The sequence below is a fragment of the Lactuca virosa genome, chromosome 9 (assembly GCF_052849685.1).
Source record: "Lactuca virosa cultivar CGN04683 chromosome 9, Lactuca_virosa_CGN04683_v6, whole genome shotgun sequence".
Classification (NCBI taxonomy): Eukaryota; Viridiplantae; Streptophyta; class Magnoliopsida; order Asterales; family Asteraceae; genus Lactuca; species Lactuca virosa.
In genome coordinates, this window is record NC_136434.1 from 45,074,920 (window position 1) to 45,147,008 (window position 72,089).

General features: G+C 38.1%; 2 protein-coding genes and 1 pseudogene across 3 annotated transcripts; all 3 read left to right on the forward strand.

The window, feature by feature from the left end:
* Positions 1–20: 20 nt before the first annotated feature.
* LOC145137114 (uncharacterized) lies at positions 21–3,857 on the forward strand (annotated as a pseudogene). Its single transcript, XR_013720876.1, has 13 exons — positions 21–168; positions 567–877; positions 987–1,235; positions 1,328–1,569; positions 1,644–1,843; positions 1,952–2,023; positions 2,124–2,237; positions 2,296–2,413; positions 2,504–2,623; positions 2,709–2,756; positions 2,876–2,960; positions 3,050–3,106; positions 3,608–3,857. The product of XR_013720876.1 is annotated as an uncharacterized LOC145137114 (transcript).
* Positions 3,858–30,637: 26,780 nt separating this feature from the next.
* On the forward strand, positions 30,638–31,875 carry LOC145140998 (uncharacterized). Its single transcript, XM_079074364.1, has 2 exons — positions 30,638–31,541; positions 31,634–31,875. The coding sequence occupies exons 1-2, from the start codon at positions 30,755–30,757 to the stop codon at positions 31,648–31,650; spliced, it is 804 nt and encodes a 267-aa protein (XP_078930490.1). The 5' UTR covers positions 30,638–30,754; the 3' UTR covers positions 31,651–31,875.
* Positions 31,876–69,802: 37,927 nt separating this feature from the next.
* LOC145135707 (histone deacetylase HDT1-like) lies at positions 69,803–71,265 on the forward strand. The gene is made up of 3 exons (XM_079069953.1): positions 69,803–69,904; positions 70,448–70,740; positions 71,012–71,265. Exons 1-3 carry the CDS (start codon positions 69,892–69,894, stop codon positions 71,018–71,020), a joined length of 315 nt encoding a protein of 104 aa, XP_078926079.1. The 5' UTR covers positions 69,803–69,891; the 3' UTR covers positions 71,021–71,265.
* Positions 71,266–72,089: the final 824 nt, after the last annotated feature.

Consider the following 72,089-nt stretch of genomic DNA (forward strand, 5'->3'; position numbering starts at 1 on the left):
AATTTACATATATCAAACTTTCTCGATCTAACGATACAATTCTGCAATTTTTTTAATCTCCGATACAGGAATTCCTTGGCGTTTTTTAACTGACGAGCGATTCTGCATCGATTCAATCCGTTTTTTCGTTTTTTTTTTGCTTGTTCATCTTAGTTTTATTTAATTACGGTAAGTTAATTTTTTGTTTGAGGCACAAATTTTTATAAAGCACTTTGATTCGCGAGACTTTGTTGCATATCGAGCTTTATCTTTGTGAAAATTCGATCTACGACACGAAAAACTTTGAAATCTTTATATTTATGTATTGGTGTAAAGCTTTTGGATCTCGAAAAGGCGTGTTATAATCGGATGAGTTCAAATTCTGTAATGTTTATTATTTTGGTGATGTACCCGGGACCATTATCGATTCATGAGTTCAATCGTCAATAAATTATGCTGAAGCTTTGATCTGGAACAATCGTGCTTATACAATATTCTTTTGATGTCTGTTGCTCTTCCAATGGTTTATATTCTATTCATGTAAGTGGTGTTTATTTTGATTGATTTTGAATACAATGTGATTGCAGATATCTGTTGATCAGGGGGGAATTCTTAACATTTATGTGTCTCTGAGACATTGATTCGTGGTTGGTGATGGTTCCCTTAGAGTTAGAGTGAGGGAAATTGATGGATTCAGCAAGGAGTTGGCTACATAAATTTCAACCAAGAGACCGATGAGGTCAAATACCAGAAGGAGGGATTCGATGGGTGGTGGTGAAGATGACATTTCTGGTGAAGAGGCATCAAATATCACAAAGCAAAAGGTTGCTGCAGCCAAGAAGTATATTGAGAACCATTACAAGGAGCAAATGAAGAATTTGCAGGAGAGGAAAGAAAGGTACATCAAAGTCTTGATGAAATTACATAATTTAGTGTTTTAGTTTTTGACCATTGCATGATATTAGAACATCAATCCAGTAAGTAACACTTGGATTTTGTTTAAATAGGCGAATTTCACTCGAGAAAAAACTGGCTGATGCTGATGTTTCAGAGGAAGATCAAGACAACTTACTTAAATTTCTAGAGAAGAAGGAAACCGAATACATGCGCCTTAAAAGGGTGCTGATGATTTTGAGCTACTCACCATGATTGGAAAGGGTGCTTTTGGTGAGGTCAGAGTCTGCAGAGAGAAGACAACAGGCAGTGTATTTGCCATGAAAAAGCTCAAGAAATCAGAAATGCTTCGTAGAGGCCAAGTCAACACTTTATTAATTCTATACAATGTTTATGACTTTATGTTTTTGTTACTACACAAGCAAGTACTTAAGTTTATAAATCCCATTTTTAGGTTGAACATGTGAGAGCTGAAAGGAATCTACTTGCAGAGGTAGACAGCAACTGTATAGTCAAACTATATTGCTCTTTTCAAGATGATGAATATTTATATCTAATCATGGAATATCTTCCTGGTGGAGACATGATGACTTTACTTATGAGAAAGGACACCTTAACCGAAGATGAAGCCAGATTTTATGTTGCAGAAACAGTTTTAGCTATTGAATCCATCCACAAACATAATTATGTACATAGGTATATCTCCTTTGAAATCTTCTTTTTTAGTATATACTCAAATTCTTTTTTTTTTTTTTTTTTTTTTGCAACAGAGACATCAAACCGGATAATTTGCTACTTGATAGATACGGGCATTTGAGATTATCAGATTTTGGATTGTGTAAACCTCTAGATTGTAGTACACGGATTTTTCAAATGTGGATAATGGTGTTGGAACTTCAACGGGTGATGATCGTTCTGGAGCGCACAACAAGAACAACTTCAACATTGGCAGAAAAACAGGAGAACACTTGTAATGGATCCATCTTGTTCTTCTTATATAATAACTGGACAAAAAAATGGATCTTTTTTGATACTGACATACAAATAAACTACAACTCTATTTTGTGATATTTTTCAGGCTTATTCTACTGTTGGAACACCTGATTATATAGCTCCCGAAGTTCTACTGAGCACTTGAATGTGATTGGATGTAATTTTATAGGTTCATGAATTACTTTAAGCCTAATTCCAATTTCAACTTTGTATGTTTAAAATGATTATTTGATTGATTGATTGTTGTTGTTCTTCAGGTGGTCTCTTGGGGCGATTATGTTTGAAATGCTTGTAGGGTATGGGTATCCACCTTTCTACTCTGATGATCCAATGTCAACTTGCAGGAAGGTATATCATTTGAAATTAATTAAGTATTTAGGATAAGTATATTATGTTATTTATGGGTGCTAATTTTGTTAGAATTTGTAGAGTAAACTGGAAAATACATTTGAAGTTTCCGGAAGAAGCAAGGCTTTCATTAGAGGCAAAAGATCTGATTAGCAAACTGCTTTGTAATGTGAACCAGAGGCTTGGTTCAAAAGGTGTTGTATGCCTATGGTGTGTTCTTTTCTAGATTCTTGGAAAATTATTCCAAGTAGTCAATTTTTAAATAAATTGACTTATTTTGTTATGTTAGGCTCATCCTTGGTTTAGAGGTATTGATTGGGATAGAATTTATCAAATGGAAGCTGCATTCATTCCAGAAGTTAATGATGAGTTAGATACCCAAAATTTGAAGAGGTATTTTCTTCTATCTGTAAATTTAATATCATCATATATTCATTTGACATGAGCTTTCTCTTATCTCCTTTATTTGTTTTCTTGTTGTGTTCATGTTTCAGTCTGAACACCAAAACAATAGTTCATCAAGATCTGGACCATGGAGAAGGGTAAGCTTTCTAGGGCTGTTTTTTTAATGATGAGGGTATTTACGTCTTTTGCAAAGTTGTTGGTTTGTCTTTATGTTTCTTGTTTTCCTCTCACTATTCTTTTATTTATTTATCTGCAGATGCTTTCATCCAAAGATATCAACTTTGTTGGTTACACATACAAGAATTATGAGATTGTTAATGACTATCAAGTCCCTGGAATGGGTATCTCTCTCTCTTTCCTGTGAAGTATTGTCTGGATAAAATATCTGAGAATTCATGTTATTAAAATCGACTCATATTTATTATTGCAGCTGAACTTAAAAAGAAAAGCAACAAACCAAAGAGACCAACTATCAAGTCACTATTCGGTATGCTTTCTTTATTTTTTATTTTCTTTAATGCAAGAAATAGCAACGTACTTTCATTTCTTCTTATTAGATTTTCCAAAGTACAATGTCCTAATGAGAAAAAAAATGAAACTACAATGCTGTAAGTTTTGCCTGATTTTGTTAAGCTGGTATCCTTCTTTTTACAAAGGAAGGGCCAGAAACAGACACAGAGACAACATCTGATGCTGGCAACAAATCGTTTTCAAATCGGTTGCCACCAAAAGTAGAAGTTTCTGAAAAGCAAAAATAGAAGACAACTAATAATCTTATTGTGGGTTTTTTTTTATTCACTTTAAGTTGCTGTCATAATATTTACTAAATTACTTTCACTCTTTTTATACAAAAAGATAACATTTATCAGTTAAATATGGTCTCAAGAAGTATTTGAAGTATTAGAGTATTTTAAATCCAGTTATTGTTCAGTATTATTCGTGACTTTTTTTTGATAAGCCCCTACATTTCTGTTATCTTTTTGGCCAGGGGTAGAATGGTCTTTTCTGGTATTATGGCTGTTATTGGCTGATTATGTTGGCTGTTATTCCCTTTTGTCTTGTCTCTAGTGGTAGTATATATAGTCCTTTTGTTTTAGAGAGTCGGTAGCTAAGAATTATTAAGAATTGAAGATTGATCTTCTTGGAGAGTCCATTCCTCTCGAATGAATGGGAAAACACTGATATCTTTATCTGTTTCATAGATTGATTATCAATGGAGTCTATTTCTTGTTCAAAAATGTATAAGCTATCATTTTTCTTCAGAAATACTGAAAAACATCATAACTTTTCGAGTAATCTCCAAGTTTAAGATTTGCAATTGATGCTCTTAAATTATGTCAAACTCATCTTAATTATTTGGGAAAATTTAGTTGGAAGTTGTTGGAAAATAAAGACAGTAAAACGAGCAATTCGAATCACAAAGTATATTTTTAATAACTTACTCTATTGTGCTATAATTTTAAAATTATAGAACTGTAACTATTTAAAGAAAAAACGACAATAAAGTATTGATGGATCAAATGCAACTCGACCCATTTTAACATGCACAAACTTCAGCTGTTTTGACCAAAGCCCATTCCAGGTTGAATAGATTGACCGATAACTTTTGAAAAATAAATACATAAAAGATAGGATTTTAAAAATCTTGCGTCTATGGGAGGTTTATCTAATCCGTTAAACAAGGGAATTTGAAAAGAATTTTGAATTTAATATTCTTTTATGTTTTTGTATGGGACAAGAAATTATATAACAATATTTATCTAAATAAATTAAATATCCTCTTACATTTTATTCCTACTATCTTCCTACCCATATTAAATGGTGATAAGTGGACTAAAATATTATCAATTTAATTAAATGTGTCATTAAATGTGACACATGTCAACATTTGATACGATAGGAGGGATAAATAGGAATAAATTCTAAGAGGATATTTTATTTCTCTTATCTAAATCCATTTAAATATCATGAATTTCATCAATCTAAATAGATCCTTAACATGATTGATTTTTATATTATGTAAAAATTCAAAGAAAAAAAAAAGTTTGAACGAGGAAAAGTTTAATAAATGAAAATTTTATTTTAATAAAATATTAAAAATATTATGTTTTTATTAAAAATAATAATAAGTTACAAAAAAATCACTAAAAGAGAATTTTGATCATATTACATAACTACTTTTCAATTCTTTTGACATATCTAAAACCAAACAGAAAATAAATTTCATTATGTGTCAATAAAACTTATAACGGATTCCAATTCATTCAAATTATAGTTACTTAGGTTGCGTTTAGTTACTAGAAAAACAGTTTTCATTTTTCATTTTTTGTTTTCCCTATTCAATTTTAGTTTTCGATTTTCAATTTTCATTGGAAAATTTAGAAAACGTGTTTAGTTAAAACTTATTTATTTGTAACACCGTAAATTTTCAAACAATTTTTTTTTATTTTTAGATCACATAATTCTCATAACACATTTTATAAAAATCTCATTTATTTAATTTACAAAACGCAACTCCATGTTTGATTAATAATCTAAGATCTTTGAAACATAACTCTTTCTCTGGTGTGTACAATCAAGCCGGTGCCTTCCCGCGATCCTGAGAAACCTGAAACACATAACACATAACACGGTAAGCACGAAGCTTAGTGAGTCCCCCAAAATACCACACACACAACTCATTAGCCACTCGAGGCTATATCACTGTAAGACCCTCCGGTCAATGTGTCTCGGTGGGACCCTCCGGTCCCATAACTCAGTAAGCACAGAATAATACACATCATAAATCACATAGACATAATGCAGGATATCACAGTACTCAATATAAACACATAAGACATCTCGGTCACACAAGGATACCACACATGGTAAGTATAGTGAGAAGACTCACCTCGCAAGCCGCAAGCAAATATCCTCGAACTCGAATCTCGAATTAGCCATTGCCTAACACATAGGGTAAATATCTCTAATCAGTGCTTGATTCTCGACTCTAAGTAACCAAATGTTATCCTTCTCTCTCTAACTCTTGAATTGGGTAAAAGACCATTTTACCCCTCCATGGTCTCCATTACTCATGTTGACCAAACCCTAAAGTCAACAAAAGTCAAACTCGAGTCAACAGTCCATGTTTGACCCGACTCGTCGAGTGCAATCTTGCGACTCGTCGAGTCCCTTCGTTTCCTCATAAGTCTCAAGAAAGTCCAACTCAACTCGTCGAGTTGACCCCCAACTCGCCGAGTTATCGCACAATCAAACCCATCGGAACAAACCCTCACCGACTCGTCGAGTCAGGTCATGGACTCGGCGAGTCTCTTCGGTCAGATTCCTCATTTAGACGATTTAAGGCAGATCCATCACTCCAAACACTAGATCTACCATCCTAAGGGTCGATTGTCACGTAAAGCTGCAAGCTTTACGTTTAAACATGGCATATAAGACTCATAATGCCAATACAAGCTCCCACAAGGGCACCAACACAATAAGTCTTTAAGTGATTGAATAAAACTTGAGCCTTTGGGCCATCTGGACCTCACAAGGTCTAGATCTGAAGTCTAGGCCTAGAAAGGGACTCCATGTACTCATATCTTAACAAAAAGGTGATAGAAAACCCTATTCATCAAAACATGAGATCTAATCAACACAAGGAGAAATGTGAGAACTTGTTACCTTCTCCAGAAGCTCTTGGACGAAATAACACTGATCTACTGGCCCCCTTCTTGTTCCTTGATGAATCCTTCCCTCCTCTTCAAAAGAAATGTACCAAAGGACCCCAAAATTAGCTCCTTACACTCTCTCTAGCTCAGATGGCGTTAGGGTTTACTCTCAGTGATGGTGAGCCGCAAATGAGGCTATAAGTTCCCTTATATAGGCCCCAACCCCGAAGAAATTAGGGCTTCTCTGTCCAGCACCTACTCGGCGAGTCAGCTCCCTGACTCGTCGAGTCCACTCATTAATTCCACGTGGCCAACCCGACCTTACTCGGCGAGTTGGACTCACAACTCGCCGAGTCACCCCATAAATCTCAAAGATAACACACATTAATGCATCTGAAAATCCGGATGTTATAATTCTCCCCCACTTGAATTAGATTTCGCCCTCGAAATCGTTCCTCAACCACACATAAATCGAACCCAATATCCCGAAAAGCACCACTGAAAGGATCCCATACCACACCGATATCGTTCTCTATGGATACCTGAATCCAAACAAGAACTCCCAAATTTGGAATAAAACCGACCCCTCTGCCGCTACGATACCCCTTCTGACTTTCTAGAATCTAGAAACTCTATTGGTCTGTCCCACTGCCAGACCGCTCTCTCAAGATATTACCATGTTATTCGCTCCTCGAATAACAGACTCCGATAACTCACTGCCCCTCTAATTCTCAATACCGACCCTCTGATAGAAACAAGTCAAAGTCCACAATCGGCTACCGATAACTCATACCAGACATACTAAACGATCCAAATCACCCTCTGAGGAACGAAAGTATTCACATCTCTCCAGGGACTCATCCACTGTACAGCTATCAGAATCCATATGAACAATGAGCTCTCAACACTCTGTCCTCAGTCATAACAATAATCATGCTTGCTCAGAAGTGTCCTCTGACATCCGAAATCATAAACCCCAGCTTCCCCTCCAATATCCCTTTCAACACTGAGTACCAGGTCAACTCCCGATCCCACAGTTGGACCTCCAATGGTTACCCATTGCATGCCCCAAAACGTCTCACTGACTTCCTTCTCACAACAACTATGTCCGCCCATTGTGACGCACAAGTCACGAAGTTTGTTTTACCCCAAACGGATACCACAATCCCAACTAAAATCGTCTCACCCTCGACCTCTGTCGTCTACTACTCATTAGTTACATGCGCCTCACGGTCCTCCCCATACAAAGAAACTGACCCACTCAGGTCTAAGACTCAGATGACACCCAATACTCCTCAAAATGAAAACCATCTCTGAATCCGGAATCGCAGTCACCTGCTCAATTCACCACCCAAGCCAATTCAAACTCAAGCGTCTGGTCCCACATAGAATTGGAACCACTCGTCCCAATAAGGCACTCAACTCATGACCCATGACCCGCAACCCACGCGTACATCACTTCTCCAATTCTTCGATTGCGATAACCACAACTCGACTCGGAATATAACGATTCCCGACAATTATGGAGACCCCAGTCTCGCCTCTGACCCGACCACCAGGTTCCCGAAACTTAAAGAATAAGGCTACCCAAGCCTAAAACCCTTCCGCGTCATGCTCTGCCTAGCGAATAATACGGCTCCCCGTAGTATCACGACATTCCTTCTCACTAACTCGTGAATACTACGGCTCCCCACAGTACCATGACACTCTCTCACTAAATAGCGAATACAACGGCTCCCCGCAGTATCACGACACTCTCCCTCTATCCGGTGAATACTACAGCTCCCGAAGTACCACAATACTCTCTCCCACTGACTCATGGATGCTACGGCTCCCGTAGTCTTACAACACTCTCTCGCTCACCGGCTCACCATGGGCTTACTCCATAATCCTAAGCGATTACTCCCACCCGGATCCTCTCGCTCTCTTATCATCCCATACTCCTCCTCGAGTCACCTCCCCACTGAGTTTACTATCGAATACTTTACGGCTCAACATTGATAGGTACACACACCCACCCAGGTGAAGCATCACCACTCCTGACGACAACCGTTATGTCCAACACTTCTTCTCGCTGCAATCTACACTCTTGGATTCTTCCGCTTGATGACAGTTAGCTGAAGGGCTCCCGCTGGAACCATAGTCACTTGATACTCCACTTGCCATCTCATGACTCAAGTCTCAAAATAATCCGAAATTCAGGGCATTATACTCGGATACCTCGGTACCCCATCACAGAACCTCACGATGTCTTGCCTTAGCCACTGCTCTCCTACTTACGGCGTCATACTCAGATATAGCCATGCATCCATTCAGAATCTCACAACTGATCCTCCTTTCATACAACTCGCAACCTCGGAGTATTCCAACTCTCAGTTGAAATACGGAGGAATCGTCAATGACTCTAACACGTTGACGACCATCCGAAACTTCTTCCTCTATTGCTCAAACCCATGCAAGAATACACATACCGACCCTGAAGTTGGTTGCCCAATCAACTTCTACCCTTTCCAAAGTGCCCATAACAACCCATACGTTAAGCCCGAAGTTCTCCACCGTCGAAGCTATCCTTTCGAGCCAACCACCTCGAATTTACCCTTTCAACCTTGAAGAATTTCTAACCACCACATTGATGGGTTTTAGGTAAAACAAATAAACTAGAAAACAATTCCTAAGTTCACATGCAACCTACTTTGGATCTATGTTTTAACTATTGAACATATAACTTTGAATTGCAAAACAAGAACCCTAGAGGAGAGAGGCTAATTTCGAAATTAACAAACTAGGGTTTAAGAGTTACATACCTTTCAATTGTTATAGCAAACAATTGATAATCCTCTTGATCTTGATCTTGATCTTCTTGGAAGCTTAGCACCACAAATGTAATGCCTCTAATGGAATCACACCCAAGAACTAGCAAGAAGGAAACTTGGAGGATAGAGGATGGAGAGAGTATGTAATTTCGGCCTTAGGGTTTCTTCCAAAGAATCAGTGACCTCAAATGTGAGCCAGGAGGCTCCTTAAATAGCTGAGGGATCTAGGGTTTAGGAAAAACCCTAGTTATCCTTTGCTTAGGGCCTAAGCAAAACCCAAGGGCCTTATCTGGACCCCTTGGACGAAATCTCTAGGATTTCCCCTATGAATTTCGTCCACCTCCTTCCAAGGGGGTTCTGGATCCTTCCACTCAACTATTAGTTAATTGCAAACTAGTCCCTGCACTTTATAATTAATTCTTTTAACCCCAAAATTAATTCTGATTAATTTCTGGCTAACTATTAATTAAACATAATGATTTCTAATTAATATATTAATCCATTAACATATTAATAAATCATTTACATATTAATTTATTAATCTTATAAATTAATAGCTCTCCTTTTATAATTTCCTTGTCCAGTTGCTAGGTTGAGGGCAACCCAAAAGGACTGTGCTGCTATCAATTCAAGTACATACCAATTATAGTTATGGGCTTAGACACCTAATCCAACAGTCTCCCACTTGGATAAGTCTGTAACTATAGTTGCTAGTATGCCTTCTAAATTTGACCAACAAATTGTAGCTTCCAAAAGCTGCTGCCGAACTCTGACCCAGTCAGTTACGTGTCCTAAGATAAGTGATCATATAATCCTTCGTTCTGCTAGATATCCCTAGACATAAGACATGGAATGTAATCAATATCTTTGTCCAGAATCTATGTTTCCCGATTTCTGATTTGTGATGATGTAGGACTTCTAATCGAACACATCAATTTAGTCCTGGTTGGGCCCAACACATAAGTCAACACCAAATCATCGAGGGTCCCACAGATATCGCTTTTCCGGTTAGGGCAAAAGGAACGAATAAACGTTGACTCATATGCTTGTACCTTTTACTCATCAAATTATACATGACAATACGTTTTATAACACCAAGTTACTGATGTGTTTTCGTATCACCAATGCATAACCGACTTGTAAATTACAACTCATATATCTTCGTTTCAAGATTATAAGATATTATCGTCTCAGTATTACTTGTGATGAATTCCATGAAGTGATACTCTGAGCGAGGGTTTATCCAATACTCAAATCTCAATTTCTGAGTACTCATGAACGTTGCAGCAATTCTATTGCCATGTCTATCCTTAGACAATCTACAATCCAGTTCATGACAGTCTTAATTCACTACTTACTTCCAAAAGTACGAGCGACTGTGGAGTTTGAATAATCTTATTATTCAGGAAGTAAAACATGCAAAATATGAAACACAATAATAAACAATTGACAGAAGGCAGTAACCAAACTTATAAACAATACTTTATTATTTAATCACCAAAAGTCAATTACATTTACTTTGTTACAAGTTTCAGAACAAAACTAATCTAACTACTAAAACTAATATCATCTTTCAGTCCTATGCTCCGAGCATGTTGAATATGCTTAGCCCTACTCAGACCCTTTGTGAGAGGATCTGCTGGGTTATCTTCAGATGACACCCTCTTTACTATAAGATGGCCTTCTTCTACTCTATGTCTGATGAAATGGTACTTTCTGTCGATATGTCTGGTCTTACCATGATCTCTCGGTTCCTTTGTCAAGGCAACCGCTCCTTCATTATCGCAGGACAGTTCCATAGGCTCCTGGATGGTTGGAACAACTCCGAGATCTCCGATGAAGTTCCTCAACCAAGCTGCTTCTTTCGACGCTTCACTCGTTGCTATGTACTCTGACTCACAAGTAGAATCAGCCACCGTATCTTGCTTGGAACTTTTCCAAGTAACTGCTCCTCCATTCAGTAAAAATACCCAACCTGATTGAGAACGGAAGTTATCTCTATCCGTCTGAAAGTTGGCATCACTATAACCATCTACTCTCAAAGTATCATTGCCACCAAGCACAAGGACCCAGTCCTTTGTCCTTCGCAAATACTTGAGTATATTCTTTACTGCTATCCAATGAGCTCTACCTGGGTTTCCCTGATAGCGACTGACCATGCTCAAAGCAAAAGCCACATCAGGGCGAGTACATGTCATATCGTACATGATCGATCCGACAGCAGAAGCATAAGGTACACGACTCATGTCATCTATTTCCTCATCTGTACTCGGGCATTGAGTCTTACTCAATTTGGTATTGCTCTGGATAGGTAGCTCTCCCTTCTTGGAATTTTCCATACTAAACCTCTTTAGTACCTTATCCAAGTATGTGCTCTGACTAAGTCCAATTAGTCTCTTCTTTCTATCTCTCAATATTCTAATCCCAAGAATATAGGCAGCTTCTCCAAGGTCTTTCATGGCAAAACACTTTCCAAGCCAAGACTTAACTTCTTTCAAGGTTGGAACGTCGTTACCAATGAGTAATATGTCATCGACATATAACACCAGAAAAGTTACTATACTCCCACTAGCCTTGATATACACACAAAACTCATCTTCACTTCTAGAGAAACCAAACTCTTTGACTTTCTCATGGAAGCAAAGATTCCAGCTGCGAGATGCTTGTTTCAATCCATAAATGGATTTCTCAAGCTTGCACACTCTATTGGGAAGCTTTGCATCAACAAAACCCTCTGGCTGATTCATGTAAACATCCTCAGCCAACTTCCCGTTAAGGAAAGCAGTCTTGACATCCATCTGCCAGATTTCATAGTCATGAAAGGCAGCTATGGCGAACAATATCCTAATAGATTTAATCTTGGCTACTGGCGAAAAGGTCTCATCATAGTCAACCCCTGGGGTTTGAGTGAAACCTTTTGCAACCAGTCGAGCCTTGAATGTATGCACATTCCCATCCATGTCTGTCTTCTTCTTGAAGATCCATTTGCACCCAACTGTCTTACGACCTGGTGCACTATCAACCAAATTCCAAACTTAGTTGTCATACATGGACTTAATCTCGCTGTCCATTGCCTCTTTCCACTTGGAAGCCTCTGGGCCCGCCATTGCTTCCTTATAAGTGACTGGTTCATCTAACTTTACCATTGTTCTGTCACTTATGAATGTGTCACCATCTGAAGTAATATGAAAACCATACAACTCAGGTGGCACACTCACCCTAGTGGACATTCGAAGAGGTAATGAATTATCAACTGGTTCAACAGGAACTGTTTCCTCTGGTTGAGTGCTAGTGTCATCTAAGGTTCCTTCATTGGCTAACTCTTGAATTTCTTCAAGTTCAATGGTGCTCCCACTGTCCTCTTTGAATATGAGCTCCCTTTCTAGAAAGACTCCTCTTCGTGCTACAAAGACCACGTTTTCACTAGGCCTGTAGAACAAATATCCAAAAGACTGCTTTGGGTAACCAATGAAAACACATTTCTCACTTCTAGCTGCTAGCTTGTCGTGAGTCTCTCGTCTTACGAAAGCTTCACAACCCCAGACTTTAATATGTGCCAACGAGGGAACTTTCCCCGTCCACATTTCATGAGGTGTTTTGGCAACCTTCTTTGTAGGGACAAGATTGAGGAGGTGGGCGGCTGTCTCTAAGGCATACCCCCAGAAGTGAATAGGAAGCGAAGCACGACTCATCATAGAACGAACCATGTCTAACAAGGTTCGATTACGCCTCTCGGCTACACCATTTAACTGTGGTGTCCTAGGAGGAGTCAATTGTGAGACTATCCCACATTCTTTCAGATAGTCGTTAAACTCGATACTAAGATACTCCCCGCCTCTATCGGATCTAAGTATCTTTATCTTCCCGCCTAATTGATTTTCGACCTCATGCTTAAACTCTTTGAACTTTTCAAAGGTTTCTGACTTATGTTTGATCAAGTAGATATAACCATATCTGCTATAATCGTCAGTGAAAGTCACATAGAATCGATTAGCATCCCTTGTGGTTGATCTGAAGGGCCCACACACATCTGTGTGTATGAGATCCAACAGACCTTCACCTCTTTCACAAGACCCTGTGAATGGTGATTTTGTCATCTTTCCCAAAAGACAAGATTCACACATATCATCTGATTTTAGGTCAAATGATTCCAACACTCCATCCTTTTGGAGTTGGGCTATGCGTTTCTTGTTAATGTGTCCAAGACGACAATGCCACAAGCATGCCTTGTCTACACTATTAGACAAGTCAATATTAAGTACACTATTTCCTAAGCTATCAATACAGGTCACTGTTTCATACACACCATCACAAGGTAAAGCTTCAAACATAAAAACACCACTCTTATAAACAAAAATTGAACCATTCAAATCATTAAAAGAATATTTAAAACCTTGTCTGAACAATGCATGAAATGAAATAATGTTTATCGTCATCTCAGACGAATAGCAACAATTTATCAAATCTAATCTAACATCATTACTAAGCAAAAGCTGATAAACTCCGATTTTGGTTACTGGTGAAGACTTTCTGTTTCCCATGATCAAGTTTATCCTTCCTCGCTCTATCTCCTCACTTTCTTTTAGCCCCTGCATATCAGAACAGATATGAAAACCACATCCTGTATCAAGGACCCATGAACGAGAAGATAATGAGTTATTAGCAGAAATAGTGTAAATACCTGCCGAAGATGGCTTCACTTTGCCATCCTTGATATCCTGCAGATATTGTGGGCAAGATATCTTCCAATGCCCCTTTTGATTGCAGTAAAAGTAAACGGCCTCTTTTGGATCAGAAACATGGGGAGTGGAACCATTGGGCTTAGCCTTTGGGCCATTACTAGATGACCCAGCTTGAGCCTTGCTCTTCCAGTTTTGCTTGGGAGGACCTTTCCTCTTTTTCCCTTTTCCCTGTACAATAGCCAAGACAGGGGCACTTGCAGGTGTGGAGGGTATACTTTTACCCTTCATCCCTGCTTCAGCTGTCTGCAACAAGTTGTGCAATTGGGCCAGAGTCTGCTCAGTGTTGTTCAAATGGTAAGTTAGAATAAACTGACCATAACATTCAGGAAGTGAGTTCAAAACCATGTCAATGGCCATTTCCTCATCAAAGTGAAAATTGAGCTTGACCAAACGCTCTATGTAGCGTTGCATTCTTTGCACATGGGACACAACTGACTCCCCTTCTTTCATTTTGCAAGCCATGAGTGACTTGACTACTTCAAACTTTTCTTGACGAGCTCGCTTATGGTACTTTTCCATAAGGTCCTTGTTCATCTCAAAAGGCCAGTAGTCCTCATAGTACCTTTGCAGTTCTGGGGACATAGTTGTTACCATGATGCATGCCACTTTGGTAGCATCATCGTAGTGTTTCTTGTAGGCAGCAAGCTCTTCAGGAGTAGCTTCAGACTCATCAAGTTCTTTGAGCTCCTTTTCAAGAACATATTCTTTGTTCTCAAAACGAAGAGCCATCTTGATGTTGCGCATCCAATCGTTATAGTTAGAGCCATCCATAACGACTTTGGAGCAGATATTGAGCAAAGAGAAGTTTTGGTTGGAGGAGGATGAAGCAGAAGTGTTTCCAGGAGTAGACATCTGAAAAGAAAGAAAGTTTTAGTTAGATTTCAAGATACCTCAATATAATAACCCAAAGATAAAATATCAAGGTTAGGATCCAACTATGAAGATTCACAACTTAGAAATGGGATGCCGAGATCCAAGTGTAAATTTCATAAAGGTAGGTGAATGACGATTCACCAATTCCACCATTAGACGAAACAAACGAAGTGAAATTCCTAATTCTTTTGAGATACATTGAAACTATTCAATGGCATGTTTTAATCTCAGATTATGCTCTTCTATTTGTGACTGGGATGCCGAGGATCACAAACAAGATGTGAATAACCACGCAAATGTGCTTGGTAACCTCATTGTCTTTATCATTAACTATTGATGTGCTGGTAAGCCACACACGCTCCATCAAAATGATAATTATGAGATATCCATTACTACTCTTTATTAGTGCCTTTTAGTGTGCTGGTTAACCACACACGCTCCACTAACGACCAATAAAGCACAATGTGCAATTTCATGGATTAGCATACTTTTCACATTTTTTCTAAAGTAACTAGAGTTGGGATTTTGTAAAATAATGTTCTAGTACTTTCTTTAATAGCATTATACTTTTAATGAGAAATAGTTGTCCTATCAAATCCGTTCTGCTAACGACCCTCCACTAATCAAGGAAGCGGTGGGTGAGAGTGGACACCCATTCAACTACCATTTTATAGGCAGTTTCCTTATACCCCCCTTATAGACTAGCTTCGTGAATGAGGCATACTAGCGATTTGACTGACCATATTCTTATACATATATAATATTAAACATTTAATCATAATACATATATAAGGTGTGTTTTAAAACTTTTTAAAACTTCAAGGTTTATATAAATTTCGAAATTTAAACTATTAAATTAAATTTAAATAAACCAATTAACTAGATTTAATATCTATCTATTAATTAACTTTTAATCAATTTATTAAATCTTGTAAGGATTATCTAATTAAATTAATCAATTAATTTAATCCTAATCCTTATCCCTCTAAATTTCGAAAATTAGGGTAAGGATAATTATCCAATTAATATAATCAAGTAACAATTATCCAAAACAAGAAACCCTAAAACTTCTAGGCATATTTCGAAATTTACAAGGGAGGAGGCTAGGGTTTTCAAAACCCTAACCCTAATTTTGATTAGGGTTCTTTGGAGGCTAGGGTTTTCGAAAACCCTTCAATCCAAAACCCTAATTGCGAAAATTTGGCCTTTAGGGTTTAATGGCTATAAACCCTAATTTGCAATTCAACTATTATAGCAATTCAATTTTAAACAAACCAGTCTCTGATACCACTGATGGGTTTTAGGTAAAACAAATAAACTAGAAAACAATTCCTAAGTTCACATGCAACCTACTTTGGATCTATGTTTTAACTATTGAACATATAACTTTGAATTGCAAAACAAGAACCCTAGAGGAGAGAGGCTAATTTCGAAATTAACAAACTAGGGTTTAAGAGTTACATACCTTTCAATTGTTATAGCAAACAATTGATAATCCTCTTGATCTTGATCTTGATCTTCTTGGAAGCTTAGCACCACAAATGTAATGCCTCTAATGGAATCACACCCAAGAACTAGCAAGAAGGAAACTTGGAGGAGAGAGGATGGAGAGAGTATGCAATTTCGGCCTTAGGGTTTCTTCCAAAGAATCAATGACCTCAAATGTGAGCCAGGAGGCTCCTTAAATAGCTGAAGGATCTAGGGTTTAGGGAAAACCCTAGTTATCCTTTGCTTAGGGCCTAAGCAAAACCCAAGGGCCTTATCTGGACCCCTTGGACGAAATCTCTAGGGTTTCCCCTATGAATTTCGTCCACCTCCTTCCAAGGGGGTTCTGGATCCTTCCACTCAACTATTAGTTAATTGCAAACTAGTCCCTGCACTTTATAATTAATTCTTTTAACCCCAAAATTAATACTGATTAATTTATGGCTAACTATTAATTAAACATAATGATTTCTAATTAATATATTAATCCATTAACATATTAATAAATCATTTACATATTAATTTATTAATCTTGTAAATTAATATCTCTCCTTTCATAATTTCCTTGTCCAGTTGCTAGGTTGAGGGCAACCCAAAAGGACTGTGCTGCTATCAATTCAAGTACATACCAATTATAGTTATGGGCTTAGACACCTAATCCAACACACATGGTCTCTGACCAACGACCACCTGCCGTGGAGACACTCGTCCTTTCTTGAACACGTACATCATGTATTACCTCGCTCTGCACTTCGCCTCGGCCATCACTAACCCTGGTCTCATGAATTCATACCGCAAGTCTCGATATCCAGCTCTCTAACCGCCGCTGAACAATTCTCTGATCCTTTCAATAAAATACCCGGACCTCCCCCACTCGGGGTTCGAACCATCACCGCAGGCATACCAACAATTTACTCCATATAATGTTTCACCTGGCATATCACACTTGGTTCTTGAAACTAACCTCGCAAACATTCAATGATCTTCCCGATGGAGACCAAGCAACTCCAAATATCCCGCATCTCAGACAAAACCTCAGAATCCTCGCAACGTGACTGCCTCTAGTCATCTTGAATGCCTCAGACCGACACACCGCCGGATACCCCGACTGTTCCGAAACAGTCCTGACTCTTAATCTGGAAATAATGCACTATCACGCACCTCGTTTCTGATTCCTCGACAAGACTCCCAACGTGTCATTCAAATCTCATACTGACACATTACCGGACATCTCAACTGTCTCCCAGTAGTCACGACTCTCAGTCTGAAAATTAATGAACTATCACACTCCTCATCTTCGACTCTCTAGCCAACGTCCCATCATGAGATTTATCATGATAGCAGAGATCTCACTCCCACACTCGATATCCATCATAGACGATGAGGGCCACCGCCCCGATATACTCCTCTTGATCGCCCGACACTGTTGCTAGCATATGCCCTACTACACTCGAATAGGGTATATCTTTTCCCTTGACATTCTTAGTCATCATTGATGACCCTCTTCTACTATAAAATTACCTCGCGGTAGACATACTGCCCAGATACTCCAGTGAAAGATCGCAACCAATTCTACCCCACAAGGTTTACCCCCAAGCTCAGAAACCGAAAGTCTCAATGCCTCTTCTGTTTCTCCCAGGAAATAGAAATAGTACAACTCTGGTCACAGAAAGTGACATCCCTACTATCGGCCGACTGCTCAAATCAGACCGCGATCCTCCAATAAGCATCATCTCTACTCATCCCTGAGTCTTGCGACTCCAACTGGCATCTCAACAAAAATCCCTCGGAAACTAACTCATTTTTCCCTCTCATGGTATGCTCTATTGAAACTCGCTCAACTCGCTCAACATGGCCCTCTGGCCCCACATTCTATCACATCTGATCTCAGACTAATCAATCACAACGGGATAACTGGTAAAACTAGAAGCACTAACCGCCACAAATCATGGTACTCGAACCATGTGATCACCTCTCGATCTGCTATGAATCATGGTACCCGAACCATGTTACCTCCTCTCAATCTGCTATGAATCATGGTACCCGAACCATGTTATCTCCTCTCAATCTGCTATGAATCATGGTACCCGAACCATGTTATCTCCTCTCAATCTGCTATAAATCATGGTACCCAAACCATGTTATCTCCTCTCAATCTGCTATAAATCATGGTACCCGAACCATGTTATCTCCTCTTAATCTGCTATGAATCATGGTACCCAAACCATGTTATCACCTCTCAATCTGCTATTTAGAACCTATGGAATGCTCCCTGTATCGAGTATGGGTCCTCTGCTTTCAGTAGTACGGGCCCATACTACCTGCCACATCTACCCATACTTTCTACACGGACCATCCCAGATTTTCTAAGTAGCTGCTCAACTTCTCGATCACCAATCCCGATATACCTGGTCGCTCCCCAGCGAATACTCTCCTCTATCAGTGTACTCATATGACTAAGGTCACTCTCTAGGCTCTTCCTAGGTACTCTCACTTTTCTGCCATCAGCTGCTGAAGAACCCTTAATGATGCCAGCCACCCACCTCCTGAATATCGTCATATTCACTTAGTAGCTGACTCCCATCATTAAGAGTTCCACAAAGCACGAAGCAAGCAGCATTCGGGCATCGAATAATCTCTACTAACACGTACAACAACTCTAGGTTACAACTCTATTAGTAGCCACCCACCTCATGTAGGTACCTCTCCTAGATTACTCCTCTACTCGAAGCTCTATCTCTAAAATATTCCTGCTGGATACTCTTACTCCGCACATACTCAAAACACATCACAAATAGCAAAATTCCTAGGCTAAGGCATCACAAATCAGGCAACTCTAGCCCTAAAATTTGAAATACCTAGCCTATCTTCTGGCATGCATTACTAATATCTCAATAATAACTCATAACACAAATAAGTAAGGGTATTTTGGGAAATCACCGTTCGGGCTCTGGCTAATTGTACACACTGCTCCTTCTCGTTTTTCTCTTAGAAATTCTTGCTCATTTTAGAAAAATCATTACTTTTGAATTTTTTTTTCAATTCCTCAGTTGAGTCCAGATATACCCGAAGGTGCATCCAAATCCCTCAAACCAAGACTCTGATACCAACTTGTAACACCGTAAATTTTCAAAATTTTATTTTTTATTTTTAGATCACATAATTATCATAACACATTTTATAAAAATCTCATTTATTTAATTTACAAAACGCAACTCCATGTTTGATTAATAATCCAGGATCTTTGAAACATAACTCTTTCTCTGGTGTGTACAATCAAGCCGGTGCCTTCCCGCGATCCTGAGAAACCTGAAACACATAACACATAACACGGTAAGCACGAAGCTTAGTGAGTCCCCCAAAATACCACACACACAACTCATTAGCCACTCGAGGCTATATCTGATGGGTTTTAGGTAAAACAGATAAACTAGAAAACAATTCCTAAGTTCACATGCAACCTACTTTGGATCTATGTTTTAACTATTGAACATATAACTTTGAATTGCAAAACAAGAACCCTAGAGGAGAGAGGCTAATTTCGAAATTATCAAACTAGGGTTTTAGAATTACATACCTTTCAATTGTTATAGCAAACAATTGATAATCCTCTTGACATTGATCTTCTTGGAAGCCTAGCACCACAAATGTAATGCCTCTAATGGAATCACACCCAAGAACTAGCAAGAAGGAAACTAGAAGGAGAGAGGGTAGATGGAGTATGCAATTTCGGCCCCTAGGGTTTCTTCAAAGAAGGAGTGACCGATTTTGAGAGCTGGGACGCTCCTTATATAGCTGAGGGATCTAGGGTTTAGGGAAAACCCTAATGCTCCTTTGCTTAGGGCCTAAGCAAACCCAAAGGCTTATCCAAAGTCCCCTTGGATGAAATCCTTAGGGTTTCCCCTATAGATTTCGTCCACCTCCTTCCAAGGAGGTTCTGGAGCCTTCCACTCAACTATTAGATAATTGCAAACTAGTCCCTGCACTTTATAATTAATACTTTTAACCCCAAAATTAATTCTGATTAATTTCTGGCTAACTATTAATTAAACATAATGATTTCTAATTAATATATTAATCTTTTAACATATTAATAAATCATTTATATTTATTAATCTTATAAATTAATATCTCTCCTTTCATAATTTCCTTGTCCAGTTGCTAGGTTGAGGGCAACCCAAAAGGACTGTGCTGTTATCAATTCAAGCACATACCAATTATAGTTATGGGCTTAGACACCTAATCCAACAGTCTCCCACTTGGATAAGTCTGTAAATATAATTGCTAGTATGCCTTCTAAACTTGACCAGCAAATTGTAGCTTCCAAAAGCTGCTGCCGAACTCTGACCCAGTCAGTTACGTGTCCTAAGATAAGTGATCATATAATCCTTCGTTCTGCTAGATATCCCTAGACATAAGACATGGAACGTAATCAATCTCTTTGTCCAGAATCTATGTTTCCCGATTTCTGATTTGTGATGATGTAGGACTTCTAATTGAACACATCAATTTAGTCCTGGCTGGGCCCATCACATAAGTCAACACCAAATCATCGAGGGGCCCACATATATCGCTTTTCCGGTTAGGGCAAAAGGAACGAATAAACGTTGACTCATATGCTTGTATCTTTTACTCATCAAATTATACATGACAATACGTTTTATAACACCAAGTTACTGATGCGTTTTCGTATCACTAATGTATAACCGACTTTGTAAATTACAACTCATATATCTTCGTTTCAAGATTATAAGATATTATCGTCTCAGTATTACTCGTGATGAATTCCATGAAGTGATACTCTGAGCGAGGGTTAATCCAATACTCAAATCTCAATTTCTGAGTACTCATGAACGTTGCAGCAATTCTATTGCCATGTCTATCCTTAGACAATCTACAATCCAGTTCACAACAGTCTTAATTCACTACTTACTTCCAAAAGTGCGAGCGACTGTGGAGTTTCGAATAACCCAGTTATCCTGGAAGTCAAAACATGCAAACTGAAACACAATAATAATCGAATCCAATATGGCCCCAAACTTTTGAGTATAAATAAAACTCCTTTTATTTAGTCACCATATTAATTACACATTATTCATTGTATAATGTTTCGAGTAATCAACTTATTACTTGAATTATAACAACAATTGTCCCATGCTCCAAGCATGCACACTTTGTTTCCTATGGTCCTTGCTTTGTGAAATAGATCAATTGAAAAACCTTTCCAATGATGCTCATTTCACAATTCCCAATCCTTATTATTAGTGTTAGAACACAAGGTTCTTGCTACTACTAGAATGTGCTAGTATCTAACATTTTATGCAACGATCCTTTCGCAAAGTCTTAGCACAAAAGTCACCAAGACTTGGCCAATGAAATTACAATGTACTCTTATCAAAAATGTCACAAGACAATTCCATAGATGCGAAGTCTCATATTCAAAGTACATTCCTTTGAACATCCTTCTTGCATAAAAGTTTCTAATCTAGACATAGACTCTCAACATCCAACTCACAATATGGAAACATTTCCATATTTGCCATATGACAACTCATTCTTAATAGAATCTTATCTATTCATAATAATGTTGATATGGTCCATCTAATATCATACTTCCAACTACTCACAAGCGACCAATCCTCAGCGAACTTTGGATCGTTCTTTGATAGTTGTTTAATTATTTTAGTCAAAACCGATTCTAGTCCTTTTTCCCTCTTAATGTGCTAGACATTTGGAAAATTTAAGAATGGTCAAATATTATAGCATTTGCAATCGATCCTATACCCGAAGCGTATGGGACACGATGCATAATGTTCTTACATAAAGATATGATATTTTATCAATCTTCTGCCATAATATTTTATATGTCACATTCTCACAATTCGAACTATGAAGAGGGATGCCGTAATCATAATCGAAATTTAAGAACACACTATGTATCGTTTGACTAAATTTATTAAAATTTCTCAATCTAATCTTTAGATTTTGAAACGAAGTATAATATTCTCTCCCTTAATTATAGCAAAAATAACTTTTCAACTCATGCAACTTTGCAAATTGAAACTTTTGTTTTTCTATAATTAATATTGCCAACTTGCAATACTTAAAATAATAATAATAATCATGCTCCCACTAACATGATGATTATATCTATCCTAGCATAACATTTATGTTCCCACTAGCTTTGACACGTATTCAGAAATTAGCTGGACTTCTAGAAACCAATTACTTATTGACTTTCTATTCCAAAGTTCAGATTTCTGAAACCGAGACGCTTTGATAATCCTTCATCTAAGCTTCTCGAACTCATACACCTTTCCTTAGATAACCCATATGTGTGTTTAAACATTTCTAGAACAAGTCTAAAATGTTCAGACCCATTTGCCATTTCCCACAATTCGAACTATGAAGAGGGATGTCGTAATCATAATCGAATTTGAGAAATACAAATTACATAATGCTATCTTCAAAATCTCTCTTAGTGAAATTGTTTCCTCACAATCATTTTCATGAAGGAGAGAAACCTTATAACACTCAGATTTTTGTGGTGTATGTGTTCCTATCCATGTGAATTTGTCATAACCATAATCATAAGACAACAATTGTGACAAATCCAAACTCTTATGGATCGAACTTGTCCATTCTTAATTTCTTGCCATCAAGGGTCCCACCATTGCTTCCAAGTTACTTAGCAGCTCACCCTTACCTTTCAATGTACTTTCCATTGATCAAGGTGCCTTGCCCCTATGCAACCCATTGAGATCTCATAGAACTCACATGCATAGTTGACCAAACTGGAATGGCACAGAAACAATAATATGTGAACACGATAGGTTAGAAACCTCAAGTCGTGTGCTAGTGATTAACTATCGGTTTATTCTTGATTTGTTCTTGAAACTTTTCAAGACAATTGATACTCCCACTGACCTCTTGACATATATGATTCTCTTGTCAGGAACCTTTCCTAAACAAAACAAATATTCAAGAGTTAGTGTAGTTCTTATTAAGACAAAACACTTCACATAATTGGTCCTAGTTGGTCTTTGTCTTGTCCAAGACAACACAACTTACCAATTTCAAATGTGCAAGAATATGAAAGCCTTTTTCCAAACTCCACATTTGATGAGTGTTATAAACCTACTTAAGACTTGTCACTCAATTCACAATCTTGGAATATAACTCTAAGACCTGATATTGGAACGAAGTATGATTGACTTCTTGATTTTAACCATTTCTACAATTCTCGATTCCTCTTCTTGGACATACAAATGCACTAAGACTCACTTGGAGGATCAATTAAGACATGGTTTTTAATCATTAAGACTTATCATAAAACACAATAAAAGGTACTCTCCCTTCTTCTTAGAATAGAGAAACTTTTATCATTCTGCTTACTTGATTCTTCTTATTCGTTCTGCTATTGATTGAAACTCATTCAATCAACTCAGATTTATACTTATTCTTATAAGTATAACCATATTTACTAAACTTTAGTAAATCATGACGAATATCTTTATCACTCTTGTGGTGGACTTGATCAATGCACAACCTAGTGTACTTGACCTCCTAGTCCTTCTCTTAACACTTTGTCAAAGAATTAGTCTAATTTCCAACTATGAAGTTTCTCATTCATCATGCAACCAAGTTGCATGACTCCAAGTTTCTGTCCAACTGAAACTTGGGCGATGAGAATCTTCCTTTATTTGGCAAATTCTCGACATTTCCACAAATAACATAATTAAGAATCAAATCCATTATTGATAACAATACACAAACATCAATTTTTCATAACGATTTCATTGCAAGGATATATAAAATTATTCAATCCAAAAAATTTTATTTTATTCATAAACGCAGCGGAAAACATGTCCTTACAATGCAAAATCAACTGAAAAACTATGTAATCAAATATTCCTAACACATCTATCATAACTTTCTAAGCTCAAAATCTGATCTTCGAATCCATGCGATCGTGATCCATTTCTTCGTGATCAGACTCATCTTGCTTTTCCATCAAGCTTCCTCTCTTTTCTCTGATCCTGCAAAACATTCAAATGTAATCTTATCACATTATGTATTAAGAATCAATGAATAGGAACTTAATGGAGTTAGATAGTGGATTTTACCCGAAGCAGAGCCATACGTCTTGACTCTCCCATCTCTTAGATCTCCCAGGTAAATAGGGCAGGTTCGTCTCCAATGCCCCTTCTCTTGGCAATAGAAACAAATGGACTCTTTTGGAATAGCACAAGGAACTATCTCAGAATTTACCTTTTCTGGATTTCCAATGTCACCATTTTCAATGTCCATTGAAGTTTGGGAGTTTGATTCACAAGACAAATTTGCTTGATCAGTACGCCAGATCATTGCTGATTCAGCTGCTATCAGCAAATAGGTCAAATCAATGAGGGTCACGTCGTGAACCATCGTATAGTACTCTCTTACGAACTCACTATACGAATCAGGAAGTGACTGAAGAACCCAATCAACAGCCAACATCTCTGAGATATCGACACCCAACATCCTTAACCTATCAATGTGTGACTTCATCTCTAAGACATGTGCACACACAGGTTTCCCATCTTCGTGCTTACGTGCCAATAGGGATTGAGTGAGCTTGAACTTTTCAAGCCTTTGAACTTGTGGGTCAGGGAGAACAATTGGAGGAGGTGGAGGAAGTGAAGCATGACTCTCATTTCCTTGATCATATCTTGGAATGCCATCTTCATTTGGAAAGCTTGTTCCAATGGATTTGGGAAGACCATTGTTAGATTCAGACATCTACAAAATGGGAGAAATTCAAGTCAAGTTGATTAAAATCCTTGATGTAACACCCAAACGAAACATCAAGGCTAGGATCCAACACAATATTCCACAAATTGGAAGAGGGATGCCGTAATCCAATTTGCAGAATATTTGAAGGTAGGTAAATGACGATTTACCAATTTCCACCATGAAAAACGAAAAAGAAGGTTAAGTTTTAAATGTATTGGAAACTCCTAGATCTTTTGAGATTCATTGAACTTTTCAATGACATGTTTAAATCTCAGATTATGCTCTTCTATATATGACTGGGATGCCGAGGATCACAAACAAGATGTGAATAACCATGCAAATGTGATTGGTAACCTCATTGTCTTTATCATTAACTATTGATGTGCTGGTAAACCACACACGCTCCATCAAAATGACAATTATGAGATACCCATTACTACTCTTTATTAGTGCCTTTTAGTGTGCTGGTTAACCACACACGCTCCACTAACGACCAATAAAGCATAATGTGCAATTTCATGGATTAGCATACTTTTCACATTTTTCCTATAGTAACTAGAGTTGGGATTTTGTAAAATAATGTTCTAGTACTTTCTTTAATAACATTATACTTTTAATGAGATGTAGTTGTCCTATCAAACCCGTTCTGCTAACGACCCTCCACTAATCAAGGAAGCGGTGGGTGAGAGTGGACACCCATTCAACTACCATTTTATAGGCAGTTTCCTTATACCCCCCTTATAGATTAGCTTCGTGAATGAGGCATACTAGCGATTTGACTGACCATATTCTTATACATATATAATATTAAACTTTTAATTATAATACATATATAAGGTGTGTTTTAAACTTTTTAAAACTTTGAGGTTTATAAATTTCGAAAATTAAGCCATTAATTTTAAATTTAAAATAAACCAAACAACTAGATTTAATATTTATCTATTAATCAACTTTTAATTAATTTATTAAATCTTGTAAGGATTATCTAATTAAATTAAAAAATTAATTTAATTCTAATCCATATCCCTTCTAGATTTCGAAAATTAGGGTAAAGGATAATTTCCTTATTCTTCTCAATTATCCATTTAGACAATAATTATCCAATCAAGTAATAATTATCCAAAATAAGATAAAACCCTAAAATAACTAGCAAATTTCGAAATTAAGGGGAGGAGATAATTAACTCTTAATCAATTTATCAAATCTTGTAAGGATTATCTAATCAAATTAAACAATTAATTTAATCCTAATCCTTATCCCTCAAAATTTCGAAAATATGGGGATAGGATAATTTCCTTATTTTTTTTCAATTATCCAATAAGGCAACTATTATCCAAACCAAGGAAACCCTAAAAAGGCTAGCATATTTCGAATTTTAAGGGGAGGAGGCTAGCGTTTCTAAAACCCTAACCCTAATTTCGATTAGGGTTCATGGAGGCTAGGGTTTTTGAAAACCCTTTGATCCAAAACCCTAAAAACGAAAATTTTGGCCTTTAGGGTTTAATGGCTATAAACCCTAATTTGCAATTCAACTATTATAGCAATTCAATTTAAAACAAACAATGTCTCTGATACCACTGATGGGTTTTAGGTAAAACAGATAAACTAGAAAACAATTCCTAAGTTCACATGCAACCTACTTTGGATCTATGTTTTAACTATTGAACATATAACTTTGAATTGCAAAACAAGAACCCTAGAGGAGAGAGGCTAATTTCGAAATTATCAAACTAGGGTTTTAGAATTACATACCTTTCAATTGTTATAGCAAACAATTGATAATCCTCTTGACATTGATCTTCTTGGAAGCCTAGCACCACAAATGTAATGCCTCTAATGGAATCACACCCAAGAACTAGCAAGAAGGAAACTAGAAGGAGAGAGGGTAGAGGGAGTATGCAATTTCGGCCCCTAGGGTTTCTTCAAAGAAGGAGTGACCGATTTTGAGAGCTGGGACGCTCCTTATATAGCTGAGGGATCTAGGGTTTAGGGAAAACCCTAATGCTCCTTTGCTTAGGGCCTAAGCAAACCCAAAGGCTTATCCAAAGCCCCCTTGGACGAAATCCTTAGGGTTTCCCCTATAGATTTCGTCCACCTCCTTCCAAGGAGGTTCTGGAGCCTTCCACTCAACTATTAGATAATTGCAAACTAGTCCCTGCACTTTATAATTAATACTTTTAACCCCAAAATTAATTCTGATTAATTTCTGGCTAACTATTAATTAAACATAATGATTTCTAATTAATATATTAATCTTTTAACATATTAATAAATCATTTATATTTATTAATCTTATAAATTAATATCTCTCCTTTCATAATTTCCTTGTCCAGTTGCTAGGTTGAGGGCAACCCAAAAGGACTGTGCTACTATTAATTCAAGCACATACCAATTATAGTTATGGGCTTAGACACCTAATCCAAAAATATCACTGTAAGACCCTCCGGTCAATGTGTCTCGGTGGGACCCTCCGATCCCATAACTCAGTAAGCACAAAATAATACACATCATAAATCACATAGACATAATGCAGGATATCACAGTACTCAATATAAACACATAAGACATCTCGGTCACACAAGGATACCACACATGGTAAGTATAGTGAGAAGACTCACCTCGCAAGCCGCAAGCAAATATCCTCGAACTCGAATCTCGAATTAGCCATTGCCTAACACATAGGGTAAATATCTCTAATTAGTACTCGATTATCGACTCTAAGTAACCAAATGTTATCCTTCTCTCTCTAACTCTTGAATTGGGTAAAAGACCATTTTACCCCTCCATGGTCTCCATTACTCATGTTGACCAAACCCTAAAGTCAACAGAAGTCAAACTCGAGTCAACAGTCCATGTTTGACCCGACTCGTCGAGTGCACTCTTGCGACTCGTCGAGTCCCCTCGTTTCCTCATAAGTCTCAAGAAAGTCCAGCTCAACTCGTCGAGTTGACCCCCAACTCGCCGAGTTATCGCACAATCAAACCCATCGGAACAAACCCTCACCGACTCGTCGAGTCAGGTCATGGACTCGGCGAGTCTCTTCGGTCAGATTCCTCATTTACACGATTTAAGGCAGATCCATCACTCCAAACACTAGATCTACCATCCTAAGGGTCGATTGTCACGTAAAGCTGCAAGCTTTACGTTTAAACAAGGCATATAAGACTCATAATGCCAATACATGCTCCCACAAGGGCACCAACACAATAAGTCTTTAAGTGATTGAATAAAGCTTGAGCCTTTGGGCCCTCTGGACCTCACAAGGTCCAGATTTGAAGTCTAGGCCTAGAAAGGGACTCCATGTACTCATATCTTAACAAAAAGGTGATAGAAAACCCTATTCATCAAAACATGAGATCTAATCAACACAAGGAGAAAGGTGAGAACTTGTTACCTTCTCCAGAAGCTCTTGGATGAAATAACACTGATCTACTGTCCCCCTTCTTGTTCCTTGATGAATCCTGTTGGATTAGTGTTTAAGCCCGTAACTATATTTGGTAAGTACTTGACCTGGTTGTGCATGGTCCTTTTGGGTTGCCTTCACAATAGCAACTTGACAGGGTAATTTATGGAGAGATAGAAGATATTATGATTTTATTAATATATTATGAGAATAATATATTAAAAGGAATAATCATATTATTTAATAGATATTAGTCATAAATTAATTAAGAATTAATTTGGTGACTAAAAGAGGTTAATTGAATAAAGGGGCTTAAACTGTCAAATGTGTGATAGTTGCTTTTTGGGCTGGGAAGCCTTTATGGTTAAGGGGTGGATGAAATTGTGGGTAGGAACCCATCTAGATTTCGTCCAAGGCCTTACACCAGAAGATTCCATGGGCTGCTTGATGAATAAGTTGTCCATTAGGGTTTTGACTGAAACCCTAACTGCTCACATTATAAATAGGACCCTTGGGATATGATTTTCGGCCACTTGTTCTCCTGGAAACCCTAGAGCCGAAAATCATAAGTCCTTACCCTCTCTCATATTTCCCTCTTGCCAATTGGTGTTTGTAAGCCATTAGAGGAGTGACACTTATGACTCTAAGCTCCAAGAACAAGAAGTTTCAAGCAAGCAACAAAAGGTAATCATCTAGATCTGACTTTCTTATGTCAAATTCGAATTATATACACTAGATCTAGGGCTTCAAAGTCTTGGATGAATGCATGTACAATTAGAGAAACCTAGATCCAAGCATTAGGGTTTGCACATGCGCATAGGAAAGTTCTTATGGCTCAAACCCATCAGTGGTATCAGAGCTTTGATTGGTTTCTATTGTATTGATGCCTTGTATATTCATCTTGCTGAAAAAAATGTTTTTTGGCCCTCTGCTTGACCTGACTCGGCTAGTCACTAGCTGCACTCGGCGAGTCGGCCCAACTCGGCGAGTCCAATTAGTGGCTCGGCGAGTCGGAGCGTCAAACAGAGGGATTTTTGGGATTTCTTGCTGTTTTGCTTAAGGATAATTACCTACATCGTTTTTGACTAATAAAATCCGAATTTTATTACTGTTTTATGATTATCCTTACCAAATCAAAAGATAATTACCAATTGTTTAAATAATAACATCCTTATTTGATAATGTTTGATTATTTGAATTAATTGTTGAATTATCTTGTAAATAAATTGATTAGGTCAAATTTAGATAATCATTAAATTAATTGTTTAATTTAAATTATTTGCTATTTGATCCTTTGTGTTTTGAAAAGTTCAAAACTTGTCCTCAAGTTTTGAAATTTAAATTTTGTGATTAAAATGTTTAATTTAAACTATTTAAATTTCAAACCCTAGAATTTACAAGTTTAAAATTCACCCTATACTATTATATCATTACAAGAATAATATATATATATATATATATATATATATATATATATGACTTAAAATGCTAGTCTTACCGTTAGTAGGCCTCATTCACAAAGCCGATCTATAAGAGAGGTATAAGGTTATGGCCTATAAAATGGCCATTTAATGGGTGTCCACTCTCACCCACCGCTTCCTTGATTGGTGGAGGGTTGTTAGCCGAACGGGTAGGATAGGGCAAACCTTTCCTCATTAAAAGTATAATGAATCTATATAAAGTAACTAATTTTTTTTCAAAATTCCCAATCTTAGTTACTTTAGGCAAAAGTGAATTTGATGCAATTCCCTGAAATTACACTTTGTACCCTTGCTAAGACGTTAATGGAGCGTGTGTGGTTAACCGGCACATTAATTGGGTTCTAAGCAAAGGTGGCAAAGGGTGACTCATTGTTTGTCATAGTTCGATGGAGCGTGTGTGGTTAACCGGCACATCGAATAGGTGATTGTAACAATGAGGGCACCATGTATATTTTCATGGTTATTCACACCCGCTTTGTGATCCTCGGCATCCCAGTCACAAACTAGAGGGGCATATCGAGATTTAAACATGTCATTGAAAGGTTCAATGAATCTCAAAGAATCTAGGAGTTTTTCAATACATTTAAAACTTAATCTCTTTTTCGTGTTTCATGGTGGAGAACTAGTGAATCGATATTCACTTACCTTCAAATTATTTGCTTGTTAGATTACGACATCCATTTTCTAATTTGTGAATAATGTTGTTGGTTCCTAGCCCTAATTTCTCATTTGGGTGTTTAACTGGGGAATTCGTTTCTAATCAAACTTTGTTCTTTTTCTTTTTCAGATGTCGAACGCAAACAAAGACGCTTCTGGTTCAAACTCCTCTGGTTTGTTCTCACTCATGAACTAGTGTGGGAAAGTGATCTTTGATGGGACCAATTTCAGTAATTGGATCCCCAACATTCGCATGGTCACTCGCTGCGAGGACAAAGAATATGTCCTCGATGAGAAGCTGAAGGAGATTGACATCGACACTGCCTCCGCTGAAGAGATCGCGACCTATGAGGCCCACGAGCATGATGCCACGAAAGTCCATTGCATCATGCTGGAGACTATGACTGTAGAACTTCAGAAGTCCTATGAGGACAAGTACCCCTATGAGATGCATCAAGATCTGCTGGAACGCTACCACCAGAGCGCTAGGCAAGAAAGGTACGAGATCATCACTTCGATTATCACTACCAAAATGGGTAGTGGAGAGTCCCTTACCGCTCATCTGCAAAAGATGCAGAGATATGTCGATCGCCCGCTGAAGTTGAATGTGAACTTCGATGAAGAGTTGGCAATTGATATCATCCTTCATTCCTTGCCTCCCTGCTATAGCCAGTTCCGCATGACCTACCACATGAATAAGGAGGAGGTCTCTTTGATCAAGCTTCAGGGCTTGTTGAGGACTGTTGAGAGCAACCTCAAGGACAAATCTGTTGCATCAACTCCAAATCCCGCTGCTGTCCCTATCTTGGCAATAGGGCAAGGGAAGGGTAAGAAGAGGAAAGCTCCCTCAAGGAGCCACCGCAAGGGAAAGTCCCAAGATGGTACCTCTTCTAGTGGAACCAAAGTTGGTTCTGCTAAACCCAACTCAAACCCTAAGGAGGCAGAGTGCCACCACTGCCACAATATAGGGCATTGGAAGAGAAGCTGCCCGGAATACTTGCAAGCCATCAAGGATGGGAAGATCAAGCCATCTTACGCAGGTATTTACACAATTAAATCTAATGATTCATCGCATTCTATTTCTTGGGTACTTGATACAGGATGTGGTTTTCATATTTGTTCTGATTTGCAGGGCCTAAGAAGAAATAGGGATGTGGAGCATAGGAAGATTAATTTGATCATGGGGAACAAAAGATCGTCGCCTATTACCAAGATCAGAGTTTACTCTTTAATGCATAGTAGTGGATTAGGATTAGATTTAAACAATTGTTGCTATTCGCCAGATATGGCAAGAAACATCATTTCATTTCATGGTTTATATAGACAAGGTTTTAGATATTCATTTGATAATGAAAAAGGTTCTATTTATGCTTATCTTAATGGTGTATTTTATTTTGAAGCATTGCCTTGTAATGGAATATATGAAACTGTGATGATTGTAGATAACTTAGGAAATGATGTGTTGTGTATTGATTCATCCAATGGTTTGGATAAGGCATGCTTGTGGCATTGTCGTCTTGGACATGTCAACAAGAAACGCATAGCCCAACTCCAAAAGAATGGAGTGTTGGAGTCATTCGACCTTAGGGACGATTACGTGTGCGAATCTTGTTTGCTTGGAAAGATGACCAAGTCACTCTTCACTGGCACTTGTGCGAGGGGTGAGGGTTTATTGGACCTCATACATACAGATGTATGTGGACCATTCAGATCTACCACAAGGGATGCATGCCGCTTCTACGTGACTTTTACTGATGATTATAGCAGATATGGCTATATCTACTTAATCAGGCATAAGTCAGAAACCTTTGAAAAGTTCAAAGAGTTTAAACAAGAAGTGGAGAATCAGTTGGGCAGGAAAATCAAGATGCTTCGATCCGATCGAGGAGGAGAGTACCTAAGTCTTGAATTCCACGACTATCTTAAGGAATGCGGAATCGTTTCACAATTGACGCCGCCTAGGACACCGCAGTTGAACGGTGTGGCTGATAGGCATAATCGAACCTTGTTAGACATGGTTCGTTCCATGATGAGTCGTGCTTCACTACCTATCTCATTTTGGGGGTATGCCTTAGAGACTGCCGCCCATATCCTTAACTTAGTCCCTACGAAGAAGGTTGCCAGTACACCTCACAAGATGTGGACAGGGAAAACTCCCTCGTTGGCACATGTAAAGGTTTGGGGTTGCCAGGCTTTCGTAAGACGAGAGACTCACGACAAGCTCGAACCTCGTAGTGAGCGATGTATTTCATCGGCTACCCGCAGAAATCCTTTGGATATCTCTTCTACAGACCGAGTAACAATGTTGTCTTCGTTGCGAGGAGAGGGGTTTTATGAGAGCGAGAACTCATAAGCCAAGGAGACAGTGGGAGGCAAATCGATCTTGAAGAGCTTCAAGAGTCGAGCGATGAAGGAACCTTTAACACTGGCGCTCAACCCGAGGAGGAAACTCCGGTTGAACCAATTGACGAGTCCTTACCTCTTAGACGTTCCGAAAGGGTTAGTGTTCCACCCCAGTTTTATGGTTTTCATATTACTACAGAAGGGGATACGTTCATTAGTGATAGTACACTAGTGAATCTGGACGAACCTAACAGCTATAAAGAAACCATGGCAGGCCCGGAGTCTGCGAAATGGAAAGAGGCTATGAACAGCGAGATTCAGTCCATGTATGACAACCAAGTTTGGAATTTGGTTGACAATGTACCAGGTCGTAAGACGGTCGGGTGCAAATGGATCTTCAAGAAGAAGACCGACATGGATGGGAATGTGCACACTTATAAGGCGCGATTGGTCGCGAAAGGTTTCACTCAAACTCCTGAAGTTGACTACGATGAAACTTTCTCACTGGTTGCGAAGATAAAGTCTATCAGGGTGATGTTGGCCATTGCTGCATTTCATGACTATGAAATATGGCAGATGGATGTCAAAACTGCTTTCCTTAATGGGAAGTTGGCTGAGGATATTTACATGGCTCAGCCAGAGGATTTTTTCAATGTGAAGCATCCCAATAGAGTGTATAAGCTTGAAAAGTCCATTTATGGGCTAAAGAAAGCGTCTCGCAGATGGAATCTTTGTTTTGATGAGAAGGCCAAAGAGTTTGGTTTTCTGCGAAGCGAGGATGAATCATGTGTATATGTCAAAGCCAGTGGGAGTGTAGTAAGCTTTCTCGTATTGTATGTCGACGACATACTACTCATAGGAAACGACATCCCGACACTACAGGAAGTTAAGTCCTGGCTCGGGAAGTGCTTCGCTATGAAGGACCTCGGAGAGGCTTCCTATATTTTGGGAATAAGGATAGTGAGAGACAGAAGTAAGAGACTAATAGGACTTAGTCAGAATACTTACTTGGACAAGGTACTAAAACGTTTTAGTATGGAGAATTCAAAGAAAGGGGAGTTACCAATCCAAAGTAATGCCAACTATATTTGGTAAGTACTTGACCCGGTTGTGCATGGTCCTTTTGGGTTGCCTTCACAATAGCAACTTGACAGGGTAATTTATGGAGAGATAGAAGATATTATGATTTTATTAATATATTATGAGAATAATATATTAAAAGGAATAATCATACTATTTAATAGATATTAGTCATAAATTAATTAAGAATTAATTTGGTGACTAAAAGATGTTAATTGAATAAAGGGGCTTAAACTGTCAAATGTGTGATAGTTGCTTTTTGGGCTGGGAAGCCTTTATGGTTAAGGGGTGGATGAAATTGTGGGTAGGAACCCATCTAGATTTCGTCTAAGGCCTTACACCAGAAGATTCCATGGGCTGCTTGATGAATAAGTTATCCATTAGGGTTTTGACTGAAACCCTAACTGCTCACATTATAAATAGGACCCTTGGGATATGATTTTCGGCCACTTGTTCTCCTGGAAACCCTAGAGCCGAAAATCATAAGTCCTTACCCTCTCTCATATTGCCCTCTTTCCAATTGGTGTTTGTAAGCCATTAGAGGAGTGACACTTGTGACTCTAAGCTCCAAGAACAAGAAGTTTCAAGCAAGCAACAAAAGGTAATCATCTAGATCTGACTTTCTTATGTCAAATTCGAATTATATACACTAGATATAGGGGTTCAAAGTCTTGGATGAATGCATGTACAATTAGAGAAACCTAGATCCAAGAATTAGGGTTTGCACGTGCACATAGGAAAGTTCTTATGGCTCAAACCCATCAAATCATTCCCTCCTCTTCAAAAGAAATGTACCAAAGGACCCCAAAATTAGCTCCTTACACTCTCTCTAGCTCAAAAGGGAATTAGGGTTTACTCTCAGTGATGGTGAGCCGCAAATGAGGCTATAAGTTCCCTTATATAGGCCCCAACCCCGAAGACATTAGGACTTCTCTGCCCAACACCTACTCGGCGAGTCAGCTCTCTAACTCGTCGAGTCCACTCATTAATTCCACGTGGCCAACCCGACCTTACTCGGCGAGTTGGACTGCAACGCCCTGTTCCGAATCGCTTTACTAATTCGGTACTGTGGCTTGAAGATGGGTTATCATAAGGCTTAGGGCCTTTGGAAAGGAGAGATCTGGACCCATTTAGGTACGGAAGATGTGATTGAGGTGATCCGACAGTTTGGGTTGTGCCTTGGAACCAGGGGTATATCGGTAAATTGGCAGTTTGATCTCTTTATGAATTTTGGGTCTTCGTTCGGAATGTTTTAAGGTGAGGATAAGTTTATATATGTGTAGAGCTTCTCGCCGCCTTTCCGTGGATATAAAGAACGTCAAAAACGGAGTTGAAACGAAGAAGTTATGGCCTTCAAAAGTTTCGTGGTTTTCAGGCTTAGCCGAGTACGCGGGGCGTACTAATGAATAAGGAAGTACGCTGGGTGTACCTTGGAGTACATTGGGCGTACTGACCAAGATTGGTCGTGAATTTTCTTCGGAGTACGCTGGGCGTACCAGAATTACGTTGGGCGTACTCCAGTCAGATCAGAACCTTATTTTAGGGTCTTGGTGTTGGATTAATGTCTAAGTCCATAACTATATTTGGTATGTACTTGACCCGACCCGGCATGGTCCATTTGGGTTGCACTTCACCGGCACAATTTATATGGATAGTCTTTTGAGAATAGTATATTTATGCTTTATATTAATATATTATAAGCTCTAATATATTAATATGGAATCATATTATTTAATTAGTATTGATCAAGAATTAATTTAGAATTAATTAAGTGATCAAAAAGAACTAACTAAATATGGACTCTTATATATATATGGAATGGGCCAAGTTCATTTAGGTTGGGCTAAGCTTTCATGGATGGTCCATGGAGCTTTTAACCCATGGATCCTATGTAAATGAAAGGTCATGGGTATTAGGGTTTACATGGATGTAACCCTAATCCTCCATAATATATAAAGGCTCACAAAATTGGCACAAGTGTGTGAAAATAAGAGTGGGCCGATTTTAGTGTGCATACATATTCTCTCAAGTTCTTCCAAGGTGTTTTGGTGATTTGTGATTCCATTTGAGGCTTCCACACTATTGGGGCTAAGCTCTTAAAGCTTGAAGACATCAAGCTACATCAAAAGGTATGTCATCTAACTAGAACTTTGTAGTATAGGTGCTTCATAATATGCTAGTTAGGATGAAACCTTGGAATAGTTAATATTTGCATGTATAATAGAGAAAACATAGATCCAAGGTTTATAGGGTTGCATGTACACCATAGGAGTGTTAGAATGCTCAAAACCCAACAGTGGTATCAGAGCCATCGGTTGTTTTCTGTTATATTGATGCAAATGTTTTATTTTCAAGTTGGAAAAAAAAGGAAAAAAAACATGACGTTTGTCAAATTTTAAGATAATTACTTGTTTTGTGAAAAACGAATTATTTGTAAAATTTGAATCATTTGTTATATGAGTTGAATTAGGTCAAATTTAGTAAAAGATAAAATGATATGATTATTTTATTAGTTTTAAAAGTTTGATATAAATGTTTTAAGGAGTTACAAATTTTGTCATAAAATTTTGGAGCTCAAAAGTTTTTTTTAAAGTTGTGATCTTAAGGGTTTTTGAAACTTCCATAAGTTATGGATATGAAAGTTTTTTTTTTTAAAAAAAAAATTTATTCAAAGTTTTTATGGAGTTACAAAATTTGGTGTTAATGTTTTAAAGAATTCCATAACTTGTTCTTAAGTTATGGAACATGGAAAGTTTCATCATAAAACACCATTAATTCCATAAGTTATGGAATCCAAAGGTTTTCAAGAATTACAAAACTTGCCCTCAAGTTTTGGAATTTGAGAAAAGTTTTTTATGAAAAAAAGAATTGAATTCTAAATTTTTTGGGTTCATAACTTAAACAATTAATTAAATGGTTTTAATTTTGAGTTTAATAATTGGAATTATGATGTTTTGTTGAATAGTTCAAATTAACTCTTATGGACTTTATTAATAGTTAATTAAAGCGTTTAATTAAAAGAGTATTATTAAATCCATAAATATATGGTTTGAGTTTAATTAAATTAAAAGTCTAGTTTAATTAATAGATTAAACCATCAAGTATTTTAAATGTCTAAAATACACCCTTATACTATTATAATATTAAAAGTTTAATATATTATATGTATAAGAGCAAGTCGTCTTACCATTAGTAGGCATCATTCACGAAGCCGGTCTATAAGGGGGGTATAAGGTTGTTGCCTATAAAATGGCAGCTTAATGGATGTCCACTCTCACCCACCGCTTCCTTGACTGGTGGAGGGTCGTTAGCCGAACAGGTAGGACAAGGACTATAATTCTCCCTTCATTAAAAGTATTAATGATAAATACTAAGTAACTAAACCTTTTATTAATTCCCAATCTTAGTTACTTAGGAAAATGTGAATAAGGTGCTAATCCATGAAATTACACTTTGCACTTTGTTTAAACCGTTAGTGGAGCATGTGTGGTTAACCGGCACACTAACCTGGATTTAACAAAGTAGGCAAAGGGTAACTTAATATTTATCATAGTATCGGTGGAGCTCGTGTGGTTAACCGACACATCGATTGAGGGGTAAATATTAAGGGTACCAAGTATATTTGCATGGTTAATTCACACCTTGTTTTGTGATCCTCGACATCCCAGTCACAAAACCTGAAGGGCACACTCGAGATTGAAACATGCCATTGAAAAGTTCAATTAATCTCAAAAGATCTAGGAGTTTCAAATCCAAGTAAAAAACCTAATTAAATTATTTCGTTTTTCATGGTGAAAATTGGTAAATCGTCATTTAACTACCTTCAACTATTTTATAACTCGGATTACGACATCCCTCTTCCAGTTATAAATAGGTTGTTGGATCCTACCTTAATATTTCATATTGGATGTTATATTAAGGACTTTAGATCAACTATCTTGAATATCTCCCAAAAGATGTCGAGTTCAGACATCTATGATCTTCCTAAATCTCTTGGAACTTTACTTCCTCCACCTCCTCCAATTATTCTCCCTAACCCACAAGTTCAAGGTCACTCAAGCCCTAATGGCAAGCAAGGTCTATGTGTGATCACATCTTAGAGATGAAGTCACATATTGACAAGCCGGGAGAGTTGGGTTTCAAAGTCTTGAGAAAGTTGGATGTTCAATCACTTGATAAGTCACATAGTGAGTTCCTTTGGGACTACTATGATACAGACTATGACATGAACCTTAATGATCATATCTATTTGCTTGGTGCTGCTGAATCAGCAATGATTTGGAACGATAGTGAAGCAAATTTGATTAGAAGATCAACTTCCCAAAAACTTTATGGAGAGTGACAATGGTGACACTGGAAATCCAGAAAAAAGCATTCTCTTCCCAATGGAAAGGGATTGGCCATAGTCAACCCGGTTGACCAAATGGTAAAGAGAAAGGCTAAGTCTGAGATAGTCCCATTACCAAAGGGTCCATATGTTTATTTTGCCAAAGGAAGGGGCGTTGATTGCAAAGCTGCCAAATTTACCTAAGGATGTTAAAGTCAATAAGTTTGACTCTACATCAGGTAGAGCCCATTATCTAACTCTGTTAAATTCTATTCTGAGATCCTCATTACATGATGTGACTGGGTCACATGTTGATGTTTTAAGAATCAAAGAATAGAGAGAAATCTTAAAGGAAGTATATGCTGATTCTGATCGCGAAGGTGGATTTCGATCGCATCAGAATTTTGAGCAGTTGCTTAAGAAGTTATGATATATTGCTAAGGAATAGATAACAACAATTTTCCATGTGGATTGTAAGGATAAGTTTTTCCGCAAAGTTTTAAAATAAAAGAAAATTGTTTAATTTTGTTTATTTGAAGTATCCTTACAATGGCATTTGTGGAAAATTGTTGCTTATATGATTCCACTGACAGCAATATTGGAAAATGGATTTGATTCTTTCATTTGTGGTAGTGTCTAAATTTACCAAATCAGGAAAGTTCCTCATCACCCAAGTTTCAATTGGACCGAAACTTGGAATCATGCAAGTTGAATAGTATGATGAATGAGAACTTTCAAGCATTGGAAAATCAAGACTAATTACTTGTTCACATGGATGTGTGAGTCAAGTGAAGGACTAAAGGGATCGAGTACACATTCTTGTGCACTGGTCATGTCCACCACAAAGCTCGTTAAGACTATTTGATTTACTAAAGTTTAGTAAATATGGTTATACTTACAAGTTTAAGTATAATTCTGAAACATTGGAAAAGTCTCAATGTATGGCAGAACGAATGGGAAGAATCAAATTAGGCAGAAAGATAAAAGTTTCTCAAATCTGAAAAGATGGGAGAGTACTTTAGTATCATGTTTATGATCATCTTAATGATTTAGAAATCATATCACAATTAGTCCTCTAAAGGTCTTCTTAGTGCATTCTTATGACTAAGAAGAGGAGTCATGAATTGTTGAAATGCTTAGATCAGGAAGATGAGTCATACTACGTTCCAAAACAATTCTTAGAGTCATACTCCAAGATTGTAACTTGAGTGACATATCTTAAAGAAAGGTTTAAAACACTTGTCAAATGTAAGAGTAAAAGTGTCCTACTCTTGTACATTTGAAATTGGTAAGTTGTGATGTTTTGGATAAAACAAAGACCAACTAAGGCCAATTATGTGAAGTGTTTGTCTTGATAAAGAATCCGCACTATCTCTTGAATATTTGGCAAGATAGTCTTATATGTCAAGAGGATAGTGGGAGTCTTAAAGATCCTAAAAAGAATTTCAAGAACTAATCAAGAATAAAACCTGAGGTTCTTCACTAGCACACGACTTGAGGTTTATAACCTATTGTGTTGACATATTCTGTGCCCATTCCAGTTAAAGTTGGCTTTACATAGGAGTTATGAAAGTTCTCAATTGGTTGCATAACAACTTGGAAGCAATGGCAGGCCCTGTACTGCCAGGTGGCAAGAAGTTAAGATTGCATAAGTTCAGTCCATATGAGTTTGGATTTTTCATTATCCTTGTCTTGTGACTATGGTTTTGACGATTCACATGGATAAGAACACATACACCATAAAATCTAAGGGTCATAAGGTTTCTCTCCGATTCATGAAAATGATGGTGAGGAAACACTTCCACCAAGTAGATTTGAAGCAGATGGCAAAAGGTCTAAACAATTGAGACTATGATTACGGCATCCCTTTTCATAGTTTTGAAATTGTTTAGACACACATGCATGCTATCTAAGGAAAGGTGTATGATTTTGATAAAGTTTTATCAAAGCATCTCGTATCAGAAATCTGAACTTTGGTAAGAAAGTCAATAAAGTATTGATTTCTAGAAGTCCAGCTGATTTCTGAGTACATGTCAAAGCTAGTGGGAGCATAAGTGTTATGCTAATAATCATCATGTTAGTCGGAGCATGATAATTATTGTTAGTGTTGCAAGTTAGCAATGTTAATTATAGAAAACAAAAGTTTCAATTCGTGAGGCTGTAGGGATTGAAAAAGTTGTTTTGCTATAATTAAGGGAGAGGATATACTTCATTTCAGTTCTAAAGGCTTAGATTGAGACCTTAATCATCTTTAGTCAAGAATATATATATGAATTTCATGTTGGATTGGTTCAACTTAAGGAAATTCTATATATTGCGTTCTCAAAATTCGATTATGATTACGGCATCCCTCTTCATAGTCAAATTTTGAAAACATGGCAAATAAAAATATTGTAGCAAAAGACTGGTCTATAATCATGTCTTTATGTGAGACATCATGAATCGTGTACCATTTGCTTTGGGTACAGGATCGATTGCATGTGCTATAATATTTGTCATTTCTAAATTTTTCCAAATGCCCAGAGGCATTAAGAAGGGAAAAGGTCTAGAATTGGATATGACTAAAATGATTAAGCAATTGTCGAGGACAATCTGAGGTTTACCAAAGATTGGTTGCTCAGGGACAGTTGGAAGTATAGTGCTAATTTTGGAAGGACCATATTGACATATTCTAAAAAGAGGCATCTCTTATTCAGAAGTGATAGTCAAAATGAGAATATGGAGTTGTCTCCATAGGTGGAAGTTATCTGTGTAAGATTAGAAAACTTAATGCAAGAAGCATGTCCAAAGCAATGTACTTTGAATATGAGACTTAGTTTCCATGGAGTTGATCTCCATTGGAATACCTTATAATGATTGTTGACAAGTCTTTGTGACTTTGTACATATTCATTACAGGAGGGTCAGTGCATATAAGTTTAAAATCTAAACATATTTCGATAAATGATAGGAATTTGAAATTCTCACATTTTTCGAAAAGGATTTGGGAATGTGAAATTAGAATCATTGAAATTATGTTCAATTGGTTTATTTCACAAAGTAAGGATCATAGACAAACATAGAGTGCATACTTGGTGTATGGCAAAGCTATTGTTTAAGAAAAACATAGTGTACATGCTTGGAGCATAGGACAACTAGTGTTTTTAATTCAAGTATAAAGTTGATAAAACCAAAACAATGAATAATGAGTAATCAGTATGGTGATAAATAAAAGTGTTTATTTATATTCATAGGGTTTGATACCATATTTGATTCATTTATTCTTGTGTTTCACTTTGCATGTTTTGACTTCCAGAATAACTAAGTCGCTCTTCCTGAATGATTAAGTTATTCAAACCATCCACAGTCGGTCATATGTTGGAAGTAGATATGAATCAAGACTGTCATGGGTTGGTTTGTAGAGGTCCAAGTTGGTGGACAAAGTGGTGCTACAACACTCATGAGTGCTCATAAGTTCTGAGTATTGGATTCAACCCGCGCTCATTTGAATCACTTCATGTATTTTATCACGAGTGATCATGAGACGATAATATCTTATATTCTTCAAACCTAGAGATATGAGTTGTTACTATGAGTTGGTTATACATTGATTGCACGAAAATGCATTTGGTAACTCGATGTTATAAAACGTGCCTTTGTGTATGATTCAACAAGTAGTAGAACAAGCCATATGAGTCGAAGTTTATCCATTCCTTTTACCTTCGGGATAAAAGCGATATCTGTGGGCCCCTCGATGATTTAACGATGACACATGTGAGTGCTTGGCCAAGCCAGGACTGATTTGATTTGTTCAATCAGTCAGTCATCATAAATCGAAAATCAGGAAACAACAAATGGACAGAGAGAATGATTATAATCCATGTCTCAGTCCATATGATATCTAGAATGGAGGAATATATGATCCCTTATCTAATGGACAAGTCATTGACAAGGTCAGAGTTCGACAGCGGCTTTAAGAGCTACGATTGCCAGTTAGGTTTTGAAGTCATACTCAATAATAGTTTTAGACTTATCCAAGTGGGAGACTGTTGGATTAATGTCTAAGTCCATAACTATATTTGGTATGTACTTAACCCGACCCGGCATGGTCCATTTGGGTTGCACTTCACCGGCACAATTTATATGGATAGTCTTTTGAGAATAGTATATTTATGATTTATATTAATATATTATAAGTTCTAATATATTAATATGGAATCATATTATTTAATTAGTATTGATCAAGAATTAATTTAGAATTAATTAAGTGATCAAAAAGAACTAATTAAATATGGACTCTTATATATATGGAATGGGCCAAGTTCATTTAGGTTAGGCTAAGCTTTCATGGATGGTCCATGGAGCTTTTAACCCATGGATCCTATGTAAATGAAAGGTCATGGGTATTAGGGTTTACATGGATGTAACCCTAATCCTCCATAATATATAAAGGCTCACAAAATTGGCACAAGTGTGTGAAAATAAGAGTGGGCCAATTTTAGTGTGCATACATATTCTCTCAAGTTCTTCCAAGGTGTTTTGGTGATTTGTGATTCCATTTGAGGCTTCCACACTATTGGGGCTAAGCTCTTAAAGCTTGAAGACATCAAGCTACATCAAAAGGTATGTCATCTAACTAGAACTTTGTAGTATAGGTGCTTCATAATATGCTAGTTAGGATGAAACCTGGGAATAGTTAATATTTGCATGTATAATAGAGAAAACATAGATCCAAGGTTTATAGGGTTGCATGTACACCATAGGAGTGTTAGAATGCTCAAAACCCAACACTTGGACCCTATTTAAGCTCCTTATCTCATAACCTAACCCTAATATATTCAGCCTCCATCCCTCTAAACCCTAGAAATCGACCCTTAGCCCTCATTTGAGTGATTGTGGAGCTTTGATGGCCATTAAAGGAGTATTTTGGTTTTTTTGAAGAAGACGATGTTTAGAGAAGAAGCAAGAGATTGAAGAGAGCTTGTAGATCCAGCGGTTTTACATCATTTCCAGCCTATTGAAGGTATAAAGTTCCCATCTTGGTGCTTCTACATCATAGATCTAGGATCTCATGGGTTTTGTCCCTTTTTGGTTTCAAGAATGGATTTTTATGGTGCAAATCTGTTTCTGGACTTAGGGTTGCCACCCATGAAGCTATTTGAGTCCCTTGAGCAGTAAAGTTGCAATCTTTAAGGCCCATTTGCATCTATGCAAGAGATCTAGCCATTTTCATGAAGATAGTTGCTATTTTTCCAAGTTTGATCTCATTTCGTGGGGTGCAAGCCACCAAGTGATCAACTTTATGGATTAAGAAGGATTTTTGGACTCAGATCTATAGTTTGGACGTAGTGTCTTAAGGGGTTAAGAGGTTTTGAAGAAAATGGCTTAACATGAGATTACGCTAGGCGTACAAGCCAGTATGCGCAACGTACAAACCATGCAAGCTATACGCGCAGCGTACAGAAGAGTACACTCGGCGTACACTCAGAATTTGGACTTTACGTTGTTGGGCTTCGGTTTGGGCCATGCTTTGGACTTTGGGTCTTTTGGCCTTAGTGGACCATCAGAAGTCAGATTTTTTTGGGTTGAGTGTATGTTTGGGCTTAAGGTAAGGCCCATTAGAGGGATTGGGCCCAATTCAACAAATTGGGCCATTAGTGGGCCACTAGTGGGCTAAGGAAGCTCACTTACTGTTGGACCTCTTATATTATGGTTTTGGGCCTTAGATATGGACCGAGTTGGACTAGGGGTAAAATGGTCATTTTACCCTAAGGAAGATTATTGTGTTGGACTAAGTGTTATTTTGGTGTTGGTAGCTCGGGGAGCCGGAGGTAGCAGTTCGGGAAATTCCAGTTAGCAGCCAGAAGGTTATCAGCAGGGTTTCGGCAGTGCGAGGTGAGTTTCCCTTTGTGTGAAGGGGTCTACGGCCACAATGTCGGCCCATGTAGTTATGAGTAGGAAGACCCGGGGGTTAGCCCTAGGCACTGTATGCTAGTATGATATTTCGGACCAAGGTTCGATATCGGGCGGGAGCCCAAGGAGTTATATTATACTTGTTGTTTGTGTGATACTTGTATGTGCCTGGTAGGGAGGTGAGTGTGGGCGAGGTCCCGTATCTCACCACTAGCAGAGTATGGACGGAGTTCCGTATCTCAGTAGTAGCATAGTAGGGGCGAGGCCCGAGATAGGAGAGAGGTGAGTATGGGCAGGGGCCCGTATCTCACTATCAGTAGGACTGTGGACGGGGTTCCAGTACTCATCAGTAGCAGGACAGGGGCGAGGCCCAAGATAGGCGAGGCCTTAGTACATGAATGCAGTAGAGTAGATATAGCTTATGTGTTATGCGATATGTTATATGTTTGTATATGTTTAGCGGGCGAGGCCCGGTGACAGGTGGGGCCTAAGAGAAACAGATCTGTATACCGAGCGGGGCTCGATGCCAGGCGGGGCCTGATGCCGGGCGGGGCCCGATGCCGGAGTGAGTCCGATGTCGGGCTAGTCCCGATGCAGCAGGGCGAGGCCCAGTATATGGTTATTTGTATGGTATGTGGTAGGTTGGGGAACTCACTAATCTTCATGCTTACGGTTTTCAGTTTTGGTTTCATGTACTCAGTTTTCAAAAGAGGAGCTCGGGAGGATTGCAGTGCACACACCATGATATGTTAGTATGGGATGTTTTACTCTGATAAATTGAATAAGTGTTTTGGAAATGAAACTCTGATTTGAAATAATGTCTAATGCTTTGGATGGATGGTTTATAATTATGACTTGATTAATGATTTAAAAATGAAATTTTTTTGGACCAGATTTTTGGGATGTTACAAGTTGGTATCAGAGCTTTGGTTTGAGGGATTCGGGCACGCTCTCAGGTGTGTCTGAACTCAAACTGAGGACTTGGTATGAAAAGTTTTCAAAAGGAAATCATTTTTATAAAAGAACTTTGAAAAAGGGAAAGAATTTGGAAAAAAGAAAAGAGTTTTGGAAAGATAAAGAAATTGAAAAGAGAAATGAATTTTGAAAAAGAGAAAAGGGGTGTGGTGCATGCAATCAGCCGAGCTCAAGTAAGTACCCCAAAATACCCATACAAGTTTATGTTATGCTATGATATGCTTATGAGAACTGCATGGTAGATTAGGACTAAGGATCTAGGAGGATGCCTTATGTGCCTGTTTTATGTGAATGATCTCCATGAATTGCATGCTAGTACAGATTCCTTAGTAGAGAATAAAACAGTTTGATTGGATTATGTGGTTAGCTTTCCATTATCCGAATGCTGCTTGCTTTGTGCTTTGTGGGACTCTTAGCAATATGAGCTAACTATTAAGTGAATATGCTGAGTCACATGTGGCACAGGCTGGATAATCTCAGAGTGCTGGATAGGACCCTATTGTGCAGCTCTCGTATGAGTCTAACTGTTCTAGGGATGAGTCTTTTACTCGAAGGATTATCTGATCTCTGTTGCATGTGACTATATTCATGAGGTAGTTAGATGATATTGGTGGGAAGTCCTTCAGCAGCTGAGGACGGGGTGGGTCAGTGGATTCCCTAGGTCAAGCCTAGGATGAGAGTAGTGCTGGGAGCAATAGTAGTAGTGTAAGGGACTTGGTGGAGTTGAGGCAATTCTTGAGGAAAGTACGAATAGATGTGGAAGGTAGTATGGGCTCGTACTACTAAAAGCATAGGATCTGTACTCGATTCAAGAAGGGTCGAGATGAGACCAGGAAACTTGTAGTGCGTATGGGATCCCTCGACAGTGAGGAATATTTAGATGGGTGTTATGATATGTTTGCAGCATGGTGACGCCACGAGATAAATCAGTGGGCGGTGCGGGCGCCGATAAGGGATCAGGCTCGGGACCAGGAGCCAGTCAGCTCGGGGAGCAGATGCGAGAGTTTATTTCAGCTGAGATTACACGCAGTATTTTGGACCAGGCTCCTTTGATCTTCGGTACAGTCAAAGAGGGGATTTTGGAGCTTTTGGATAGCCACCTCGAGGCCTTAGGGCCGAGATCGCTACAGGGCAGTTATAGGATCCTCTGGGGCCGAATGTTTATGGATCATTGGGATTCCTCGGGAGGAAGGATTCTGTTATTAGCTCGTGTTGTCAGGAAGCAGAGGTGGGGCATACACCTGGACTTCAGTAGATATCACTGCATGATTGGATCGTGGTGGAAGTTTCGAGGGCCGTGCAAGAGGAGTTACCCGACATTATCGGGCGTGTTACTGAGAGGCTAAACGCTAGGCTTCAGGATCAGACGGCGACTGTGCAGGCGATTGATGGGGTAGTTGGGGTAACTCAGGAGCAAGAGATTGGTTTAGATGTGCAGTTAGGGAAGAGGGAGTGGACTTCTAGTCATGCTCGACAATCCGCGCAGTCAGACGCTGTCTTAGCTGACGACAGAGACCGGAGTGGTCGTAGTGGGTGTGCAAGAGATGAAGGGGCGCATGAGAATGTTCGCATTAGGTCTAAGTGCGGCAGGTGTGGATGGAAGGGTCATAATCGCCAAGAATACATGTTGGAGGTAGATTTGTGCCATCGTTGTCATCAGCCTGGTCACATCAGGGCGAATTGCCCCAGCAAGGTGGTTAGGGCAGCTCAGGTTTCATCACAGGTACTTCGGCAGGGAGAGGGAGTTCAGGTTCCAGTGTCCATTGTTCCGCTTGAAGTCAAGATCGAGCCACAATAGATCGCTGTTGGATTGTAATTTTTACGAGATGTCATATGCCAATCGCATACCGGGAATCATTAGCAGCTAGTGTAAGGTCGTTTTCCCTGTTCGGGTTCGGAGTATTCGATGCTATTTCAGTTCATGGTCAAGATCGGTTCAGGGGAATTATAGGGTCGTGTGTGGTCAAGGATCAGCAGGGTGGTTATTCAGCACCATCAGAATTCGGTGGTTTAATAGTTATTCTTAGGGTGGCTGTTGGAAACTCCAAAGGAAGTGGATTGTTATTGAGACTGGTCGGAGCATTGATTAATTGGACTTCAAGATCTGGGTACGATATCATCACAAGGCATCTGGAGTCATCAGTAGTGGGGGTTCAGAAACTGTTCCGCTAATCATCAGGGAGTGCTTTGCTAGTCTTTCAGAATGACATGATCTTAAAGGTTTGGCTAGTAAGGAATCACTAGCAGTGGTAAGCGTTGGGTGTCAGCAGATCGCTCTTTGGATGGTAATAAGGATTGGGAATCTTTTCCAAGCAGTGTACTGTAAGGAGTTGGTTGAATCAAAGTGGGGGAGAACCCTCCGAGTATACAAGAGCAGTAGCATGCGAATCCAGGATGAGTTCGCAGCCTTTTGAGAAGGAAGGAAAGCAGCTCAGTGGCCGATGGATTGAGGAGCACATGGTTAGGAGTTAGGGAAAATTCCCAACATCGAGTCAACGTATTCACGATGGTTGGTGACTGGGTTGGGAATCACCTGTAGGACTCGGGTGAGTCAGAATGTAGATTGTGAGAACATCCAGCATGGGATGCTTTGGATCACTAGTCAGTGGCAGAGACAGCAGGGAGAGAATGGTAGGACTACGGGATAGCTGCAGTATTCATTAGTAGCCAGTTAGAGGAGTGTGGGCGAGGGCCCGTATCTCCTTGTTAGCGGAGCGTGGGCGAGGCCCGTATCTCCTAGTTAGCAAGGTAGGGATCAGGAAAGGATAGTTCGTGAGATTTAGTATGGATTTGGCCTGCATAGCCCTAGAGAGGTGAGACCCTGGGATAGGCCGCTCCAGGATACAGTTGGGTGAGACCCATGGGCGAGGCCCGTATGTTAGTAGCAGTATAGGTGAGACCTGGGAGCAAGGTCGCTCAGTAGTATGGTTTGGGTGGGAACCGTGGGCGAGGCCCGTGTGACAGTAGTAAGACAGGTGAGACTAGAGGGATAGATCGCTCTAGGAAATAGTCGGGTGAGACCCATGGGCGAGGCCCGTAAGATTATAGTAGTACAGGTGGGACCTGGTAGAGACCTTAGGGTCAGGGTAGGGGATCGAGGATCCCAGAGCATATAGAGAGAGAGTGGCAAGATAGATAGAACAGTTTTAGATAGCCGAAGTTTTCTTCAGAAGTCGCTGGGAGCGACTGAGAGATTATGTTGGGGTGTAGTAACCGGTGGGAGTCCGGTAACCCAGATATTGGCAGATTAGTTAGGACCAGGGTGGTCTCGGTTCATCCGGAAGGCAGATAAGGGACAGCAGAATCTTCAGTCGGTGGTAGTAATGATAAGAGAAGTATGGTATAAGGCAACTAGTTGACCGAGGGTGCTACGCCTCTCACAACAGGGTTAAATAATCTTAGAGGGAAAGGTTTGATCCTGTTGCGTAGCTCTCGTCTAAGTCTAACCGTTGCAGGGATGAATCTTTTACTTGAAGGATTATCTGATCCATTCGTTGGGATGGGTTTTCAGCACCAGGATATAGTAAGAGGAAGCATTCAGTGGGCATTAGTGAAGTGACCAGCACTGGGAGTGGCTGTGAATGCAGACACATCGAAGGATAGGTCCTTCATGGAGATGGAGAAGGTTGTTGTTGTTTAGGGAGAGTTGCCTTGGGAAGGTCGTGTAACGCGCAAAGAAAAGGGGTCAACCCCTAGGATGTCCAACATAAGTACTCGGGGAGTACCGGAAGGATTGTCGGTTGGGTAAGAGCCGTGTTCTCAGGATTATTGGTGATTAGAGTGCTCTCGAGGTTCTTATCTTCAGGGATTAATTTGGGAAAGGACCAGGCGGAAGACCAATGGTGGTGGTCCTTCGGGGTTCGGACCCAGCAGGTGATGTATGCATCAGGCAAGAATGTTGCGAGTAGATTGCAGGAGAGTTGGCTGTAGCGGACTTCGAGGACGAAGTCTAGTTTAAGTGAGGGAGAGTTGTAACGCCCTGTTCCGAATCGCTTTACTAATTCGGGACTGTGGCTTGAAGATGGGTTATCATAAGGCTTAGGGCCTTTGGAAAGGAGAGATCTAGACCCATTTAGGTACGGAAGATGTGATCGAGGTGATCCGACAGTTTGGGTTGTGCCTTGGAACCAGGGGTATATCGGGAAAGTGGCAGTTCGATCTCTTTATGAATTTTGGATCTTCGTTCGGAATGTTTTGAGGTGAGGATAAGTTTATATATGTGTAGAGCTTCTCGCCGCCTTTCCGTGGATATAAAGAACGTCAAAAACGGAGTTGAAACGAAGAAGTTATGGCCTTCAGAAGTTTCGTGGTTTTCAGGCTTAGCCGAGTACGCGGGGCGTACTAGTGAATAAGGAAGTACGCTGGGCGTACCTTGGAGTACATTGGGCGTACTGACCAAGATTGGTCGCGAATGTTCTTCGGAGTACGCTGGGCGTACCAGAATTACGTTGGGCGTACTCCAGTCAGATCAGAACCTTATTTTAGGGTCTTGGACCCTATTTAAGCTCCTTATCTCATAACCTAACCCTAATATATTCAGCCTCCATCCCTCTAAACCCTAGAAATCGACCCTTAGCCCTCATTTGAGTGATTTTGGAGCTTGGATGGCCATTAAAGGAGTATTTTGGTGTTTTTGAAGAAGAAGGTGTTTAGAGAAGAAGCAAGAGATTGAAGAGAGCTTGTAGATCCAGAGGTTTTACATCATTTCCAGCCTATTGAAGGTATAAAGTTCCTATCTTGGTGCTTCTACATCATAGATCTAGGATCTCATGGGTTTTGTCCCTTTTTGGTTTCAAGAATGGATTTTTATGGTGCAAATCTGTTTATGGACTTAGGGTTGCCACCCATGAAGCTATTTGAGTCCCTTGAGCAGTAAAGTTGCAATATTTAAGACCCATTTGCATCCATGCAAGAGATCTAGCCATTTTCATGAAGATAGTTGCTATTTTTCCAATTTTGATCTCATTTCGTGGGGTGCAAGCCACCAAGTGATCAACTTTATGGGTTAAGAAGGATTTTTGGACTCAGATCTATAGTTTGGACGTAGTGTCTTAAGGGGTTAAGAGGTTTTGAAGAAAATGGCTTAACATGAGATTACGCTAGGCGTACAAGCCAGTACGCGCAGCGTACAAACCATGCAAGCTATACGCGCAGCGTACAGAAGAGTACACTCGGCGTACACTCAGAATTTGGACTTTACGTTGTTGGGATTCGGTTTGGGCCATGCTTTGGACTTTGGGTCTTTTGGCCTTAGTGGACCATCAGAAGTCAGATTTTTTTGGGTTGAGTGTATGTTTGGGCTTAAGGTAAGGCCCATTAGAGGGATTGGTCCCAATTCAACAAATTGGGCCATTAGTGGGCCACTAGTGGGCTAAGGAAGCTCACTTACTGTTGGACCTCTTATATTATGGTTTTGGGCCTTAGATATGGACCGAGTTGGACTAGGAGTAAAATGGTCATTTTACCCTAAGGAAGATTATTGTGTTGGACTAAGTGTTATTTTGGTGTTGGTAGCTCTAGGAGCCGGAGGTAGCAGTTCGGGAAATTCCAGTTAGCAGCCAGAAAGTTATCAGCAGGGTTTCAGCAGTGCGAGGTGAGTTTCCCTTTGTGTGAATGGGTCTACGGCCACAATGCCGGCCCATGTAGTTATGAGTAGGAAGACCCGGGGGTTAGCCCTAGGCACTGTATGCTAGTATGATATTTCGGACCAAGGTTCGATACCGGGCGGGAGCCCAAGGAGTTATATTATACTTGTTGTTTATGTGATACTTGTATGTGCCTGGTAGGGAGGTGAGTGTGGGCGAGGTCCCGTATCTCACCACTAGCAGAGTATGGACGGAGTTCTATATCTCAGTAGTAGCATAGTAGGGGCGAGGCCTGAGATAGGAGAGAAGTGAGTGTGGGCGGGGGCCTGTATCTCACTATCAGTAGGAGTGTAGACGGGGTTCCAGTACTCATCAGTAGCAGGACAGGGGCGAGGCCCAAGATAGGCGAGGCCTTAGTACAGGAATGCAGTAGAGTAGATATAGCTTATGTGTTATGCGATATGTTATATGTTTATATATGTTTAGCGGGCGGGGCCGAGTGACAGGCGGGCCTAAGAGAAACAGATCTGTATACCGAGCGGGGCTCGATGCCGGGCGGGGCCCGATGCTGGAGCGAGTCCGATGTCGGGCTAGTCCCGATGCAGCAGGGCGAGGCCCAGTATGTGGTTATTTGTATGGTATGTGGTAGGTTGTGGAACTCACTAAGCTTCGTGTTTACAGTTTTCAGTTTTGGTTTCAGGTACTTAGTTTTCAAAAGAGGAGCTCGAGAGGATTGCAGTGCACACACCATGATATGTTAGCCTGGGATGTTTTACTCTGATAAATTGAATAAGTGTTTTGGAAATGAAACTCTGATTTGAAATAATGTCTAATGATTTGGATGGATGGTTTATAATTATGACTTGATTAATGATTTAAAAATGAAATTTTTTGGACCAGATTTTTGGGATGTTAGATGGACTCACAACTCGTCGAGTCACCCCATAAATCTCAAAGATAACACACATTAATGCATCTGAAAATCCGGATGTTACATTATTTTTCATATTCAGTTTTAGAAATCAGAAAACGTGTTTAGATGTGTATTTTTCTATCGGTTTTCATTTTTAGAAAACATAAACGGTGGTAGAGTGGGGGTGGGGGCGGCAATGAGGGGCAGTGATGGTGTCAATGATGGCAACGGTGGTGGTGGCGGCGGCGGTAGTAGGGTGGCGGTTGTAGTGGGGATGATAGGCGGTGGTGGTGGTAGGTCGGTGATTGTGGTAATGGTAGGGTTGGTGGGTGTTTGTTGGGGTGTGTGTGTGTGTGGAGGGGGGGAGGGGTGTTTGTGGGTTTGTGTGTGTGTTTGTGGGGGTGGGGGTGGGGGTGGGTGAGTGTGCGTAGCTAGGGGTGTGGTGGGTTGGGGGTGTTAAGGTTGGGGTAGGTAAACGTGGGTGGGATGGGAGTGGAAGCGTGTTTATATTTTAGAAAATTTTTAGAATTGGAAGAATGTGGGAAATAATGATTATCGGTTTTCATTTTCCGTGAAAAAATTAGAAAAATAGATGAACTAAACGCATTTTCAAAATTTTCATTTTTGGAAATTTTTTCCGGAAAACGGTCAATTTTTTCGCAACTAAACGCAACCTTTATATCCCATTTTCTTTGATATATTTCATTTCATCCAAAACATTATGCAAACCAAATAGACCTAAATTTCACTGCATTTCTTTAACTAAATGTACTTTGTATTCTTATCAATAATAAATACTCCAGTTTAAACTTTAGTCCAAACCAATAATCAAATTTATAATTTTGAAACCAATTTTCAGTTTTGAAAGCAACCCAAACATTTACTACCACTTGATGTGTCACACCCCCAAACCAGAACGGCGGAGGACTTCATGTAAGTATCACAACACATGCAATATAGTAATCAAAGTACAAACAACCATTGCATTAATAAGTATAAGTTTTACATGAGTGTTTAAACATTACATATTCAAACATCAAAGTAGACATAGTAGAAGACAAGAGTCACAGTACGGTACTAGGTAGTCTTCTCAAAAGCTTCAAGAGTGTACCTGTCTACTGGATTCCTGAGAATACAAGTTATTTTGAAAGAGTAGTTCAACATTTAAGCTGGTGAGTTCATAAGTATTTTAGTTATATAAAGTATACTCTAAGTTCTTGGAAAAGTTCGCTGGTTCCTCCAGAAAATCCTATATTTCCTGAGGTGATAAAATGATAACCTCAATAGTTCCTTCTGCAATTACTTAGTTTATACTAATTATATATAACCTAATATCGAATGGACAGTTAAATGGGTGTATCTGCCCTAAGCCCACAACCAAACAAGGAACATGAAGTAAGGTGGAAGTCACACATTTTACTGTCAATCGGATATTACTTATATATAACTTTGATGTAAAAACTAAGGAATTATAGAATTAACCACTAAAGGTCTTTTATGTTATACTAGTTTAAAGAGAGTGAATGACTAAGTTCCATCTGATAAGTAGTTTAAATCCCCATAAAACCGTTTCTGAATAGTAGTTTTAAATCCCCATAAAACCGTTTCTGAATAGTAGTTTTAAATCCCCATAAAACCGTTCCATTTGTAAAAGTAGTTTAATCCCATAAACCGTTGTATTTGTAAAAGTATTCTTAGTTTTATCCGTTCTACAGTAAAACATTGGTATTAATCTTGGAAAATAGGATGTAAATATCTTTTCTTATTGTTTTAAGAAAAGTATATTACTAAGTAATTCAATCGTTGTGTTATCCATGTGAGTTTTATTAACCATACTAATATGCCTGATGCGACGTTCTTCAGGCGTCGGAAACGGTATGACATTTGTCACCCTAGGCCTGCCAGCCAAACTGTTGCGAACAATGAAGGTACGGGATTGTCAGTCACGTAAAGATCTATACACAAATTCACGTTCTCCCTTCAGTAGATTCTGGTTAATAAGTCAGGACTTAAGGTCGTACTTAGATAAGTACACCATGAAGAGTCTCACAAATTTATTGTTTCAACGAGATTACGATGTATTATTACCCCGTGATTGCTAACCCTGGTACGTTGTAGTGTACCCTTGTTAATGCAAACCCGATATGATGTATTATTACCCCGTGATTGCTAACCCTGGTACGTTGTATTGTACCCTTGTTAATGCAAATCCGGTATGATGTATTATTACCCCATCATTGCTAACCCTGGTACATTGTATTTGTACCCTTGTTAATGCAAACCCGGTATGATGTATTATTACTTCTTTAATATATTATCCATATACTAAAAGTATTATACGTATCCTGGTATAGATAAATGAATTGTTAGTAATTTATTTGGAATAAAAAGTATACAATCGTGAATCATACTTGTATATTTAGTTTTGAATCATAAATTATACCTATTATAATTTATATGTTCTATCTGATTAGCATGATTTCTCATGGATGAACACCTTTGCTCAGCATGATACAAAGGTAATGATACCGAATGAAGTAACCTTTTATATTCATATATGTATAATATATATATATATATATATATATATATATATATATATATATATATATATATATATACAATTAAGAAGGGAACGACCTTCAGACAAATAACACCACCTTAATTCCACATCCAAACAAGGAAAAGGAAATAAGATAATTCCTTAGTCCTAAGCCCTTCAAATCTTATTTATATATTTATCCATATATAAACATGATTTTGGCAATTATAATTTGAAATAGTTTATAAACCTTTTTCAAAGAATTTAACAGTATTAAAAGAGTTTACATGACTTTAAAGATTTAACATGGCTTTAAGTCATTTTGGAAGTATTTGGTAATCCTTAGAAGCATAAGGAAACCCTTTGTGTGATTACTATCACATACAATTATTAACACAATTTAGATTGTGTTCAACTTGTATTCCCCCCCCCCCCCATAAAAAGCATTTAAAACCATTAAAAAGGTAGATTATAGGGGTATCAACTCACTTGATAAGTGGTGATTTGGGCAGCGTTTTGTTTCTATAGATGATCTTTCTCGAAGAAACCGCGAGTTTTTGAGTAAAAACCGGGCTTTATGCAGGCAGCACTTCGACTGGAAAGAGGTTAGCTTCTCGAGAATTCTGGGGCTTCAGGGCTTGCTTCGGGTTTTAGATATGATACCGGGGCCTTGGGGGGTTGTAAGAAAGTTTAAAGGGGTGAGAAAGGTGAAAAATGGTGAAATTTGGGGTAAAAATGGTGAAGGAACCGGGAGGGTTCGCACCTCCTATATATAGTCCGAAGTCTCGGACAGGTGGAGAGGAGGAGAGGAGTCATCAGTAAGGTGGCAGCGAGGGAAGGAAGCCACATGTTCGGTTCGCAAGGAGTCACGAGGCCGAAGTCTGAGGCGGTTGTACGAAGCTCGGATGCGAGACACATATGCGAGGCGCGTCGGATGGCTACTGGACCGAACTTCGGTCCAATCAGGAGGTGCCACGAGCAACTTCAGTCCAATCAGCAGCGAACACATGTCCGACACGGGGAGGTCTCGCATGCGAGGTGACGTGTCCGGATGCCACCCATGCAAAATTTCCCGGTTTTCAAGATTTTTCGATTTTTGTGCCCGAAACTTGCGAAATTCATAACTTTCGCATACGAGCTCCGTTTTCGACGTTCTTTATATGCACGTGTAGGTAAAATTATACTCTTCGACTTTTGTTTTGACTTTTTCAGCTAATTTTGACTTTATTTTTAATATTATTATTTTTAACAGACCGGGACATGAAATCCGTTAAAAATTCATAACTTCTTCATCTGATGTCCGTTTTCATCTGTCTTTTTACCGTTGTACTACTTTTGACGAGACCTTCGATTCTCATTTAAGTTGTGTCGGCTAAATATCGATCAATTTTTATTTCGAATTTTTAGCTGTCTACTGCTAAACCGAAACTTAGAAAAATCATAACTTCTTCATACGAAGTCAGATTTTTACGTTCTTTTTATGAAAGTTCTCGGTTTAACATATTCTACAACTTTCATTTAGATTGTTAAGACTTAAAAGCCTTTTATCGAAAATTCAAATTTTACACTGAACAGTGTTTTGCCGGTTTTGTCGCGGATCTTCGATTGGTCATAACTTCTTCGTTATAACTCGGATTTCAGTGTTCTTTATATTTTTGGAAACCTTGTTACAATCTCTAACACTTTGTTTATCCCAATTATGATTATTGATCAATTTATTTTTGACCTAAATTTGACTGGTGTTACATTATCCCCCCGTTAGAGGGAATTTCGTCCCGAAATTAAGTCTAACGTGATACTCATGGACTAGGGGAAAGATGTGGATATTTTCGTTTCATCTAATCTTCCCTTTCCCAAGTGAATTCAGGTCCCCGGTTTGCAATCCAGCGAACCTTCACTAGCGGGATAAGACTTTGGTTGGTTCTTTTGATTTCCCTATCCATGATTTCCATTGGTTCTTCTACAAAGTGTAGACTTTTATTTAACTTGATTTCATCGAGTGAAATAACAAGTGTTTCATCGGATAGACACCTCTTTAGATTAGATATGTGAAAGGTGGGATGAATGTTATTAAGTTTTTGTGGTAGTTTAAGTTTATAAGCTACAAGACTGATTCTGGTAAGAATATCGAATGGTCCTATGTACCTTGGATTTAGTATTCCATGCTTTATCAAGCGTATCTTGCCCTTCCAGGGTGAGACTTTCATATGACAAGGTTATCAACCTGGAATTCCAAGGGTTTTCTTTTATTGAAGCCGTAGCTTCTCTGATTAACTCTGGAAGCTTTATGTCGCTTCCTGATTCGTATTTTCTTTTCGGTAGTTTCTCGGATGAATTCCAGACCAGCGAAGGTGCTGTGTGGAAATTGAACCTCTAGCTAGTTGCGTGTCACCAACTTTAGTCCAGTGCATATAAGATCTGCACTTACGACCGCAGAAGGTTTCAAATGGAGCAACTTTAAATGCTAGCATGATAAAGGACTCGACTAATTGGTAAATGGGTATCCCATGCTTTACCAAAGTCTATCACATAGGCTCATGACTACTCTAGTTCCCAGAGATTTCTGAAGTGACTGCCTGAACTGGGAGATGATTCTATTATCTCGACGGAGATAACAGATATTGGAACACCGTGTACTCTGACTAATCTCTCTATCACACGTTAGACTTATGTTCTCTATTTGTCTGTTTCTTCAAAATTGTAGGAAGTGCGCGGACTTGGCTAATCTGTCGACGATCACCCAAAATGGCATCAAGTCCACCTGTTGCCTTGGTAACTTGATTAGAAAGCCCATTGTAATCCGCTACCACTTCCACTCAGGTATCTCCGGTTGTTGTAGTAAGCCTGCGGCTTTTGCTTCGATAAGACTCATACTTGGCTCATCTATCATCACCTCGTGTATACGAGTCGTATATAATTTAGATTTCACAAAACGTTCGGATGGGTGACTCTGCCCCAGGTCCACAACCAAACAAGGAACAGGAGATAGGGCGGAATTACACATCCTAAATCTTGTTAAGTCTAGATTATATATCACTCCCATGTATACACTTAGCAGCGATAGATTAACCTAATGAGTTCTTAGTCTCTATTCTTGAACTTGACCTGTGGTACAATGATTTTCCTATGAGATCTATTGGGGTACTTCGGTGGTTACTGACTTCTAAGACTACTTCGGTGCTTTTCGTTTGAAGTTTCCTGTCTACTGAGTAGGCTATAAGGGTGTGGTACCCTTCGCATGGGTACTTCTGAAGTTTTGAAATGAGAGATAACCTAAGGGTTTGCGTTATGGATTGGAAGAATTTCATCTTACGGTTGATTAAGGAAAAAGTTCTCTTACACAACATAAGAATTTTCACATGGTAAGGGCCAGGCCAAACCATGTCGAATGAGGATGTCGGAATTTTCTCGACAAAATAGATATTAAGTCGTTCTGGGAGGAATGATTACTAGAATGATGAACTATCCTATGTACCTAAGTTTTCAGCGCTTCTGGTTACGAATCCCCTTTTTGATTCGAAATTGGCGGGTACTACCAATACGAGGATTCTGATAATTTGAAATTATGAACTTTCATGAAATGATCCTTACTAGTTCTCTCTATAACCGCTTGGTGTATACAAGTCATGTATAATTAAGATTGGTAAGACCTTTGACTGAGCAACCCTGCCTTAAATCCACAACCAAACAAGGAACAGGAAATGAGGCGGAATTACTCACTCTAAGTCTACAAATCTTAATTATAAATGACCCTTATGTATACACTAAGTCATCATAGCTTACCTGTTAGGGTTTCAAATTTTATATGAATGCTGTGATTTAATTTGAACGGGAGAGTAATCATAATTATAGATAATTATCGGGGTTTGGAAGCGTACCAAAATATAGCAGGGTCCTTTGATGTCTTCCCATGTATTGGGATCAAAATCCTCCTGCTCCCCCATCGTTCTTCTCTGTTGGACAGTCCCTATTGTAATGTCCTATTTCACCACAAAGGTGACATATGGGAATGGTTCCAACATTGGTAGTTGAAGTGATGAACTCAACCAGAGTTCTACATATGCGGGCAGTGTGCCCTTTCATGTTGCATCTATTGCAATGCAGCTCTCGGCAAACTCCATGATGATGGTAGTTGCACTTGCTGCAGTGTGGGAGGTTTCCTAAGTACGGCGTGGTCGGTGCTGGAATAACAAGGCTGATGGGGGTATTGACTGCCCCAGTTCGTTTCCCTCTGTTAGGTTCTCGAGTTGAACAACTCCCTTTCTTGTTCTCGAACTTTTGTTTCAGGATATTAGGCTTAAGGTTCGAAGTGTCCTTACAAATAGGTACTCGTTGTTGTACTTGGTTATCACCACTATCGGGATTGTCGATAGCATTACCACTAACATTTGCGTTGTTAACATTAAGGTGTGCCATGACAGCTGCTACAGCTGCTGTGACTGCAGCTTGAAACGTAGCCGCATCTATATGAAGAATTGGTGTTTTGCCGGTGGGTTGGTTTCGTTTATTCGGAGGCATGATTCTATTTCATGATAAGAAAATGAGCTCGTGAGCGACTATCGTTGGCTCTAGGTGTATTCTAATCATTTGTATCTACATATAAATCTTTCGTTTTGTTATACTGTTCTCAATGATTCGACCTGCATCCCTATGATGCAATCCTGGTAAGGAGCAGAAATAGGTTTCTAGAATGAACTGGGTGTCGTCCGAACTAAGTTACTTTCGATTGGTGGATATCATTTTTCCAACTTTCGAAAAGATTTGAAAACAATTCATAACAGTGTCTACATAAAATAGACTTATGAATTTGAGAAGTAATCACTATCAATTGAGATTTTGTGATCCGATTTATTGTTATTAGCCTTGACAGGAAAAGAAGATAAGCTCAAAACCTAACGTGAGTGGTATAAATACTAACTCATTAGGTTGAATTGATTTACTAGTTATTACTTAGATAAAAAGGCGCTCAAACACTTCACATGAATCCTGCGTGGTTTTCCTCTGTTCTCAGTTCTATTCTGGGTGGTAATGATTTGTTCTCTCCTAGTATATATAGGATGTCCTTCTCCTTCGTAGGTATATCGAATTCCTGAGCTGTCTTACTTTCGATTCTGACACTGATCCCCATTACTTCGTAATGAAGATTTTGAATCTCGGAAGTTCATGCAAATCTCTCATTGGTGTCCTTAATAGGGTAGGGGCACTAAATGATTTCTATGGTTTCTTTACTTCTTATCCGTTTCTTTCTCGGAATTCTCCTAATGAAATTCTGTCGGATCCTCCTTGACTCTTCTATTGATTGTTGGAGTGACTACATTTATCTAATGGGTTTATATAAGAATCGGAATGTCTAAAGAATCTATGAGAAAATTTAAATTTTTACGAAGGTGATCCTTTCTGGTCCTTCTATAATCACATGGTGTGTACCGATTATATATAATCCAGATCAAATAGACCTTCGAATAAGTAATCCTACTCTAAAACCACATCCAAACAAGGAAAAAGAAGTAGAGTGAAAATCACATATTCTAATTCTATAAAATCTCAACTATATATAACCTTAACGTATCCACTTAGTAATTATAGACGTACCAGAGAAGATCTTTTTAACATTTCCGAAAAGTTTATTTATGGTATTTAAAATACTTCCTTGGTATTATAAGTTTGAATCATAAATTATACCTATTATAATTTATATGTTCTATCTGATTAGCATGATTTCTCATGGATGAACACCTTTGCTCAACATGATACAAAGGTAATGATACCGAATGAAGCAACCTTTTATATTCATATATGTATAATATATATATATATATATATATATATATATATATATATATATATATACAATTAAGAAGGGAACGACCTTCAGACAAATAACACCACCTTAATTCCACATCCAAACAAGGAAAAGGAAATAAGATAATTCCTTAGTCCTAAGCCCTTCAAATCTTATTTATATATTTATCCATATATAAACATGATTTTGGCAATTATAATTTGAAATAGTTTATAAACCTTTTTCAAAGAATTTAACAGTATTAAAAGAGTTTACATGACTTTAAAGATTTAACATGGATTTAAGTCATTTTGGAAGTATTTGGTAATCCTTAGAAGCATAAGGAAACCCTTTGTGTGATTATTATCACATACAATTATTAACACAATTTAGATTGTGTTCAACTTGTATTCCCCCCCCCCCCTAAAAAGCATTTAAAACCATTAAAAAGGTAGATTATAGGGGTATGAACTCACTTGATAAGTGGTGATTTGGGCAGCGTTTCGTTTCTATAGATGATCTTTCTCGAAGAAACCGCGAGTTTTTGAGTAAAAACCGGGCTTTATGCGGGCAACACTTCGACTAGAAAGAGGTTAGCTTCTCAAGAATTCCGGGGCTTCGGGGCTTGCTTCGGGTTTTAGATATGATACCGGGGCCTTGGGGGGCCTTGGAGATTCCTCAGTGGAAGTAGGAGCAGATCACGATGGACTTCATCAACAAATTACTGAGGACTGCGCGTGGAGTCGACGCGAATTGGGTGATAGTGGACCGGTTGACGAAGAGTGCTCATTTCCTTGTTATTAGTGAGAGCTCTTCTGTAGATAAATTGGCCGAGATTTACGTGAGAGAGGTGGTATCTCGGCATGGGGTGCCGATTTCGATAGTGTCCGATCGAGACGTGCGCTTCACTTCCAGATTCTTGAAGAAATTCCACGAGGAGTTGGGCACGCGTCTGCATTTTAGCACTGCGTATCACCCACAGACAGACGAACAGAGTGAGTGGACGATTCAGACGCTTGAGGACATGCTTCGAGCATGTGTCATGGACTTCGGTGGAAGTTGGGATACATACCTACCCTTGGCTGAGTTTTCTTACAACAACAACCACCATTCCAATATAGGTATGCCTCCTTTTGAGGTCCTTTATGGGAGAAGATGTCGGACCCTCATCTGCTGGGGGAGGTGGGGCAGCGTGTGATAGGTAGCACTGAGATAGTGTTACGGACGACTGAGCATATACAGCAGGTCAGGCCGAGACTACTGACGGCCCAAAGTCGCCAGAAGAGTTATGCGGGCAGACGACGGTCCGAACTCGAGTTCCAGGTCGGGGTTTCATACTCCTGAAGGTATCCCCTTGGAAAGGGGTGATCCGATTCTAGAAGCGGGGAAAATTGGGACCCCGGTACATCAGTCCTTTCATGGTGACCGCCAGGGTAGGCAGAGTAGCTTACCGGTTAGAGTTACCAGCAGAGCTGATTCAGATTCATAACACCTTCCATGTATCTCAGTTGAGGAAATGTATAGCTGACGAGACGGTTGTGGTGCCATTAGAGGACGTTCAGGTTGATGCAAGCCTGAATTATATAGAAAGACCGATTGCAATTTTGGATCGGAAGGTGAAGGTGTTGAGAAACAAGGAGGCGCCTCTGGTCCGGGTACAGTGGCAGCATCAGAAGGGGTCCGAGTCGACTTGGGAGCCAGAGTCATAGATGCGGGAGCAGCATCCAGAGTTGTTTTCTGAGCGTGACTTCGAGGTTGAAGTCTGATTCAAGTGGGGGAGACTTGTAACATCCCGAGTCCAGGTACACATTATAATCCTTGTTCTTTTGGTAATTGTCAAGATTATCCCTTATGGAGAAAAAGGGTGGTAAAGGAGTACGCGGGGCGTACGCGTGTGTACGCTCAACGTACTCATGTGCGTGTTATTAACGCGGAAGCCACTTAGTACGTTGAGCATACCAGAGGGTACGTTGGGCGTACTACGCCCAGAATGAAAACCCTAATCTGGGATGTGGCCCTATATAATGGAAGCTATGGCCTCATTTATGGCCACCATTCCCAGCCACCAAACCCTTCTAACCCTAATTACTCGTGTTCATAGCTTGTGTGTGTGATTGAGAGCTTGTGGGTGTTATTTTGCAACCTTGAAGAATAAGAGATCTTTGGAGAAGATAGCAAGAGAGTCCAGGCCTTTGGATCTGAGTTCAGTTGCGTGGGAGGCTTTATTTTGAGGTAAAAAGCTTCAAGCTTTGTCACTCTCTTGACTTGAGCATTTCATGGAATTATTTTAGGTTTTTGTCCCAAAGATGGAGACTTTATGATGCAATAAGCTCCAGAGACCTAGATCTACCTATTTTCAGTGTATTTTGTGGAGTAGAGACATAAAAAATCCAACCTTGGACGTTAGGAATGAGCCATGCATGAGTTATGATCTCCATAGGGAAATGAGAAGGGTATTTTGAGTGTTTGTAACCCATTCAGCCATGCAAAGGCTTAAAGTCTCCGACTTTATGGGTTAAGAGGCATGAGAGAGTCCAGATCTGAGATTTGAGCTTATGTCTTAACTAATTAAGACCAAAAGTGTGAGAAGAGAAAAACTGGGGCGTACGTTGGGCGTAATCCCAGTACGCGCGACGTAGGGGTCGAGCATCCCCGATTTGCATGGCAGCCGAGTACACCCAGCGTAGAGAGCTGGTACGCGCCGCGTACTCCCTGTCGTTGACTTTTGTTGACTTTTAGGGTTTGGTCAATTAATGGACATCTAAGGCCATTGAGGGGTAAAATGATCTTTTACCCTTCTGTGAGTTTGTGGAAGAGTTAGTCTACCTCATTGAAAGCCAATATTGATTAGGGATAATTACATGTGTTAGGCGGAGGCTAAACTGGTGGTTAGAGTTCGAGGTTCCCGAGTACGAGGTTTCATTAGCTATCTTACGAGGTGAGTCTTCTCACTATACTTTACCTAGAGTGGTAATTATGTGTGACCAGAGGGTCTTATGTTTTTACTTGAGTTATGTGATATTTTTGTTGTTTATGTGATATATGCTATGTTCTGAGCTTACCGAGTTAGGACCAGAGGCTCCACAGAGTTGTGGGACTGGAGGGTCCCACTGAGACACATTGACCAGAGGGTCTTATTGAGTTATAGCCTCGAGTGGGTACAGTGTTGTGTGTGTGGTATTTTGGGGAACTCGCTAAGCTTTATGCTTACCGTATTATGTGTTATGTGTTTCAGGTAATTCCGAGGATCGCGGGAAGGCACTGGCATGATTGTACACGCCGACGGAAGATTGTTTTTATGATTCTGGAATTGTGATTTATAGTATTGACATTTGAGACATGTGATTTGAGAACAATGAAATGAGTTTTATTGCGTTTTAAAATGAGAAAAATTGTTTTGAAATTTTCGTCGTTACATATATATATATATATATATATATATATATATATATATATATATAAATTTAAATTGAAACGACATTCGGACAAATAACTCTATCCTAAGCCCACATCCAAACAGGGAAAAGGAAATAAAGCGAATTATTAGTCCTAAGCCCTTTAAATCTTATATATATATATATATATATATATATATATATATATATATATATATATATATATATATATATATATATATATATATATATATATATATATATAATTTTGGCAAAGTATAAGTTTAAAAGAGTTTTTAAAACATTTAAAAGAGTTTGACAATATTTTAAAGAGTTTAAGTAAGTTAAAGCCGTTTTAGAAATATTTAGAAATATTTTATTTGTAAACACAATATTCTTGTGTTAGACTTGTATTCCCCCCTAAAACAGTGAAAAATAGTAAAAACGCAGGGGTATGAACTCACCTCGTGTGTGAATTCCTGGTTGGTTACTATGTGGTTGTGACGATTCCCGGTATAGAATACATGTTAACAAATGTATCCAAATAATATTATACACGTAATATCGATTAATAATCAGATATTAAGTAAATTATTATAACAAAACACTAGTTTGTAACAGAATATTTCCTATTAGTGAAGAACTTCATGGGAAATGACTTGAGTTTTCTTACGAAGTTTGAAGGCTTACTGGGTATATGTTTGATACTTGAGAGCATATGAAGTGAATTGTCACACCCTCGAACCGGACGGCAGAAACGTCTGAGGGCTCGTGTGACTATCAATTGAAATATCATCACAATGAATATACGTGAAACATAACACAATCATCACCAACATTACAAATACAACCATCATTGTTCACATCAAGTACATTGTATAATATTACATATCCAAAACGTAAATTGTTTGAAAGTCACAAAATACTGTTTCCAAATACACTTGAAAGATTCTTCGGCTTATCGGTTACCTGAGAATACAAGTTATTTTGAAAACGGTCAACATATATAATGTTGGTGAGTTCATAAGCATATTTGATTTAAAAGGATTTGTATCGGTTGTATGACCTAGAAAATCCGATATTTTCTGTAATAAAATTTGTTTACGACATAATGTGATGATCCAATATATATATATATATATATATATATATATATATATATATATATATATATATATATATATATGTGTGTGTGTGTGTGTGTGATTTCAAAACATATATAAATGAATGAATTCTATAAGTTTTCCTTGTATTGTATTTGATGTATGTAAAAGAAAGTGAATGGTGTTGTTCCCCGTAAAATCCGATATTTTCCGATCTAAAATAGTATGGTAGTTTTTGTGTTATCATATGAATCTTATTTGATGTATGTAAAAGAAAGTGAATGGTTTTTGAATGATTTAAAAAATTTTAAATTGGCATATTGTCATGGATGTTACATGTAACAAAACAGATAGTACCAAGTAGGTATTCTAGCAAAAACTTACATGCCATTGAAGTTAAAATGTAAGGTTAAATGCAGTAAGTCATGGAAACTTTCAGCTAACAATACAGGTAACCTTGATTTGTAGACTCGTACATTTTTTAAGCAAAATTAGGCCAGCATGTCGACTTCATCATTGATGTCTCAATCTGACAAACACTTTTTTCTACAAACTTTCCAAGGTATGCTTCGTATGAGGACCAAAATTTCAAAAGAAAACTTCAAATGAGGACCAAAATTTCAAAAGAAAACCTTTTGGGACCAAAAATGTAACGCCTGGTTTCTAGTATGAATTTATCTTTCCAATTATTTATATTTTATTGTAGGACTCGATGAGGTGGAAGCCTCAACTTTTCGTGTCGTGTTGTTTTTGGCCGTGGAGTTTAATGAGTCAACTCGATGAGTTGACGTGCCTCAACTCGGCGAGTTTGCAGTTGGGAAGGAAACCCTAATATTTAGGGTGTTGCACCCTATTTAAAGGCCTTAAGTCTCTTGGTTGGCTTCCTTACCAGCCTCCTCTATCCAAAAACCCTAAAATCGAGCATTTCCTTCCATTCTTGAGTGTATGAGCTTGAGGAGAGCCTTAAGTGTTCATTTTTGGTGCATATTGAAGGAGCTAAGGAAATTGGGTGTTGCTTGATTTAAAGAAGGAGTTTTGGATCCAGAATCACTAGCCTATTTGCAAAGTTTTTGAGGTATCAAGTTCCCACCTTGCTTAATAATTTCTTAGACCTCTTATTGGGTTAGATTGTATGCTTTTGGCCATGGTTGGGTGGTTGTTGGGGTAGTAGGACGTCCCAAGGTTTATTCTTTCAGATCTAAGACCTTCATGAGCTCTTTTGGCATAAAGGTGCCAACTTTATGGTCTTAAGGGCTTCATGCATTTATTAAGCCCTTCTTTTGGTCTTTTTTGAGCATTTCGAGCCTCTCCTAGTCATGCATGAATGTAAATTTGGAAACTTTACGTGGCCATTCAGCCTTAAGGGCCAGATATGGAGTTTGGGGCTATGCTTTTGGTGATTTATTGCTTAATGATTAAGCCATCACCCTTTTAAGCCTAGGGTTTGGGTTTTGAACCCATTTTGGTTGAGAGCTGAGTGGTGAAGCTCTTAGTTTCGATAGTGTCGGCTTAATGGATTAAGAGGTTGGGTTTCTATCAAACTCGGCGAGTTATTGGTGAACTCGGCGACTTGGATCGATTTTTCCTAATTTTGCGGACTGATGGAGAAACTCGGCGAGTTGAGTCAACTCGGTCCGTTGACTATGACTTTGACTTTAGAATTTGACCAAGTTTGACTTATGAGGGACTTTTGGGCATCTTGAGTTGTAATTAAGGAGATCGTTTCTGTTTAGGGGTGGAGTAGAGCCGCTATTCGGAGTCGGGATCTGTTCAACTATCATTCTATTTTCGAGGTGAGTTTCCTTACCGGTTTTAGCGGGTCGAAGGCACCAATGTCGGCCCATGTTTATGTTATGTTGTTAGTATGCTAGCTATCTTTGTGACTCTTGCATGTGCTTATGTTGATATGTTTTCTGGGCTAAGGCTCGATGTCGGGCAGGGCTCGATGAATATTTGTATGTTATGTATCTATGTAATTTTTTTTTGTATGAGTATGTGGTTATTCGATATATGTTATTGTATGTTGGGCAGGGCCCGTTTACCGAGCTCAGCTTGATGCCAGGCGGTGCCCGATGACAGGGCGGGGCCCACTATATGTTTTATTGTATGGTTGATATGTGGTATTTTTGGAAAACTCACTAAGCTTTATGCTTATCGTTTTTAGTTTATGTTTCAGGTACTTCCGGCTGTAAAGGGAAGAGCTCGGGATGACTGCATCGCACACACCATTAGGATTCCGCTTATGATATTTTATTTTGATTTATTGGCAAATGATACAATGGGTTTTATTTAAATGTTTGGATGATATTGGAAAATACTCTTTTATCTATTATAAAAATGAAATTTTTGGGACCTTATTTCTGGATGTTACAAAAAATGAAAAGGAAAACTTTTTGGGACCAAAAATGCAAAAGAAAACTTTTTGGAACCAAAATTGCGAAAGAAAATTAAGAATGTTAAAAAAAACTTCAAATGAAATGACAAAAAAAATGTATATTGCTTAATCAATTGGATGCATACCTTTAATTTGTTTTTTTTTGTAATCATTCTACATAGACAGGAACCAAAAACGTTAGAAATACATCTAATAAGGGCATTACTTGCAAAAAATAAAAAAACTGTCGACCAAAATTACAAATGAAATATACCCAATGATCAAAAATGCAATTTAAAACAGTTATCATAGGAAAGAGATGCAGACAGTTTGTGGTCCAAGGGTATTTTAGGAAACTTGTTTTTTTGTGGTATTTGACTTTTGGGACATTTTTTAGTCAAAATGTATTTTAGGAAACTTAACTTTTTTATGTAGTACTTGAATTTGTTTAGTTTTTTTTTCTAGTAGCCATATTAGAGTAGGTTTCCTTTGTGTTTAGTATAAATAGGTTCGTGTAAATTGAAGTTTTTAAGTCTTTTACGTTTGAAAATAAAAGTATTCTTCAGATATATTTTTTGTCCTTTGTTTTCCCTTTTGTGTCTTGTGCATTTGTGTGGATTGACTTTAATTATCTCAGCTATACCATAGTGAATAAGGTATAATCAGCAGCCTATAGGTTATATAACAAAATTTGACAAATGGTCATAATTTGAAAAAACTTTACTAAAAGCTCAAGAGACAACTTAGTACTTTTACTTTAAAAATAACAATTTTTATTTATAGAAAGTAAATTTTTTATGTTTAGTCTTAAGCTTTTATAAATTTGTGCTCTTTCATTTTCTTCTTCAATTAACCTGAATATACTACCATTTTGTTGTATATATTTTAACCATCTTTTATCAATGCAACATGTATCCTTATAGAGCTTAATGAAAAAGGACAAACAAAATAGGATCAAAGTCATACATGGCGAGACTAATAGAACTTAGAGGAACAGATCCTAAAAAATTTATAACATCATCTACGACACACTCTCTTTTGAGTATTTGGAACATAACATACTGTAAAGAAAGATTGTAAACTGGTACCTACTTTTTATGAATTTAACAAAACAACTTGTATGCAAATATATCCAACAACTTAAAAAAAAACCCCATTCTGACAGAAAAAAAAACAGAAACACAAGTTGGAAACTTAATATGAAGTTTAATGTAACACGACACCAACACATATTACATATACCACAATTAAGTGTCATCAAAATTGTATTCATAAATCTTTAATAACAACTCAAGTGTGCATTCAAAATAGCAGAAAAAGTACCTGGGATGAAGATTTTGAAACCTGGACAACGTTTTTCTGAAATTTCAAACCCTAAGCAAAAAATAATTACCCTTCAGAATAACAATAATCAAAATATAAATATTAGAGTTTAATCACATGGTAGTTGGTAAAGTAACTTACAAATTGAAATGTATGCCAAATAAGCTCCCCTTCCCTGCAAATAACATTTCGGATGACAATAAATAAACATTGATAACACTCTTCCTGATTAATCAGTCAATAGAAGTTCTTGTTTAAACCACAAACAAAACACACAATTTTACCTCTCCTTTATCTGGTAAAGCTAATCTCAAATGAAGAATACGTTTTTCAAGTTTCAACAGCTAGAGATAGAAAGTTTTAAAGGTCTTCTAAGGGGCGACTCAGAAAAAACAAAAGGAAAATATAGTTCAAATCGCATGTGAAGGCTTCTTCCTCTTCGTAATAGATTGAATAAAAATTTCATGCTTACCTAGTCCATTAATGGCTACTAAGCTTCTCATTAGCCTTATTCTCCTGCAAGTGTCGAAGAACGTCCTGTAATTAAACAAATAAACAAAAAAAATTGGTGATTTAATTTTGAAAATTTGGAAGATTGTAGTAAGAGTTTATCAATCAGAGGAGGAATGGATCTAAACAGAAGAAAACAAAAACAACTGAGAAGGAAATCATATGTGTTGAAGACGATTTAATCAGAAGCTAAGAGAAGCGGTGGGAAGAAGCAATGATTCTTGGAAGAAGCAATGACATCAATCATAATGTAATTGGCCTACTTGGCCTACTGAGTCGGACGAAGCGATGATTTTGCTGACGTGGAAAGGACATTGTAAATGAAAAACAAATTAAAAAAAATGCAGTGTAAAAAAAGCCATAAAACAGCTGGTATTTACGAAACATAAATAAAGAGGGGATCAATTTGCCAAAACCTTAGGAACTTTACTGTTCCTAAGGGTTGCCTTTCTTTAATATATATATATATATATATATATATATATATATATATATATATATATATATTAATTTGTAATCCTTTTATTTTCTTTTGTATATCCCATAATAAATCATTATTATTAGAGAAATTAAATATTATCCTATCTTTTGTTCCTACCAATCCTCATACCCAATTAAATGATTACATGTGTCTTATTAATATACTAGAATATTATTAAATTAGGTGTGCAACCCGTGTATTACATGTGTTTATTAAAACTAAAAATTTAATATCAATATAAATATAGTAAATATTTTATAAAATAATATTTTTACATAACAAAATGTAATCTTTTGGAACATTTAATAAAAAAAAATCAAATCATTTGGAGCGTTTATGAGAATTTATTATCAAATTAGTATATAAAATGATTCTCTTTCTTTATAAAACCAGCTAGAATTTTATGGAAATTTATTTTAAGAAAATAGAAATTCTCAAAAAATAAAAAGTGGAAAATAAAAAATTTAAAACTTCTACAAAATTACATGTACCAAAATAAATGAGAAGATGAAATCTGGCAAAAAGATTTTCTGGTTGATTTTAATTAAAATACACATTAATAAGAACTCAAACTTTAATCTTAGAACTAAACCAAGAGAAATAAAATTGAATAAAAAGACCCAAATCGATATACGGATAACAAAATAACAAGGATTACCTTTTAAAACTTGATTTCTCAATTACTTATATAGTCTTATGTAAAGGGTGTTCCAAACCCTAAACTCATCGGCGCTCCTTTCGACTCTCTTTCTCTCTCTCTGCAACGATGAAGTTTTGGGGTAACTAATAATTTCTGTATATTTCTATTTTATTTCGATGAAAATTTGCACCTTGTTTTGGTTTTGATAGCGATGCAAATCTCCAATTTGATTTACATCGCTTTGTTTGTTTGTATATTAGATGCTTGGTATGTAATATATGGTATTATCAATTTAATTGTCTGTGCAATCCCAATTTAAAAGTAAGAGGATGTGCAAATGGTAAGGACGAGGGTTAGCAACTAATATCCACTTTGTTTTTAGGTATATGCTACTGTAACATGTATATGAATTGGATGTTTTTCTGTTTATGTATTTATATGTATCTGCCTCCTGCATGTTTGCGTTGTTTGAAATTGGATTTATAAGATTGCATTCAGGACTGTTCTTGATATGTTTCAAATATGATATGATGATTGTGGCCTGGATGTTTATATAAAAATATAATGTGAAAAATAGTTGGTTTGTTGTTTTCACATCAATTGTTTGTAACACTAGTTTTATGTTTTGTTTCACATTATGATGTGTATTACCTTTTTGCAAACTCATATTGTTTTGATTCAGCTCGTGAAGTTAAAAGTGGTCAACAGTATGAAGCAAAGATTCTTGAAGGTTTTTATTTGAATATTACTCATGTATCACTTGGTGAAGTGGATGAAGAGTCAAAGGAGTTTTGTTTGGTGCACATAATTGTTAACGGAAAAAAGCTGGTGGTTGCAGCCCTTGACCGCATGTGGCTTCCAAGCGAATTCGTTAATGTGGTATGTTTCAAAAACTTCCATATCTCTCATACTTTGAGCAAGGGGAGTGTTTATCTTTACGGAACCCTAGAGGAACTGGAAGAGTCGCCAAAGAAGGTTAGTTTTTTGTCTTGAAGATTGATGATTGATGGCAATTATGATTTGGTTATTTCAAACCCACAGACCTCAAGAAACTTAACCCCTTGTTCAAATATCCCAACTCTTTCCTGTTCTTTCAATCACCAATAGCAGCTATATGATTATATAATGTGAACATATTCACATATAATGTGAACATATTCACAGAAGAAAAGAAAGGTTGAAAAGTCGTGTGCAAATCTTTATTTTGTTTTGTTTTCATAAGTAAAAGTCGGTGATTGCATTGCAGGGAGTTTAAGACCATGGTGACGAGTGATTGATGAGGGGTTGAGGGTTGCAGATTGAAGAGTCGTGAGGACTGAGGATGGTTTCTAAATTCTAATATAATGCATGGTGTTTAGTATAGTAGGTTTGTTGGAAAAAGACATCAAAATCATATATTACTCTCTTTATTTGTTGTCTTGAAGATTGGTATTGATGGTAATTATGAATTGGTTATTTCAAACCCACAGACCTCAAGAAACTTAACCCCTTGTTCAAATATCCCAACTCACCTATAGCTATGTAGTAATTTCAGTTCTATACACATAACATAATAACAATCTACTTTCTGTTCTATTGTTATATACAACATAATAGCAATGAATCACCTTACAAGCTGGATTACTCAATCGGATATTCCTATCCTGAATTAATTTGTCCTCATCTGGATGTCTTGCTCTTGCAACATTTATGACACAAATTAAAAGAGGCTCGGAAGCTCTCTTGTATTTGCAACAAAGTTAATAAAAAAATCTATTCAATTTGCACACACAATTGCAGTACAAAATACATTTGTCTTGCTTGAGGAGATCTACATCTACCTTTGTTGTTCATGCAACACCTGGTTGCTTTTTTATAATAAAGTTTCATCATCTAAGCTAAATCTTGTTCATAATCTTAGACATAAAAACATGATGCACAAGCTACCTTATTTTATTCCACTAGTACTAGGTTATAGCCCATTGAACCACGGTTACAAAAATAAAATAACATAATGAAAACATAGTCATTGCTATTTCCAGAAACAGACACACACATAGAAGAACACACCGAAGCACTCACAAAGAATCACACACAAATATGAAAGTACAATGTTATGATACAATTAAAATTTAGTAGATTTTTCGATATACTTGGAATATAAATAAAAATACAATATTATTCCTACATTTATATGTTAATAACAAAACCAATTGAATGTGTCATTTTTTTCCTTGTACGATAATTGAAAACAACGGTACATACACTATGAACGATAAAAAAATATATATGTAAGTAAATGTTGCACTACTTAAATATATGTAAGTACATTTCTATAATAACCT

Coding starts and splice junctions, on each gene's coding strand:
- LOC145140998 (XM_079074364.1), top strand. CDS start 30,755: ATGGTCACTCGCTGCGAGGACAAAGAATATGTCCTCGATGAGAAGCTG.